The sequence below is a fragment of the Rhinopithecus roxellana genome, chromosome 3 (assembly GCF_007565055.1).
Source record: "Rhinopithecus roxellana isolate Shanxi Qingling chromosome 3, ASM756505v1, whole genome shotgun sequence".
Lineage (NCBI taxonomy): Eukaryota > Metazoa > Chordata > Mammalia > Primates > Cercopithecidae > Rhinopithecus > Rhinopithecus roxellana.
The window spans coordinates 20,780,765-20,852,029 of record NC_044551.1 but is presented as its reverse complement, the minus strand read 5'-3'; the positions used below and the strand labels follow the sequence as shown (position 1 = coordinate 20,852,029).

The following is a 71,265-nucleotide window of genomic DNA, read 5'->3' as shown; positions in this document are numbered from 1 at the left end:
AAAGAACAAAAGTGTTCAGACTGAAAAATCCCACTGAGTTCCCAATGCTATGAATGAGAAAATGTAGCCCCAGACATGTTCCTGAGGGATTTTGGAAAAGCAAGTATGCAGGAAATCTCTTTCGGAAAACCAGCATCAGCTTGGAATAAGATCTCTTGCTCTCTACCGTGGATCTAAAAGACTACAGTGTGGCATTATCCAAATTCTGAAGGAAAATGGCATCGAACCAAGATTTCTCTACCCAGCCAAACTATCAATAAAACATGGAGGCAGGAATAAAAACATTTCAATGTGTATGCATTCAAATATTTTGTGTATCAATATTCTTTCACAGTTACTTGCTTAACTTTGTGTACAAGTAAAGCAAGAAACAGGAAGATAGGGGTTCCATATGCCAGGTCCCACCCAGCAGGAGGGCATCTCCCAGGGTGAAGTAGTGTTGCCTGGACAGCAGCCAGAGTTGGGCATGGCACCTGGGGAACCCCAGACGGGTTTCTGGGGGGAAGAAGGACTTGGTGGAATAGAACAGATGCTGGAGAGGTGGAAGAAAATAATAAAAGGATGTAAAGAAGGCAAATTTTTAAAAAGTAAAAGGGATGAGAAACTTCAGGAAAAATAACACCAATACAATAAAAGAAATGCAATCCAAGCACACTGTTTGGTTGCAGGTAAGTATATTCTCATAGTCTTAGCAAAGTAAGCCCTGTTGGTTGGTTTATAACAACCTCCTAGATAAAGCACTGAAGAGTCATTGAGTAGGGGCTAGTATCTTACACATTTGACGGTCATAATATGTGCGTTATACTTGATGGAATAATAAATGAATGTGTATTCCTTTGTATTACAAAGGAACCAACAGGAAAACAAAAAATAGTGATGCACTTCATTGGGTATAGTGATAGAATATAATTAAGTTAAACTCTCAATATCTCAGAGCATGCCATCAATAGCCAATGCTTAAATCGACAAGTTAAGTAATGCCCATATGAGCACATTAGTTAGAGAGATGGCAGAGACCACCAGAAGAAGTCACAGCAGGGACCATTCACAGTACTCCTCAGAGAAGGGGGACCGGGAAGCTTGGGGTGGAGGATGCTTGCTCTTGTAAGTCCTCCTGCACTACTGGAGCCTTGTGTTCCTGTACTGTGTTATCAGGGAAATTTATAAAACTGTACACAACAAATGAAAAACAAACAGACAAAAGGTCTTTTGCCAGGACGGCCTGGGCAGGATAAAGGGTGGATGTGGGGTCCACCTGGACAAGTGCTGTGATGCTGGTCCTGGTTCTGGGCTCTGAATTCCATGCCCTTGATGCTCCTGACACTCCCCACTTTCCTGGCTGCTACCCCAAGGATGCAGGCTGCCCTCAATGCCCCAGGTATCAGGATCCGGACCCATCAGAGTTTCTCTCAGGGACACACACAGGCCCTTCGTCCTGCTTTGAGTCTTAGATGTCCCAGGGGACCTGCAAGTTAGGTTCATTCACCTTCACTGAAGAATAAAGAAAAAATTTCAATAATAAAGTCAAAGATGATTCCTCAAGCAAGTGCTATGGCTCTCTCCATTCTGAAAGTCCCCATCTACGCACCACTCCCCTACACACACATATTCACAGATACAGGCACATGGTAACATACATGCATACACATGCAGATTTACAGACACACACATGTGCATGGTCACACACACGCAGTCTCACATGCACACACATATGCTGGGGAAGAAGCACGTCAAGCTTCCGCAGGCTCCCACCGGACACAACCTGAGGGGATTCTTCTGAGTCGTGTCTGACTCACCCGACAGAGTGAGCTGTGGACTGCGGTAATTAATCAGCTGTGAGTTTCCCAACCTAGCATTTCGGGAACGGTTCTGGCAAGTCCGTGTGCAGAGAAACCACTGTCTGTCATCCCGTTTCCACCCGGAGGCATCCTGTGAAGAGGAACCCGTCACAGAGAGAAGAGAAGAATGAGGCCAATGCACCAAGTAATAACAAAAGGAAAAATGGATTTCTAAAATTAATGACGGTAACAGATGTAACAATGCCTGCCATAGAACGGTTCTTTAATACCTGTTAGCTAAAAAGAAAAACAAAAGATTCAAGTCCCCAGTTTAGCATCTATAAACGTGCCAAGTTTTGAGAAACGTGAATTCTCTCTCTTAAGAAATGAGAATTAATATGCTTTTTGCAAAATATGGAATTCTAAAAGCCAATAATTCTTACAGAAGCTGGGATAAAATATATACCTTAGAACGGATGATTGATCAGAAGTTTCTGGGTTAAGTGTAAAAGTCCTTTGAGAATTTTGTGGCCAAGCAATTCTTGGGTCAATGTATAGTCACGATAGTCACACAAGTGTTATTTACACCTTTACTCAGAAACAAAGCTGGATAATTTCTATGATGATGATGCTTGTAAAATGTGTTACCCTCATATCCACCACCTGGAGATCAGCATGAGAAGAGGAAAAGTTAAGAAAACACAGTTCTGGGATGAAGATGACGTTATTGTGAACACATATATATACATATGTGTGTGTGTGTGTATACATATATATGTATATATAGTGTGCTTGTATGTGTGTGTATACACATATATATACAACTCAGCAAAGCAGATACCAAGCATAGGCCCATGACCCTATTTTTTGTGATAGTTTCTGAGCAATGGGTAAAAAGTATACCCAGGAAAAAGAAAAACTGATAAGCCGTGAGAAAACAAGAAGACTTTCAAAAAAATTGTATTTGTCAGCTTTTGCTATGACCACAAACAGCCTGAACATGTCAATGGCTTGCATCAAGATCTCTTCTGTCTTGCTTGTGAGACATGAAGTGGAGACAGGGGTGGCGCCGGCCGTGGCTCAACTGGAGCTGCTCAGTTTGGCTCAGGTTGGCGTAACTCATGTCTTCTCACCCAGAACCCAGGTTGGAGGGACAGCCACCTTCTGGGACGTAGTGATTCTGTGGTGAGACAAGTGAGAAAGCCTGGACCAGGCCACAGGGTCATATGCAAAGGCTCTGCCGTCCTAACAAATTATGACACCTCTCTCCAAGATCTGGGGAAAAAGCATGGTATTGAAAGGAGCCAGCACCTAACCCTCATAACAACTGGAGCTGACTAGTGCCACACGTTCGAAAGGCACTGAGGGAACTGCCATGTCATGGGCGGGAGGGGAGTCTATCACTCCATGTTATTGCTTTGCACGCCTTTTGAGTACCACTGTTGGGGGCAGGCAGTTGAGGGCAGCAGAAAGGCTTGGACGAGTGGCCTGGTTGAAGGACGACTTACTTCTCGTTCCTTCTGCTGTATGATGAAGAATGATTTCAGATGGTGAGAATGGATTTGAGTGAGGGCAGAAAAAGTTGTACTATACAAAATAAAATTGAAATATATTGAACCTGAGCAAATCTTGGACTCAGTCACCAACTTCTTATTCTTGCTGACAGGTAAGCTGCTGTCAGACCCTGCCTCACCCAGGCTCATGAAAATCTGAATTCTGCTGGTATGACATCAGATGCTCCCACACTCAGGACTCCTCAAGGGACATTCCAGGTCAACAATCCATTGCTCGTAGAATCTTCACACACTCTCTGGGGACCTCAGTTTCTAGGACCCAGATGTGGTAACAGGAACAGTGATGTTCAGGACTTGAGGTGAGCAGAGAATGAGTTCAGGGTAGGCTCTGGGAGATCCAACATGGTTTTCATATCAGAGCATGTTAGTTTCCCAGGGCTGCCATAACCAATCACCAACTGGGTGCCTTAAAACTACAGAAGTGTATTCTCTTGCCATTCTGGAAGTCACTAGTCTGAAATCGAGGCCCTTTCTCAGGGCTCTAAGGGAGGCTCCTTCCTTGCCCCCCAACACAGGGCCACACACTCAGCTGCCTCCAGACGTCCCATGAGGACCTCAGCCTCACATCACTCCCTTGATTTCTCCTCTGGAATCTTCCGTCATGTTTTGTTCTCACTCTCTCCACCAGGCATTTGAGCTGGAACCACAAATCATGGGCGACTCTTCTGTTCCTCTCTTGTTCCACCAACCCCTGCGCCCTCCCGTCTCCAGCCAACTCCTCTCATTTCTCATGTGAATCTGTGCACCAGCCGGGGACCACTCTGTGCTGTGGATGAGGTCACACTCACCTCGGTCACCCCAGGAGAGGCTCTCTGCTGGGGTAGGCAAAAGCCCTGTGAATTGTCCCTTCACAGGACTCCCCCGAGAGCCTGTGCTCCAGCTGGATGGGACCCGCAGTTCTTGCCTAAACCCTGGGGTGGCTCCAGATCTGCATCAGCATTTGGGGCGTCTAGTTTCATTCATCATATGGTTGTGATGGTTACTTTTACGTGTCAACTTGGCTAGGCCATGATATCTGGCTACCTGGTCAAACACATTTCTAGATTTCTGTGAGGGCATCTTATTTTAAATGAGGTTAACATTTAAGTCAGGAGAATTGAGGAAAGAAGATTAGTCCCCATAATGTGGGTGGGCCTCGTCCCACCAGCAGGAGGCCTTCAGAGAAAAAGACTGACCTCCCACAAGGAAGAGGAAATTCTGCCTTCAGACCTGACCTGCTGCCTCAGCTCCTCCATGGGCCTCCAGCTGGCAAATTGTATACTTGCCAGTACCCTCAACTGTGTGAGCCGATTCCTTAAAGTCAGCCTCTCTCTCTCTATCTACCTCCTATTGGCTCTGTTTCTCTGGAGAACTCTGACTGAGATGATAGTGCATAAATAGGATAGTATACACGAGTCTGGGTCAGTGCCCTGTCATCAAATGCATTATTATTTTTGAAGAGAAATGTATAAATGCATGTGCTCAGTTGTATATAAGAAGATTATCACTAGCCTTCTATTTGGTCCAGATCATATCCTGCTGTGGAAAGAGTGGCCACACCCCTAGGGTTTGAGGCCTGTTGGGATTTGGGACTGAGCAGGAGGAATGTGGATTCAGACTCCCTGCTCATCTGCGATCCTCAGGGCACCTTGCTACGTGGTCTCGAGCCAGTTTTCAGAGGAGAACACGGAGGATCGGAGGATCAGAGAAGCCGAGCTTCCTGCCATAGCTGTCCTCACTGCAGGTGACAGACAGAGGCTCCAGTACCCCCAGCCTCCCTTGCCTTGTGCTGCCTTGGGGCTGTGCAAGAATGTCCTCTGTAGATTGGATGTGATCTCATAAATTACCCACCCCCATCCCTGCTGACCAGAAGAGTTTATGAGCTATGAGGCAGACATACCTCTGTTGTGTTATGTGTTACGTCTGCCAGCAGACATCAGAATCTGTGCTTCCTGTGTGCCACTGCAGGGGTCTTAGAGTGGGAAGACTGCACTGTGTGATATAGAACCGGGGCTGCTTCCATCTGGGTTGAATGTTCCACACGATGAGACCTGCGCAGGACCAGGGCGCGTGGGACTCTCCCAGGTGAACTGGGGGTGGGTCCTTCCAGCTTAGGGGGAATTAACCAGAGCAGAGGGTGCGGGGGAAGGGGTGGATGGAATCCCAGGGCTGATCTTGCAGCAATGAGCAATCCATTGGGTTATCGCTCCCAACCCTCGCTCCTCCATGCACAGGATGCTGGGTGACACTTAGCGCTGCGTTTCCCACTGGTTCAGCTCCTGGGAAAAGCATCCTTCCACCACACAGGCTTGTGCTGGACTATGTGAAATGCGCTGTTCATCCATCGCGTGTGAGTGGCCAGACATTGGCCATGGCTGAGCAGAGCCTTTGCATGTGACCTTGGGGCCTGGCCCAGGCTTCCTCATTTGTCCCACCGCAAAATCAGTGCATTTCAGAAGTGGCTGTCCCTCCAGCCTGGGTTCTGGAGGAGAAGACATGAGTTACGCCAACCCAAGCTACACCGAGCAGGTCCAGCTGACCCTGCCCCTGTCTCCACTTCATGTCTCACAAGCGAGACAGAAGAGATCTTGGTAGAAGCCACTGACGTGTTCAGGCTGTTTGTGGTCACAGCAAAAGCTGACAAATACAAACAAGTTTTTGCAAAGTCTTCTTATTTTTTCATGGCTTATCCATTTTTCTTTTTCCAGGGTATACTTTTTGTCCATTTTCTTATATGTGTAATGAGGGGTTGACTGACGTCATTTATCATAGCCTCCAGTTCTCCAGTTCTCCATTCTATGTTTCTCACAGATGCCAGTGGGTACAGGTGAAGAAGTAAGTGCCATCCTGTCGATGTCTTCTGGGCGGACCTTGTATCTTTCAGCATTCATTATGAATGTCTAACAACTGGGGTCGTAGAGAGCAATTGAGTGCAAACTAGGTGCTTGGAAACCTCTGGACGCCTTGGACACAGCTCTAGTTACCTGCAGCCCCTTTTATGCCTTGCTGGGGAAGCCTGGACCTCTGCAGAAGACATGGGTGAACATGTGGAAGCCACCTGTGACTCTCAGGCTCTGTTTCCCGACTCTGGTCTGCATCACCAGTATGGAGGCCACAGGCACCCACCTTTCCCCCACTGGGCTCAATTTCAAGTCAATGTCCTACAGGAGTGCTTCTGACAGGTGGGGCCTCCTCAGCTGCACACTCAGGCAGGCAGGCTGGTAATTGTAAGCTGAGCTTCTGGTCTCTGCATGGGAGAAGGGCTGCACTGGTCTCTGAGTACCTGCACAGGTGTCTGTCTCATTTCTCTTTTTCTCTATATCTCTTCCTCTTACAAGAAGCAAGATAAGGTGGTTTCCCTTTATTTATTTACTTTTTTGGAGGCTACAATTACAGATTTAGAGGGAAACTTGAGATGAAAAGCAAAGCTCCCCTGTCCTTTTATCCCTCACCAGACACAAAGCAACTTAGAGTAGTGGGACTCCAGCTGCATTTCTCAAGAGGGCACTATTGGCATTTGAGGGGGACACTTCATTGTGTAGGAATGTCTCATGGTGTGTGGTGTCCCCAGGCTCCAACCTACCCTGTGCCCACAGAGTTACTGTGGTGGGCAGAAGAATCCTTCCCTACCAGCCAGCAAAGATGTCCTTCTCTTCAGAGCCTGTGAGTGTGTTAAGTTCCATGGCCAGGGCAGTTAAGGCTCTGAGTGGGATTAAGGTTGTAATCAGTTGACTTTACAGTAAGGAGGTGTAGTAGTCTGTTTTCACACCACTGTAAAGAACTGCCTGAGACTAGGTAATTTATGAAGAAAAGAGGTTTAACAGACTCACAGTTCTGCAGGCTTAAGACGAAGCATGAGTTGGAGGCCTTAGGAAATTTACAGTCATGGTAGAAGGTGAAGGGGATGCAATGACCTTCTTCACATGGTGGCAGGAGAGAGAGAGAGCGAGGGGGAAATGCTACACACTTTTAAACCATCAGATCTTGTGAGAACTCACTCACTACCAATGAGACCAGCAAGGGGAAAATCTGCCCCCTTGATCCAATCACCTCATACCAGATTCTTCCCTTAACACATGGGGGTTAAAATTTGACATGAGATTTGGGTGGGGCCACAGCCAAACCATATCAGGAGGTTATGTTGGATTATGCAGGCGGACACGATGTAACACAACATTCCAAGGGCACTTAGAAAGCAAGGGGGAGGCAGGAGAGGTAAAGTCAGAGAGAAGAGACGTGAGGACAGAAGGAGAGGCTGCAGTGGTGGGATTTCTAGCTTTGTGGATGGAGGAGGGGCCAGGAGCCAAGAAATGCAGCAGCCCCCGGAAGCTGGGAAAGGCAGGAAGCCAATTCTCCCTGCAGCCCCCAGAAGGAGTACAGCTTTGCAAACAGCTTGATTTTAGTCCCACGACACTTACTTCAGACTTCTGACCTTCAGAACTTATGGACTGAGTATTTGCTGTTTTAACCACTGCATTTGCAGTAATTTGCTACAGCAGCAAGAGGAAGCTGGAGAACACAGTTATCCAGGTGTTGTGACACCAAAAATACACCCCCTCACCTTTCCTAACGATGCCTGGGTGAGTGGCGATGCCCATGAAGAGACGTTTTGCTCAATGTTGCGAAGGTAAAGGGTGAGGGAAGGATCTGGACAGCAGGGATAGAACGCCTTTGTTTGGCCATGCTGTTAGAGTACCATAGGGATTTGATGGCCAGGGGACACCTCAGAAGCAGCAACAGGTACAGTATTGAGTTTTCAGGTAAACTAACACTAGAGGAGTTATTTATCCAATCAGCCAGTCAATCAGTAAATACGTATTGAGTACCTTCACTGTGCTAATCAATGAAGAACAAAAAGAGAAATGACAGTCCCTATCCTAGTGACATCCCTGAGGGAGACACCCAAACAGATACTGATACGACAACCTGGGACTTTATATAAGGGTGACTACCAACATTGAGTGCTTGATGGGGGCCAGACACAGCACTCAGTACTTCACTCGCATCACCTCCAAGAACCCGAGAAAACAAATGGCACCCAAGTGGTAGATGTGGGAGCCATGATGAAAAGCCAGGTGCATTCATGCAAAGCTAAGATGCTGTAACAGAAACCTCAAGTGTCATCACAGTAGCTAACAAATGGGGATGCCGTATTCTAAGTGTTTTACATTTATTACTTCATTTGATTCTCACAACAAGCCCAGGTGATATGTGGACTCAGTGTCCCCAGTGCAGCGAGGACAATTCTGGGGCGCACGGAGATGAAGTCACTTGCCCAAGGCCATAGAGTTATTAAGTGGCAGGGCTGGAATTTGAACTCAAAAGGTGAGCCCCAGGTCGCTGATATACCCACTATGTCATACTATTGATATTATCTTCCTAACTGTCCTAAAGCATTGCCTTGTTTTTCTGTCACTCAGTAGTTCTGAGATAAGTGATCCATTTAGGTGGAGAATCTCTGCTTCACTGGGCATTCTAAGATCCATATTCCTTCCAAACCATTGCTCCTCCACCCTCAGGGGCTCTACTGGCTGATACAGTTGCCGCTGGTGACACATAACTATTTTAATTAATTTAAATACATTTAAAGACAACTGAAATTTCAGTTCCTAGTTGCACTAGCCATAGCTCAAGTGTCTAGTGGCTCACATGTTGGACAGCAGACATCTCAGAACACTTCCATTATCTCAGAGTGTTCCACTGCTCTGGGGTACTGTCACCTGCCTGGTGGGACCAGTCACCAGCACATCAGGGGCAGCCTGAAGAAGATGCACCTGATGCCTCATGTTCCCACCCCTGAGCAGGTATCCATCATTCCTGCTCCCATCCCTTAGTCCAACGGCCACAGCTCACTTCAGGGAAGCCTAGGTGTATTAGTCTGTTCTCACACTGCTATAAGGACATACCTGAGACTGGGCAATTTATAAGGGAAAAAGGTTTAATTGACTCACAGTTCCACAGGTCTGGGGAGGTCTTGGGAAACTTATAATCATGGCAGAAGGGGAAGCGAACACATCCTTCTTCACAAGACAGCAGGAGAGAGAAGAATGAGAATCGAGTGACGAGGGAAGCCCCTTATAAAACCATCAGATCTCATGAGAACTTACGATCATGAGACTAGCATGGGGAAAACTGCCCCCATGATTCAGTTACCTCCCACTGAGTCCCTCTCGCGACGTGTGGGGATTATGGGAACTACAATTCAAGATGAGATTGGCAGGGGGACACAACCAAACCATACCACTGGGAAATACGGACAGTGGGCAGCCACGGGTCTGGTTTCACTTCCATTTCTATGACAGAAGGACAGAGCGGGTTTCATTGGGATGCAGGCAGTAACACTAAACACACTCTGTCTAAAGGTGGAGACTGCTCTCAACCTCTAGCAGATCCTCTACCTCTCAGGAGGGAACAGGGCCCAGATTTGTCAGAGCTGACCAGGAAGCTATTAATTCTGCCTGAGGCAGTAAGCAAAAGCTTCACCAACATGCTGACATTTATTTCAGGTTTCCCCAAGTAAAGGAGAAGGTATGGAAGAGGACTTTTAAGTGAGAAAAGAAACCACCTAAGGCAAAGAGGCGGGATTGGCAAGGGCCCCATGAGGCTCTAGGACACTGGTCAGTGGGAAGGTGGTATCAGGTCAGGTGGTAAGGATTTAGAACTTGTTCTGAGGACCAGCAATTCTCAAAGGAGAAATGAGGGCTGCAGAGCAGCTTCCTGGAGGTCGACTCTTTTCAGACTACCTGTCCCACCCCTCCGAGAATCCTTTCCCTCTGCCAGGGGCACATGCACCCGCTCCTCTCCTCCTGCCCCACCAAGAGAATTGGGGTAACAGAGTGAGTACATGGCCATGTGGATGGGGCTATGCAGAGAGGGGATTTTAACATCCCTGGTGTAGACAGCTGGGTGATGTCAGGAGGTTTTAGGTTGAGGAATGACATCATCAAATGCATTTTTAGAAGAAAGAGCCAGCTTCCAGCACAAAAAGGAGAGCTTGGCTTTGTGCATTTGGGGTAGAAACTGATAGAAGGAAGCCACATTTACCAAATGCCATCTACATTCCAGGTGCCATGCGAGATGCTCCACATGTCAATAGGCACGTTTCTTCTATTTCCAGGGGGAGAAATCTGATGTAAGGGAATCCAGCTGGGATCTGCTCACTCTTCACAGCGAAGTGAAAACTGATGTTGGGATAGTAGCGAGAGAAAGTAAGGTGTTTACGTAGGGCCCCAAGCAAGGAAAATCAAGCATCTCATGTGTAAGACCCAAACTCCCAGATGGCTCATAGGCAAGGGTTTTTAACAACATGGAGGCAGAGGTTACAGGTAAAGTCATGAATTCATATATGGAGGCTATACGTTGGTTTGACCTAAAAAGGTAGGACAACTCGAAGTTGGGGGCCCACAGGGTATAGGTGGATTTAAAGATTTCTGATTAGTGATTGGCTAAGGAGGCAAAGGTTTGTCTAAAAATGTGGGATCAGCAGAAAACAATGTTATTAGATTGGTACAAAATTGCAGGTTTTGCCATTGAAAGTAACAGCAACAAAAAAAAAAAAAACAACAAAACTGCAGGTACTTTTGCACCAAACCGATAGCTCTAGCTTGTGGATATGACGTCCCCCAGGCCCCTTAGGAAGAAATTTAGAAAAAAGAACAGTAGCCAGAGTTTAGTTGTTAGTTTCCCTTAATTTGAGGTCTGTGTGTTAGCAAATCTGTTTGGTGGGGGTTCAGGTTTTTGAAAAATAACTCAGGGACATATGTTAAGGTGCCATTTTTAGTTTTTATAGGGAATAACATATCTCCTGACTAGCTTTTTTGGCTACTGTTTTAAGCTACTATTATCTTTTTGTTAATTCAGTTGTTTATTTTTCAGGGTGAGCTAGGTGCCTAGAATTTTTCAGGAAGGAACTTGTGAGTTTTCTGTATTTCTATGTTGAGCGGGGGATGACCTGCAGGCCCCTAGGAGGAGTCCCTGCTCTATCTCACTGAAGACCAAGGCAATTCTAGAAATGGCCCAAAGTCATATACCAAAGAAGTACTGGGGCTGCGTCCCTTCCTGGCCATACCTGAGCTCCATTTTAGACAGCCAGGAGGACATAAGAAATGCCATTTGGGGTCACTGAGGGCTTGATGTGGTCATGATTTCCTTGGTGGGAAAGTACAATGGCTCTAGTTTCAAACACTGTCACTTATGAATTAAGTAGAATGAATGCTGCATTTATTTATATTGTAAAAAAAAATTATATTGTAAAAACAAACCCCCCTGCCCAAACCCACCACTCAACTTTTTGGCTTAATAAGTTCAGTGAACTCATTATTTCTTACTGCAGAAGCAAAAATTGTCTCATTTGTTTGCTGTGGTAAGAATATGAAGCCTGAAGGATCAGATAGTCACCTCTACACCCTTTCTTGGCAAAATATTTACCCAAGTTTCAATTTATTCATGAGAAGATGGGGAGCAATCATACCCAGCCTGGGGGGGGGATTGTTCTTGATAATTATGTTTAATATATATAAAATACCTAGTACAATCCTTGGATTTGGATAGGTTGTCAATAAATGGCATCATCATCATCATCATCATCAATCATCATCATCGTCATTGTTGCTTATCCTAATGTGGCACCCACGAGAATGCATCTTTCAGATCTCCGTCGATAAAGGCAGAGTTAACCAAGGGCCCTAGTGCTCTCCTTTGAAATCTATTGTACTTTTTGCCCCCATGGGTTGCTCAGCCAATGACTGAGTGAGTGATGCAGGAAGGCTAAGGTTTGTCTATTCCTAGGGACTCTGCTGGTGAGGGATTTTGGTTTAAGTGCTTCTCAGTGGTCTTATCAAACTCTCCTTAGAACTGTACCATGGTCTAAGATGCTTCTAGACTCCCTTTGCTTCCTCCCTCCCTCCCTCTCTCCTTCCTTCCCTCCCTCTCTCCCTCCCTTCTTTTGGGATCAGACCTGCCTTTTGTTCTGATGGTTCTTCCAGCCGTGCTGGTTTCCTTTTTCTTTCACATGCATTTATTCTAAGAAAGTTCTTGTTTAATACCATCTTGGGATATGCTCCTCAGAGGATGTGGACTAACAAAACTACAGCCACTTTCTATAAAGTGAAGGAGGTGAGCCAGTTCTCTTGTCTTGGGTGTTAATAGCCAGGTCTTTGTTCAAAGCTGTGCAGATGTCAGTCATGTCCCCTCTGAGCTTCCATCCTCCATAATGAAGAATTTTCATATATTTTTACTTAGTTTTCTGAAAAAGCTGCTTTATTTTTGCTTATTTCAGATGCTTTCTGCCGGACAGCCTCCTGGTTATCCATCTTTCTTGATCAGAACTGTAGCAGGTGTTCCAGGCCTGCGTGCACCAGGATTTTCTGCAAGGTAAGACTTTGTTTTCTGGGTCATCCACAATGAGAAGAGCATATTTGAGAAGACAAATTGAGCATAGCTCATTTCTCTTTGGAGTGTTTAAGACAAACTTAGACTTCAGCTGAATGTCATTAATTTTTACAAAACGCTATGAGATAACAGGGCTTACACCGTGTGCCGAAAGACCCAGGAGGGTGAAGTTGCTATGCAGCCTAGAAAAGTTTGTATTTCTATGCTTGTGTGTACAATTTGCTAAGGAGTTAGATGTCTTACCTTATCCCTATTTCTGTAATGCTGTCCTGCCCTCTCTTTTGAGCTTGTGACAATTTGTAAACAAACAAACAAACAAACAAACAAAAAACCCGATAGTGAAAGTCAACTGCATACTGACATTTGCTGATTGAGTCACATGCTAATCTCTATTAGTGTAATTGCATCTTTTTGCTTTTTAAAATTTGATCACATGCATCACACATAATTCCAGGTAGAGCTGCAAATATTCCATAGAAAGGAAAACAGAAAAGAAGAGAAATCTTACTGCTTCTCAATGCTCGTTAGCATAAAAAAAGACACAATTTCTATTTTTTTGTTGCACAAGTCAGACACTCTCATTGGTATGTGAATCTAATAGAGTGAATGGGAAACCTAATTTACTTGAACATTCATGTGTCAATGTGGCTTTTGAGGAAAAACAACGTCAGCATTTTCTATCAGATGAAATTATTCTGTCTCCTAATTCTGTATTTAGGGAAACTTTTTTGGCTTACATTTTACCATGTATGGTTCAAATTATAGTAGCTTCCTTTAGGGTTATGCAGAATAAATGGGACAGTCTATAATCTATAAAATACGTTCCAAAATGGCAGATATTGTCATCAGTATGATCATGACTATCATCATCATCATCACCATCATCATCAAACAACAGAGTTGCAAATCTTCCCTTCTGGTAGAACTACTAATGTGCTGAAAATCTTCAAAGTGAGAAGCAGAAACCAGCTGTTTCTTCCTCTGGGTGGGAGAGCTACATTTTTTTTTTTTTTTTAAACTTATGCTGAATCTGGCTCTTAGAATAAATTAGAATGAATGGCAAAACATGTTCCAAATGACACCACTAAGGGCTTTGGGGTGCTGATGGAGCAGGAATAGTGTGAATTGAAAAAAAAAAGGTAAAGAAGAAGGGAAAAAACAGCCTTCAGATTTCAAGGTCACGAAGTATCAGAAGTAAGGAAATTTCCTAGTGGCAGCTCATGTCGACTTTGGAGGGAAAACAAGGTGACAAAATCTATAGTCAGCAATGCTCTGTAGGCTTTCTGCACACGGCTTCCTGGCCGACCTTCTGACTTACTGGAATTTTCCAACCTAATTTCATTTACACTTGGAGCCTGGAGTGTTGAAATGTTAAAACGTTTCTTATAAACAAGCCAACAGTATTTACATTGCTAAATAAAGGGAAAGCAACCATTATCTAGCTGTTTGAGTAAAAGGGAGAATTTCAATGTAGGTTTTTTTTCTTTTTTCTTTTTTGAGACAGAGTCTTGCTCTGTCTCCAGGCTAGAGTGCAGTGGCGCGATCTTGGCTCACTGCAACCTCCGCCTCTTGGGTTCAAGTGATTCTCTTGCTTCAGCTTCCTAAGTAGCTGGAATTACAGGCACCTGCCACCACACCCGGCTAATTTTTGTATTTTTAGTAGAGACAGGGTTTCACCATGTTGGCCAGGATGGTCTTGATCTCTTGACCTTGTGATTTGTCTGCCTCGGACTCCCAAAGTGCTGGGATTACAGGCATTAGCCACTGCACCTGGCCTCAAGTAGGTTTAAGTGGGCTTGGGATGCTTTCGGTTTCAGCAGAGAACAATCGTCACTGGAGTAGTCATTGTGGACAACTGGGAGATGAGTGCTTTAGAAACTGGAGCTGATGGTTAATCACAGGGACCAACAACATCATTATGCTCGTTATGACCTGGTCCTGAATTAACCATCCCATGATCACAATACAGACAAGTACTGCTGGTCTTGAGCAGAGAAGGAGGGGTGTTACAGTTGAGTTCTGTCCCCTCAAAAAAAGATATGTTGGAGTCCTGTCCCCCAGTGCCTCCGAACGCAACCTGATTTGGAGATGGCATCTTCACAGAGGTAATTCAGTGAAAAAGTTCAGTCATCAGGGTGGTCTCTAATCCAAACCAACTGGTGTTCTCGTGAAAAGGGGAAATTTGGCCACAGAGATGCACACAGGGAGAACACCACGTGATGCTGGACATGCAGAGGAGGAGGGATGCTTCTGCCAGTCCAGTAACACCAACCACTGCCAGCAACCACCAGCAGCCGGCAGTGAGGCCTGGAACAGGTTCTCCTGCGCGGCCTCGGAAGAAACCAACGTGGCCGACACCTTGCTCTCAGGCTGATGAATTCCTGTTGCGTAAGTCATGGGTTTGTGGTATTTTGTTACCACCCCTACGGAACTAATAATACAAAGGGCCTGATGATCATGGACACAAAGAGAGGTAACCAGGCAGGGCGGAGGAGGGTGAGGGCAGCGGCACTGAAGAGCAACCCGGGGTGGCCTTGCCATGGACTACATCCACCTGTGCAGGAGGCAGCAGAAACAACTCCCCAGACCCAGAAACACAGAAGCACCTGCTTTTCTACGTGATTTGGCAAGCACAGGGCTGCTAGGCTCCAGCCCACAGAAAAGGACTTCCCAGGTAGTTACATCACGGAAGGAAACAGGCAGCCTTGGGTTTCCTTCTGCCCCTCCCTCTGTCTCCTTTCTCCTCAGCCTTCAGGTAGTCCAAAGCCGTTTATTGAGCTAGTTCCTATGTCTGGGGCTCTAGGGTATCTGTGAGATTAGATGCCTGTCCTGGAATGCTGGAAATATAAAATATAGCCGGGAAGCTAAGGCATAAAATGCCCGGGAATGTTAATGATATTTCAGGAGGCACAAAAATGTTACAAAAGGCAGACAAGAGGGAGGACCGAGACGGCAGCTGAGTGCTACTCCGGGGACTGTGTTTGCACCAGCCAGCGTCTGCTCTGCGGTGACAGCGAAGGTTCCAGTTGTGTCCAGGACTTGAACAAACACGTTCCTGAAGTTTCATTACTGAGTCTGATGCTTTCTCTATGTTCTTAGTAGATAAAACATCTTTCATCAGGTTTAGAAAGTTCTTTTTTATTCTTAGTTTTCTCAAAGGTTTCTATTTAATTTAATTTAATTTTGTTGAGATGGAATCTCGCTCTGTCACCAGGCTGGAGTGCGGTGGTGCGATCTCGGCTCACTGTAGCCTGCGCCTCCCGGGTTCAAACGATTCTCCTGCCTCAGCCTCCCAAGTAGCTGGGACTACAGGCGCATGCCACTATGCCCAGCTAATTTTTGTATTTTTAGTAGAGATGGGGTTTCGCTATGTTGGCCAGGATGGTGTTGATCTCTTGACCTCGTGATCCACCTGCCTCGGCCTCCCAAAGTGCTAGGATTACAAACGTGAGCCACCGCACCCGGCCTCTTTTTTATTTTTACATCATGATTTGGGTTCAATTTTATTAATATCCAGTGTCTACTTAAAAAATCTACCTGAGGTATTTTATGTTCTTTAATCCTTAACAGACTGTTATAATAATGGATGTTATGATATTTCATAATTCATGCAATCCTAGGAAAAGCACAATGGATCATAACTTTTTTCCCAATGTGATGGGCGACAGGTGGTATTTTTCAAAAACAGCTTTGTGAAAGGAAAATAAATCTTGGGACCTCTGGATCACTAAGCCAAAGGAAAAAGCCAAGCTGGGAACTGCTTAGGGCAAACCTGCCTCCCATTCTATTCCTAAAATAGTAGCTACTAAGATTAAAAAGCGACATACCTCCCTCACAAGGAATTTCCCTGTGGACAAAAGACAGACAGAACTCAAAGTTGCCCTCTGGTCACTGAGGTAAATGCATATCTGATTGCCTCCTTTGGAAAGGCTAATCAGAAACTCAAAAGAATGCAGCCTTTTGTCTCTCACCTACCTAAGACCTGGAAGCTGTTTCCTTGCTTCTAGTTGTCCTGGCTTTCCTGGTGGAACCAATTTGATGTCTCATGTCTCCCTAAAAAGTATAAAACCAAACTGTGCCCTTGGGCCCATGTTGTCAGGACCTTCTGAGGCTGTGTCAGAGGCGTGTGTCTTTAACTTTGGCAAAATAAACTTCCTAAATTGACTGAGACCTGTCTGTCTCAGATACATGGTGTTCACAGCTTCAACAAGGTCTCTCATCTCACCTGCTCATCTAGCAATGTGACTTCTCACTTCTTCCACAGGGAGGACAGGTTATGTTCCCTCCCTGGGGATCTAAATGTGCCCTGGCTGTTGGGGGACTTCCCAGGCAAGGTCATAAGAGGTGGTGCTGCTTTCACCTGCTTCTCCTGAGCTCTGTGTTCTTGGCACCTGCCACCATCAGGAAGGAAGCTCCCAAATCCCAGGGACACACCCACATGGAGGGGAAGTGTGGTCGCCAGCCCACAGCCCAGCTGAATGAGCCATTGTGAAAGTAGGTCCTTCAGCCTCCAGTGAAGCCACCTCGGCCCATGTGACACAGAGCAGAGAGAAGCTGTGAATGCCATGCACGGGCCACATTGCAGATTTGTGGGTAAAATGAAGGACTGAGGTTGTTCTAAGCCATTAAGTTTTGGCGTGGTTGGATATATAGCAATAGATGCCTGATGCGTGACAACTGATCTAATTCTGATAGTATTTAATACTTTTGTTATCTACTTTCATAAGGAAGATTGACCTATATTTTCTTGTATTGTCCTTGATGATTTTCATATAAAAGTTATAACAGTCTTTCTAAATGAGCTGGGATGTATTTCTTCTTTTTCTAGTCTCTGAAAGTATCTGGGTAAGTTTGAAATGATTTGTTCTTTAATGTTTGATTTTTAAAGAATTAGCGTAAAACACTGTCAGCGCTTATGTCTCTTCTATCTTTGAAAGAGATTTTTGCCTACTGGCCAGTTTATTGAAAGACTAGGAATGATTCTAATTGTTTATTTTTCTTAAGTTAATTTTTGGTAGTTTCCTAGAAAATTGTTTATATCTTCCAAGCTTTCAAAATTATGAACACATAGGTTTCACCCTCACTCATTTATAATACTGTATGCTTTTCTCTTTTAGCTCCTTTCTCTTCTTCTTCTCTGATGAGACTTGCCAGAAGTATATCTACTTGACTCATCTTTTCAACAATCAACTTTTCTTCATTTTTATCTTTCCAGCTTCTAATGCAGCTGGACAGAAAACTAATGCAATCGTTTTCATTTTCATCAGTGTGTCTTTGTCACTCCTTTTTCTGTATTTTTTGGTGCCTGTGATTTCCCTTTTGATTCTTTTGATTCCTATTCTTTGAGTTGAAACCCCAGTTTATTATTTCCAGGCTGTTTTCCCTCAAATTATTACTTCAGGAGCAAAGCAGAAGTTTGACAAGGAATTCCTGTCATTTAATTCCAAATGTTTTATAATTTTCCTTTTAAATAGGATGTCCACGTAATATATCAAGCACGTTTGACAGTGAGTAGAAGAGTGCTATTAACAATCACATGACAACAGACGTAACTGGGTCTTGCCCATGCTCAGATGCATGTACACTCATGAATTATTTAGAGTGTGTTTTGATTTTCAAATATGTATGTATGTGTAGAAAATGAATAAATTCATAAATTTCTACTGTAATTAGATTGAGGTCAGAAAATCTGGTCTATGTGATAGAATTTGAGTTTGCTGAAACTTTCTTTGTGGTCTAGTGAATGGTCAAGTTTTTGTAAGTATTTCAAATATGCTTGGAAACAATCTATCCTACAAGGGTCAATCTATTCTACAAGGTTTTTCACCGATCACAATTCTTAATATATTATTTAAATCTTCCATATTCTTCTATGCTTTTTGGCCTGCTTGATTTATTGTTTCCTGATAGAGGAAGTCCAAATCCCCTGTAATCATTACAGATTTGGAATATTTCCTCATATTTTGTCAATTTTTGTGCTAGATATTATGGGACTATATTGTCAGTTTCTTATAGGTTAATAGTATTCCATCTTTAATGAGTCTTCTCTTTACCATTAAAAGCATCTTTTTTGGCCAGGGGCAGTGGCTCATACCTGTAATCCCAGCACTTTGGGAGGCCAAAGCGGGTGGATCACGAGGTCGGGTGATTGAGACCATCCTGACTAACACGGTGAAACCCCATCTCTACTAAAAATACAAAAAATTCGCCAGGCATGGTGGTGGGAGCCTGTAGTCGCAGCTACTCAGGAGGCTGAGGCAGGAGAATGGCCTGAACCCGGGAGGCGGAGCTTGCAGTGAGCCGAGATCGCACCACTGCACTTCAGCCTGGGCGACAGAGCGAGACTCCATCTCAAAAAAAAAAAAACAAAAATGAATAAATAAATTAATAAAAACATCATTTTAGTGTTTCTTTATTAATTTTTATATGCATTAACAACTTTCTTTTGGTAGCCTGCCATATATTATTCTATCCTACCTCTTTATTTTCAACCTGTCTATAAGTTTGTTTTTGGTGTGCCTTTGAAAAGCAACATAGCTAGATTAAAACAACAACAAAATGCTTCCAATTTGATTCTAATCTGGGTGTGGATCCTTTGAACAAACAGTTAAATCTGTTAACATTTACTGTGCTCACTAACGTTATGTTTTTAGTGGGGAAGACACATATGTAATGACAGGGAACGCAGTTCATGATACACTTTTACTTAATTTTATTTTTAATTAACAAATAATAATTGTCTATTTTTACATGGTACAGATGTCAGTGGCCTTTGACAAATGCCAGAGCAACTCTGTCTTGAATAGGAGCTGGGTAAAATAAGGCTGAAAACTACTGGGCTGCATTCCCAGATGGTTAGGCATTCTAAGTCACAAGATGAGATGGGAGGTCAGTACCAAATACAGGCCATAAAGACCTTGCTGATAAAACAGTCTGCCATAAAGAAGCCAGTCAAACCCCACCAAAACCAACATGGCAACGAGTTCTCACTCCTATACTCCCACTAGTTTACAAATGCCATGGCCTGTCAGGAAGTTACCCTATATGGTCTGAAGAGGGGAGGCATAAATAAGCCACCACTTGTTTAGCATACAATCAAGAAATAACCATAACAGTGTGCAACCAGTAGCCCTAGGGGGTTCCCCGGCCTATGGAGTAGACATTCTTTATTCCTTTATTTTACGAATGCACTTGCTTTTACTTTACTATATGGACTCACCCTGAATTCCTTCTTGCACAAGATCCAAGAACTCTCTCTTGGGGTCTGGATTGGGACCTCTTTCCGGAAACAGAGATATCTCTTTGACACAGTGATTTCAATTCCTTTGCATATTGTAAAATAAATTTTGGGGCTTCCAAATCACTAAGCTAAAGGGAAAAGTCATGCTGGAAAATGCTCAGGGACAACCTGCCTCCCATTTTATTCAAAGTGATCCCTTTGCTCACTGAGATAGGTGCATATTTGATTGCCTCCTTTGGAAAGGCAAATCAGAAACTCAAAATAATATAACTATTTGTCTTTCACCTACCAGTGACCTGGAAGCCCCCTCCCTGCTTTGACTTTTCCCACCTTTCTGGACAGAACCAATGTATACCTTACCTTACATATATTGATTTATGTCTCATGTTTCCCTAAAATGTATAAAACCAAGCTGTGCCCTGACCACCTTGGGCCCATGTCATCCAGACCTCCTGAGGCTGTGTCATGAGTATGCATCCTCAACTTTGGCAAAGTAAACTTTCTAAATTAACTGAGACCTGTCTCAGATATTCGGGGTTCACAGTATATACTCAGAAGTAGGACTGCTGGATCATATGGTAATTCTGTTTTTAGAGTTTTGGGAAACTTCCATACTATTTTCCATAAGGGCTGCACTAATTTACATTCCCATCAACAGTTTACAAGGGTTCCCTTTCCTGCACATTTTCACCAACACCCATTATCTTTGGTCTTTTTGATCATAGCCCTTCTAACAGTGTAAGGTGACATCTCATTATGCTTTTAATTTGTACTTCCCTGATGATATGTGAAGCTGAGCATTTTTGCTGGTCATTTTTATGTCTTCTTTTGAGAAGTATCTGTTCAGGTCCTTTGCCCATTTTTAAATTTCTTCTTTTTTTTTTTTTTTTTTTTTGCTATTGAGTTGTGTGCCTTTAATTTTTGCACTTTATTTTGTGCATTTTATTTTCCATGCTTGTTCTGTATTTCTTTATTCCCTCCTTTTCTTGCCTTCTATTGAGTTGTGTTTTCTTTATTCCCTTCCTCCTCTCTACTAGTTTGGGAATTATATATACTAGCAAAGAGATACCCTTACGTTTTTAAAATAAATACTTACCAAAGTCTAAGTTTCATTAATTATCTATCTCTTTCTTACTTATGAAATTGAGAAAGGCTATTCACTCCATGTCGCTACCTCTCCCTAATAACTTTAAAAAATTTTTATTTGTCCAGTATTTTATTTCCACCTTTTTTTTTTTTTTTGAGTCTTGCTGTTGCCCAGGCTGGAGTGCAGTGGTATGATCTCGGCTTACTGCAACCTCTGCCTCCTGAGTTCAAGCAATTCTCCTGTCTCAGCCTCCTGAGTAGCTGGGACTACAGGTGCACGCCACCACGTCCGACTAATTTTTGTATTTGTAGTAGAGACAGAGTTTCTCCCTATTGGTCAGGCTGGTCTCAAACTCCTCACCTCAGGTGATCCATCTGCCTTGGCCTTCCAAAGTTCTGGGATTACAGGCATGAGCCACTATGCCCAGCCTCCACCTCGTTTTATAATTCCCTAAAGTTAATTGTTGTTAAATCAGGAGAGAAGTATTTTATGTAACATTTCTGTGTATCAGCCCAACCTATCATACCAACTGGAGTGCCCTGATTCCATAAGTTTGGCAAGACCCTTACCTTGTCTGGGTTTCCATTTCTGGTCACAGCTGACAGAGGCTCTGGAGATTCATCTAGAAAAGGAGCTCCCTCACTTTGCCTGTTTCTAGGCACTGAAAAGTACAGGCTACAAATACATTCAGTAAAAGAAGAAATCACTTGAGGAACTCAAACAGGCTGGAGAAGGTATCAGCTATCACAGGAGATCGGGCAGGAAAGTTTAGTTTCTTAAACATAAGAGTGAAATGATCTAAATTGAATTTCAGTGAGATGAACAGCAGTTTACTAAAAGCTTTGTGAAGCAGGGGAGGTTATTTTCAGAGACAGGGCAACCCCATAGGGTGCTGTTTGGTCAGAATTGGCCCGAGGAGGTGAGACCCTGACCTAGGAAGGCAGCAGGTGTCCGGGAAGCATGGTTAGCAGCAAGAGGTAGGGGAAGTGGCCGCCGATTACATAGAGGAAAGGAGGCACGCCGGCGCTGATTCGAAGAGTTCTGGTAGAGGGGCAGGGAGACTACCGTCATTGGTCCTTCATGCAAACTTTAGGATTTTCATCCATGTGTGTGTTGCTTGAAGATGCTGCATTGCACGAAGTCTTCAACTTCTCCCATGACCGAGACAGATCTGATGTGAGTGCAAGCAGTTAGTACTCGGCCCGATGCGCGCGGAAACCTCCTCCGAAATCCATACCGCATCCCGGAAAGCCCTCCCCGCCCCGCACTTAGGCCCCGCCCCCAACACGCCCGTCCCGCTAACCAGGCTCCGCCCCCAAGAGCTCGCCCGCGCGCCCCCAGAGGAAACGGAAGTCGTATCTGTCAGGACGGAAGCAGGAAGTGGGAGCGAAGGGCCACGCCTGCTGCGCAGCTGGCTTAGAGTCTGTGGGTGGGGGTCGCGCCGAGGCCATGGCGGAGAAGTTTGACCACCTAGAGGAGCACCTGGAGAAGTTCGTGGAGAACATTCGGCAGCTCGGCATCATCGTCAGTGACTTCCAGCCTAGCAGCCAGGCCGGGCTCAACCAGAAGCTGTGAGTGGCGGCCCGAGGTTGCCGGCGTCTCCCCAGGGCCTGGTCCGGCAGCGTGTGCTCGGGGAGCGGGCATCTAGGGAGCCAGAGCCGAGCCTGACCGCTGCTCCTGCCCCGCCAGCCCTCTGGTCTGGTCTCGGAGCCCGGGGCGCCTTTCCTGGCTGTGATCAGAGGGCGGGGCCCGCGCTGCCGCCTGTTGCCAACCGCCTGTTTCCCAGTTTGCGTTAGAGGAACCTCTTTGAGGCCCCTTTGGAGACGTAATCATGGCCATATGATATATTTTCCGTTTCCCTATGAAGTGAATCATGCTTTCTTTTCTAGCGTCTCCCCTCTCATGTGTAACCCCCTCCCAGCCTTTTCCTCCCGGAGCTCTTCTGGGAATTCAGTCCCTGTCCCTAGAAGGGAGGCAGGCTCCACAGTGAGTGCGCGCCCATTTAAGGCCTCAGAAGGTGAGGCTCCGAAGCCACCTGCTGCATAGGCCTGACAGTGGAGGAACTGGGGGGGAGGTGGTGCTGAGAAAAGTTGCAGACATTTATTATTATTATTTCTTGGCACCCGCCTTGTGCTGCTCATGGTGCTAGGCCCTGGGATGGAGAACAGGCAAATGCAAGTACAGCACTTTCGAGAAGGGCTTTCTGTGGGACGCGGACATAGAAAATGTTGCAGCCGAGGTTCCATACCCAGTACTATGGGAATAGCCAGGCCAGTCTGCCTGTGTAGGAAGGCTCCAGAGAGGAGAGGAAGCTAAACCAGACAGCATGGCTTTGTTTCCCTCAGACTTTCTGAGTATAGTCCGCTGCCCCATGTGTTTGCTGAAACCGCACACACAGTCATATGCAGTCAGGTAGTTGTTTTGGAGAGAAGGTTCATATTTTTCACCAGGTTCCTTCTCCATCCCCCTTACTGGAAATTTCTAGTTGAGAAGGAAAGTAACAAATACGTAAGGGTATTTTGTAACTGTAACTGTGTCCTAGGAATCCTGTAGCTAACCAAAGAGGTGAGAGCTGTGTGTAACCCGCACAGGTGTGAGTAGAACTTGTGTGGAGCCGCAGTTGGCTGGGTAGCTCTGTGGGTGGTGCTTATGCTGCCAAGTGAAATTAACCAGACGCCTGTGTTTCTGCCTTTCCCCCAGGAATTTTATCGTTACTGGCTTACAGGATATTGATAAGTGCAGACAGCAGCTTCATGATATTACTGTGCCGTTAGAAGTTTTTGAGTAAGTAACATTCTTGGTATTAGTCTTGGGTATAAATCTTGTTCAGTTGTGGTGTGGTATCGTGACTTCTTCATCACTGACATTTGAGTGCCTGCTGTGTGGTAGGCACAGCCTGGGTGCTGGGGATGTGCCAGTGGGAAAAAAATCGACAAAAATACCTGCCCTCATGGAAGCGTTCTAATGGGATTACAAAACTAAAAAAAGTATCTCCTTAATATTGTATTGTTGAAAAAAAGTTACATGTAAAAAAAACTTATTAAATATGTGGAAAGCATCATAGGTTCTCAAAGTCCTGCTTAGGCTGAAGAACAGCCACAAAACTTCCTTTTTTCCTTAAGAGGTGAAAATTCTTATGAGGGCTATATTGTACGTTTTTTAAAAATGGCAGCCAGAAGCAACCTGAAAAGCAGTCTTGTTTGATGTTCCCAAACTGCCCATGGAATGCTAGTTCTGAGAGAGGAAAATATCTGTTCTGTTGAAGGAGGAAAGAAGGGTTTTTATTCTAAGCGTGTTTGGGGAGGCTGCTCACTGTTTTCTGTGGGAGAGTTGTGTGCACCTATCTTAGTAATAGTCCTGAGAACACATACAGGAATAAGCTTTTAGGTTTTTGAAATCCAGGTTTTATCACATTGATTTGGTCACATCTTTGATTTCACACGTGAAGGAGCTGATAAGTAACTGCAATAAGTTGTTTACCTAGTAAGTGTCAGAGTTCAGACAAAACCCCCGGACTCATACTTTCTTGACCAGTGCAGAGCAGCCTCTCCTTGATGGTGCTGGCTTGGAACAGCAAGAACATCCTAGTATTTGTTGCAGCAAAACTGCAAATGTAAATCACTAGATTTCCTTGAGCCGTAAAGGGAAAGAGTTATGGTTGTTTTCCATCCCAAAAGGTCAGGTACAAGTTCTAGCTATAGTGCCTACAAAGACAGGCACAGAGGTAGTTTTCTTGGTCTCTGATCTTCTGTTCACCTGCTGATGACTTTGCCACATGTTCCTTACCTGTGCTCAGTGGGCACCACTGAGGTCTCTGACTTCAGGTGGGATGAAGGTCTTGCACCTGAGACAGCTCCAGACTCTTGGCTTTGGCTTTCTGAGTCCAGGAATACAGAGCGTCCTCTTTTGTGCTCTTCTGATTATGAGTGCAGGGGATGCATATAGTGACAAGTGGCAAGTAACTACTGTGTCTTCTGAAGCAGAACAAATGGAGACTGATGTGAACAGATTGCTTAAGGGCAGAGGGAAGTGCTAGGCACAGGTATGGATGAGATTGACCTGGGGTATCAGGAAGAGTATGCCAGTGAGCCCTAATACAGAGCAGATGCTGGGAGTTTAATCTGCAAATCGATGGTCGATGTCTACCCAATGTGGAAGGAATTCCCAGGTCCCAGTGGCCTTTGCAGCATGTACGTTTTCATATACACCAACTGTGTCTTTAGCTAAGATGAAAGGAGCTTGGCCCTTATCTCCAGGACTATGTGTGTGGGCAGGAGTGGGTTCACCCTTGGGTCTCCAAAGAACCAAGTCTGAGCAGGATGTCCATGGTGTTGAAGAAACGATCGTTAGCTGACATGGTTAACCTTATTCTGTGAGCCTGTCAGGTTTTTCTTGAGAAATGGATAGGTTTTGTTTAGAATTAACTGTAATTTTGCCACATTACATTATTTCAAAAACAGTGAAATGAAATAGAATTTCCAGAACTTGTGATGTTTTTATCTTTTGCTGTCTATCAAGGCTACTTTTTATACCATTAGTAATAACCTAATGATATCTTTGTTCTGAAGTGATTATGTATTTTTGGCCTCAATTATAAAAAACGAAAGTAGAGTTAGTTTTCAGTTTTTGTTTTTTGTTTTTTAAATAATGAATGATTCAATTTAGTTGAATTGTAAGGATTTCTTTAGGGTACAGAAATAGGCAGGTGGCCTGCTCTTGGTAAAATATAGATATTGATCTAGGTAGTATGTTTAATTAAATCTTCAGGATACTGAACATAATGTCTGGGGGAAGTGTCAAAAATTCTAAGTAACAGTTTTATACTGTTTAGAAATAATTGGACAGAATGTCTCTGTTATATTTAAGTTACTTAGGTGTATTTAGTAAAGTGGTATATCAAGCCTCCTCTTCTTTTGAAAGCAGTGGAACGGTTTGTAAAATGATCTTGGGGCCGTCAGGGCTGGGGCTGTTGTGCTTGTAGTTCTCCTTTCCTTTCCCCTGAAGCTCCTCCACAGAGGAGGAGGGGCTTTGCCAAGCAGCGGGGCTGACCTAGAGTGGAGGCTGCATCGTAGCAGGGTCCTCCTGTGTCACCCAGGCCCAAACCCCTGGATCTCATTTAGTTTTTTCTTTTATCAAGAGTTGCCTTACCATACAAGCTGCTCTAAGGATCAAAAAGGTAATAAATTGCATGAACGAATTTTGAAAAGTGCAAATGCTAAACAAATGTAAAGTGGTAGGTATGGCTTGTGAAGCGTGCTTGGGTTTGTAAGTGATCATTACTTGATTTTATGAGCTGTTCATGTTATCAGAAGTAATGAAATCAGATTATCTGTACTTGTGTAAATGAGGGAATCTTAATTCCCCTGGTTCCTACACTCAGTTTTGACTAAACAAGGCCATGTGCAGTTATATATACCTGACCTTTTTCCCCCTATATCTTTCAGAAAGCTGTGAGAATAGGTGTCAGGCATGGGAATGCTAACTGAAATGTATCATGTTTCCAGATATATAGATCAAGGTCGAAACCCCCAGCTCTACACCAAAGAGTGCCTGGAGAGGGCTCTAGCTAAAAATGAGCAAGTTAAAGGCAAGATCGACACCATGAAGGTAAGACTCTAAGGAGTGTCAGAAATACACTGGGAAGAGATGCCTTCTCAGTGAAATGTGGTTAAGAGACTCATTTTTTTCCATACTTGCTAGAATATTGACTTTCATAACTTTACACATTGAGATTTCTGAATTGTGTAATAGGCAGCAAGTAAAATTAGATATCAGCTGTGTAATAGCATAAAAAGCATACACTAATCTTACTCCTAAGAAAATCCAGGGTAATTTTTGTGATTGCTAGTTCTCACTGGCTGTGATCATTTTCATTTTTTTAAGATGCACTTTTATTGCATTGATACTTTCTATTTCTGTAGTAATTCCTACTGTTGAAGGCTTTCTCTGTAGTCGTTGTTCTTTGGTTTAGAGGATTCTTGAATACTAATTTTTCTCTTTGTCCAGCTTCTGGCCTCCAAACTTCTTTTTACCATATCCACTGTCATGAAATTCTCCAGATCACTTAGTTTTTCTTTGCCTTGATGAGATATAGAGAACTGTCTGCACTTGGACATTAATGTATAATTTGTTCTTAAATTGACTCAAATGTAATTCAAATTGGTGTTTTGTTTATTTGGACTTAGCGGCCACTCATTTCTGTTGGCGCCGTGCGACTGTTGCCATGTGTGGCAGGGACCCCTGCCTGCCTCTCCTCCCGGCTCACACCACATGCCCCTTCCTCCTCCCGGCCATCCACGCCGGCCTGGTTTTCGGTTCTGGAATACATCCAACCCTTTCATTTGTGTTCTTTTCTTCTGCCATTTTCTCCGCCTGGAGCTCTTCCATGTTCTCTTTGCACAGGCGACTCTATCCTTCCAGTCTCAGATGATTTCAGCTCTTCAAAGAGGCCTTTGGGACCAGCCTTTTCTAAAGCTTCTTTCCTTGAGAATGCTGGTCAAGATTTACCCTTTAATTTTGCTTTTTCTGTTTGTTCTGTCTCCTCTATCAGCTGCTTGAGCTCCAGGATCACAGAGGACGTGAGTGTGCTGTTCCCACTGATGCCTGTTGCCAGACTAGGACACATGTGCTCAGCCATGGCTAATGTGCGCAGGCAGGGATGGTCACACAGTGGCCTCTTGGCGCTCTGGCCAAGTGGAGGAGCAAGGGGAGGAGCTGTCAGAAGGAGACCTGTCTAGTCACAGGCAGGTCACAGGCCTTCCAGAATCCCATCCAGGCGATCCCCTCCTGGTGGTAAACAGCACACATCAGAAGTAGTGTTTTGTCATAGTTGTTCTTACGGTGCCCACAGCCTCATCTCTGTTTTGTCCATTTGGGATTGAGGAGTTGTTGAGTCCAGTGTCACCTTCAGAGCCTAGTGCACTCCTTATCAGTAGCAAGGGCCAATGGTTTTGATTGTTCTGTTTCACTTGGCAAAGCCGAGTGAGAATTATATTTGCCAGCAGAAGCGTCTCTCTCCATGTGAACACAGCCACTGGGCCACAAGGGACGTGGATTACAGTTCCAGCAGGCTCTTGTCACACCAGTGCCTTTGAGCAGTACAGAATCATGCTGCTGGTGGTGATGTCTGGGGCTGTGCAGTGTCGCTTCCTTTTGCGTATGTCGCCATTGGTGTCATTTCCTCTCTGAGACCAGTGGAAGTCTCAGGTCAGTCCCGTGGCCCTGTATTGCTTAGTGGGCCATGTGTTTAAACTTCCAAAAGGCATATTTTAAATAGTTATTGGAGTGTTGATGTGAAGAGCTCCTTTGATAATGTATTTTCTTTGTAGAAATTTAAAAGCCTGTTGATTCAAGAACTTTCTAAAGTATTTCCGGAAGACATGGCTAAGTATCGAAGCATCCGGGGGGAGGATCACCTGCCTTCTTAACCAGCTCACCCTCCCTGTGTGAAGATCCCCCATGACTGCAATGCGGCGTGAGGCTGGGACTGCGAGCACTGACGCCACCTTTCTGCTGATGTGGGACTGGGTCCTGGGCACACTCCTCAGCCCCTCTGTCCTCATTGTTTGGCCTCATGGGACGGAGGGGCTGGAGGAGAGGCGGAACTGTGCCCCAGCTGTTCCAGCAGCTTGTCCGGTGTCAACTGGCTCTCAGAGTGCTGACCCCTCGTGACTGTGGGGATCATTCTCTCTGCGGGCAGATGAGGCGCAGGAAAATAGGCTTGGAAATGTTCGATATGATGGGTAAATTAAAAGTTTTACAACATTCTACCTAATATTTTTCTTTTAATGTACTCTTTCTGTTCTATTTTATTATGGTGTCAGAAAGCTAAAACGACTAGGAAAAATTTTTTTAGAAAAAGAAAAATTGGTTTAATGTGGGAAAGTACTTAAATTGGTATTATATTTTACGTTTTCAAGTATAGTGCATAAAGAATGTTTTGAATGTAACTTTTTGTGGATTTCAATTAGACATGCGTACATTAAACTAAGTATGTGGCTTATTCCATGTAATTATTTTTGTAATATTTTTATAATATAGTACAATGTGTCTTGTAAACAGTTAATTATTACTTTCCCAGAGGGTTGGTAATATTCATAAGAAAATTTGTTCTCCAGGCATTTAGGAAGAAAAAGCTAAAGCAAAATGCTGAATTCCAGTTTTTTCTACAACCCCTTTCCTAGGGGCCATAGAACACCAATTTATTGATGCTCTCGAAAGGCGCCCTGCAGGGCTGTGTTTCAGCCTCAAAGTGTGCTTACAGATCCTGAGGGGCTTCTGTGAACCTGCAGGTTGGGATTCACAGGTCCGGTGGGCCTTGCAAACTGGATTTCTCATGAACTGCAGGTGGCGCTGTTTCTGTGACCTGTGGACCACCCTTGGAGTTGAGGCCCTAGTGAGGCCTGTGCGGAGGTTGGCCTGTAGACGCCTGTGTCCGAATGGTCTGGGCAGGCTTGTTTGTAAGGTAGGGCCCTACTTCAGACCTATTTAGCCGCAGGCTTTAGGATGGGCCCTAGAAATCTGCATTAGTCTCCTACGAATGATCCTGAACCAGCTTTGATCCTAGCCAGGGCTGCCAGAATAAAATACCACATTCTGGGTGGTTTTAACAACAAACATGTATTTTCCCACAGTTCTGGAGGCTGGAAGTACAAGCTCACAGTGCCTGCAGAGTGGGTTTCCCCGAGGCCTCCCTGGCTTGCAGACCTGCTCGCTTTGTCCTCACGTGGTCGTTCCTCTGTGTGCGTCACGGCCCTGGTGTCCCTCCTGTGTGTCCTAACCTCTTTAGAATCTAAGAACACCAGTGAGATGGTATTAGGACCCGCCCGAAGGACCCATTTTTAACTTAACTTCTTTGAAGACCCTGTCTCCAAATACAGTTGCATTCTCAGGTCCTGAGGTTAGGGCTTTGACTCTGGAGTTTCGGGGGGATGCACCTCAGTCCAGAATTCTCCCCAGGAGGGTTGTATTTACCAAGAGTCAGGGGCCAGGCCCCTTAGGAAGTTGGTCCCTCGTTAGCAGTTCTGTTCTCTCCAAAACAGCACTAGAAAAGGACTCCTACCCCTACCAAGGGGAGGAATATCTGCTAGAGTAGGGGAGTCCCCTGTCTGGCAGATTCGGGTGCCTGCAGTCCCTGTTCCGCCTTGTTTTTCCGGCATCAGGATGCTGACTGTTGGCTGCTGCACGAGGGCCATATGGGCACGCGGCTCACTGGGCTCTTCCCACACACTTCATCTGCATCAACTCACCTGGCCCTCACCAGCCCTGTGCGGTCTGGCTTTCTTTATATTACCGATGTTGACGCTGAGCATCAGGGCTTAAATAATGTGTCCAAAGCCCTGTAGCTTCATTTCCCTCTGTGCTGGTTCCTGGTGGATCCCGCGTGTCCACAGTTCCCTCTTCCTGGGCTCTAAACATGGAGGATGAGCCAGTAGTGGGGGCTGTTCTACATATCCTGGGACTGAGTTATTCGGGTGGCATCAGGCTGTTTTAATACTGACGTCTGAGCCTCGGGAAGAGGGGGTGACTTAGCTAGAGATGCAGCCAGTGATAGCCCCACAGCATGATGAGTCTGCTGACCTAGGCCCAGCGGGGGCGGGTGTAGCTGTCACACATTATTCTGGAATATTCACCAGTCTTTTTGAGTAAAAGTTTGGGTATATGGATGCACTGCCTTGGAACTCCTAACTGTCATCAGTGTGTCTGATGACACCACCACAGTGGGTCGCCAGGGAATTAATAGGTGCTGAAGCCTTTCGATCCTGTGACAGGCCACATGCCTCCTAAGTTCACGGGACGGTCTCCTTTTTCCACCCCACCTACCATTACTGTTAGTCACAAGTGCCCATCACTTTCAAATCCTCTGAATTGCTGAGGAATCTGCTTAACTCACAATTCATGTCAGTGCGAGAGTGCTGGAGGGTTCCAGGCCACATCTGATACTCGGCGAGGCATGCTGTGACTGTCTCCGGACTTCCTTACAGGGCTGTCCATCCGGAGGAGTTTGGGTTCAGGTGCACACACCTGGCTGGCCCTTCATCCCTTCCTCTCAGAGACCTCGTTTTGGTTAAAAGAATGATTGCGAGAGCCATCCTGGGGCGGTATCAACAATTTGAATCAGCTTCTTCACATCACCCCTGCCCCCCAGTTCGTTCCAATCCCTGCTTTGCTTCTCATCTCTTCCCCACCCCTTTTCCTCCAGACACAGATCAGGCGAACAGCCCCGGGGCCCACTGATTTTTGTTACGCCCAAGGACACCACTGACCACCACGCGGCAGGTACGGATTCAAACAGGGCCTGAACCTGTATCACTGTTCTAGATAATCTGTGCTGCCTCTGTGGGTCAGAATGAAAAAGCAAAAATTAAGCCCCACCTTTACACAGAGCTAGAACATTCTTTACCTTTTTGGGTGTACAGTCAGAAGTGTTCATTACAGAAAACTGAAAAATATAGCTACGAAAATCTCCTTATTTCTGCCCAAATTGTTATGATTGTGATTTTCATCCATCTAGATATCCTCTTGCACAGATGCGCACACACACTGAACAGCTAGATGTGGAATTATTACTATGCACATGAGTTGGTAACCTTTGTTCTTTTAACAGGATGCCATGAAATCTGGGCAACTCAAACTTCCTCCCACATAATTTTAATATTAGCATGCCATTAATATGTTAACAGCAGACGTGTGGTTATTTACATGCTGGACACAGCTTAAAGCACTTTCTATGCATTGCCTCAATTCCCACAGTAAACCAGTGAGGTTTACAGATGAGGGACCTGAGGCGCCTGCTCAGGTCACCCAGCTAACGAGTGGGAGAGCTGGGCCTGTGCCTACCACGTCACAAGACTGTGTGACTCTCCTGGGCTTAGTTCATCAGCTCCAGTTGGGTACCTGTGTGCTTCACAGTTCTTCACTAATAGGAAGTTAATATATTTGACCATACATCTTCCACTTGTTCAATTATTATTTAGGGTAAATTCCTGGAAGTTGAGCTATTGGAGTTACACTTGATTAGGATTGTAATACCTCCTGTCTCTATTGCGCGCAAGTCCTGAAATAACCAGGTGTTAGTTACAAGGGAAAGTGCTCATCTTTGGGGAATATCAGTATTGTCACTGAATAGTTTGTCAGTTTTCTGTGTTCTTTTTTTATTTCCATTTTTTGAATCCTATCAAATATGTATGAATGCCTTACTAAAATATTTCTACAGTCAGTGACAATACAGGCGCTGGCTACAAACAAGGTCACATGCTTGCCCTGTATAGCCAGGTGAGCCTGCTCTGTTTCCTGCCCTCACCTGCACAGAAGTAACCCAACTGTGCAAGCAACAGAGGTGCCATTGCCCTAGGGGATTTGACAGAATATACAGTCCTTGGTCCTGTTAAGACTCAGGTGACGTTAGGTGGCAGATGTACCACTTATCAAACTTTTAAAATGTACCACAAGCCTAAGAACTTACAAAGGAAAAGATCGATACATTTGGCTATATAGCTGTTAGAAAAAATAAATAACATAAGGCTAAAAACACCATAAACTCAAAAGGCAAAAACTCTTAAGAAAGATCCTTTTTTAAAACATTTTTTTAAATAGAGACAGGGTCTCACTCTGGCCCAGGTTGGAGTGCAGTGGTACAATCATAGCTCACTGTAATGAATTTCTGGGCTCCGGGGATCCTCCCACCTCAGCCTCCTGAGTAGCTAGGACTATAGGTGTGCACTACCATGTACAGCTAATGTTTGTTATTTTCATTTGTAAAGATGAGGTCTCACTGTATTGCCCAGGCTAGTCTCAATCTCCTGGCCTCAAGTGATCCTCCCTCCTTGGCCTCCCAAAGTGCTGAGATTATAAGTGTGAGCCACTGAGCCCAGTTGTAATACTTATTATTACGTATCACAAGGAACTTAATAACTGCTCTGCAGAGCTCTTTCACAAATAAGAAAAATAACGCAGCAGAAGAATAGGCAGGTGTTAATTTTTGCATCGTTTATAAAGGAAAAAAGGCAATAACTTGAATGTCCGTGAACAATGGCTTAGATAAATCATGCTTTATCCATTTGCTGGATAACTACTGTGTGACTAACATGAACGAATGAATGAATGAATGAATGAATGAATGAATGAAGATCTGTGTCCTTTGATACAGAAAGACGGACGAATATGTAATTACAAAACACGTTTGTTAATCAACATTAGCTGAGGGTCGACCTTGTCCAAGCTCTCTCTGAATGGGTTTCTCCAAGGCAGACTTCTGCCTACCCGTGGCAGAACCAGCATGGAGCTTATTAAAATGTTGAATCTAGGCCCCATTCCAACGAGCACAGCTTCCAGAGAGCCCTCTCTTTCCTTGACTTCTAAACAGCATGTTCCAGCAGAGGTTCAGGGTTGGGTTCCTCGAGGCCTCTTTCCTTACCCACCCTCTCCCTGGGCAAGCTCATCCATCTGCTGGCACCAGTTACCATCCTGTGCTGAGATTCCAGGTTTATAGCCCCGCCTACATGAGTCCTACACTTCTGTAACCCAGCTTCCATTTTTTTAAATTTTTCCTCTCTGCTATTCCCCAGGAACCTCAAACTCAGTGTCTCTAAAATTACACAGATACCTTTCCCACCAAGTCTCTCTCTGTGTCTGCCTCAGAAAGTGTCATGAACTTTTATCTGGTCATATCATCTTTGCCTCCTTTCTGTCCCTCCCTCTTCCCCTGGCCTGGTATCATTGCCATCGCTAAGTCTCCTAAGTATCCTATTTCCTTGTTTTTATGTATGTATGTGTGTATGTATGTATGTAGGTATGTATGTATTTATTTATTTTCACTCCAGTCATACTCGTATTTCATCCTCCCGGTCCACCACACCTCCACATAGCTCATCTCTTTACCTGGCTCACCTGTGCCCACCTTTCAGGTTGCAGTGTAAAAGTCATTTCTGTTACCTCACCTTCTCTGACACCTCAGACCAGGGCTGGTCAGTTTGTCAAACTCTCCTTTGACATCCAGTAAGTATCAAAGGTAACTCTCAGAGTTACGGAGGAAGTATCTGACCTTCAAGACTATAATCTCCTTAAGAGCCTGGACCACACCAGCCTTGTCCACTACTATACCCTGGACTTCTCACAGTGACTGAGACGTCATGGGTACATATCAATTATTAAACAAATGAATGAGCAAACTGATGGATGCATTTGGCCTCAAATTCCTCAAATTCTATAACACAAGTAAGTCTGGGTGTTTCAAGAATTAGAAGCAGTGTGTGTCTTCTTCATTGTACCAAAAGATTCTCTTCTGTTTCTTGGAAGAAAAATAACTAAATGACACAAAAAGGAAACAAATGGCATGACTTGGTGATAAGGAAGAAATACTGTGGGTGGCAGTGGGAGTCACCCAGCTGAGAAAGCCGGAACTTTTACAGATGGCCCTGGCATGCACACACTTCAGCAGAACTCCGGGAGTGCAGATCCTCCGAGGGTAGGACAAGCTGCAGTGTGCAGGACCACTAGACCATGGGGCAGGAGTGGTGCGTGCATAGGTGGCTGCCAGCAGGAGGCATGGGGGGATTTCTGTGTCCCCAGCAGTGTCACAGGAAGCCCCTGAGGACGCTCTCCCAGAGGAAGACTTGAATTTCCTCATTTCCCAGGTGGAGGTCAGTGCCCCCTTCCTGAGCTGGTAAGTACAGGTTCTCTGCGGAAGACACAGACACAAGCTCCAGCTTGTCATTTATACACATACAGTTTCAAAACCACACACATACTGGGCTGTTTGTTTTTGGTAAGTGCATGGCAAACACAGAGATGGGGTGCATGTGCCCATGTAATTTTAAATGCATTGGAAATATAGAGGAGGCCAGTTCTAATTTGAGGACTGTCTGGCCGCAGTGATTTATTGTACACAGACCTGAAGCGTCAGCACACTGCCGTGTTGGCACAGATGCAGGTGGCATCATTCTCGCAGGTTTCTTGGAGACTAGAGCCCTCTGAAGTATGAATACCCTGCTTACAAGCAGACCGAATGGCACAGCGGTTCCGTCATCAAGCCGATTGCTAATCCAGGTGTTTTGCAGGCAGAACATGATAATTTTGAATAAACTTGATAGCAACTCTTTTTTTTTTTTTTTTTTTTTTGAGACGGAGTCTTGCTCTGCCGCCCAGGCTGGAGTGCAGTGGCCGGCTCTCAGCTCACTGAAAGCTCCGCCTCCTGGGTTCACACCATTCTCCTGTCTCAGCCTCCCGAGTAGCTGGGACTACAGGCGCCCGCCTTGTCGCCCGGCTAGTTTTTTGTATTTTTTAGTAGAGACGGGGTTTCACCGTATTAGCCAGGATGGTCTCGATCTCCTGACCTCGTGATCCGCCCGTCTCGGCCTCCCAAAGTGCTGGGATTACAGGCTTGAGCCACCGCGCCCGGCCGATAGCAACTCTTTAGTATCAACATAAACCCAGCCTTTCGGGGCTGGCTGACTGGCCACGGGCATGTGGCTGGTCAGGGAGGGGCCGGGTGTCCCGCAGGATCCTGTGACTTACAGCCCTGCGCTCCGTCCACTTTGATACTGGAAGGCTTGCACACACCATGTGTACTCAAATGCTGAAGCTGAGACTTAATAAAACATACCTCCAAAATAGTCATGAAGTCTATGTGGGTTGAGGTCCCCGAGCTGACCCGTCTGGGGGTGTTCTCTTACCTGGGTGGACACAGCTGGGGACCCAGCTCCTCCAGCACTCTCTGGAGCTCTGTCAAAGCCCAGGCCTGCTAGGCAATGTCCCTGTGGTTGCCCTGATGATCCTGCCGTCTGAGGCTTGGCCTCATCACAGGGCTTGGCTCTGGAGGCAGATGGAGCAGCTTCGATGGCGCCACTGCAGAGGGCAGTGCCAGCTGCCATTATCCTCGGGAGCCCAAGATCAGCATCTCCAACTCTGTGGAGAGACCCTGGCGCTGTTCCACAGGAAGGGGTGTTGATCACCGACTCTGGATCGGGCACTGTGCACAGGTTTGAGGGATGGTACCTCGTTTATCCCCAGACCCACCCCACTCACAGAGGGAGCCAGGGTCCCGAACTGGGAAGGGACGTCTCCAGGGTCGGCCAGCTGCAGCCTGGAATTTGCTGGGGTTGGGGGGAGGGGGTTCTGCTGCTCAGACTACCTTGGGTCATTCCATCAGACAGAATGTGCTAGAGGTGGAGGGGAGCGGGGACTGAGGGAGATGGGGAAGGTGACTCGCCTCGTGCTCGGTGATAGATACTAGGTGGGCTGTGCTGTGTGTGCTGGTCTCACCTTCAGCTTGCGGGAGCTTTGAGCACGTCACACCCTGAAGTCACTGGGGCTGTACTCATTGCTGGTTGGGGTGAGCAGTGGAATGTATTGGGATGGTCGTTCAGGCAGAGTGTGAGTGGGAACGCAGGTGCCAAGGTGACCAGTAACCTCTGCATGGAAGATGCCATTTCTCCCAGCTGCCAAAGAGCTGCATTAGGAGCAGGGACCTCATGGAACCCTGTTTTGGTTCCTCTTCCAGTCTCAGATTCCCAGTTTTGTTTAGAAGGCACCTCTAAGTTATAGAGCTAATTCATTTCAATACAACAATGTATATACACACGTATGTGTGTATCCATATGTACGTACTTATAAGCTCCGCGTGCAAGCATCTGTGTGCGTGTGTGTGTGTGTGTGTGTGTGTGTGTGTGTGTAGTCATCCAGTCTTTTAGGGACTTAGGGATAAGGCAGGGCAATTGGGAAAGTTTGCAGATGGTAGCCTGAACTGGGTCGAATGGTGCTTCACCCAAATCGTGTCCACCTGAAACCTCAGAATGTGACTTCATTTGGAACTCAAGTTTTTCCTGATGTAGCCAGTTAAGTTAAAACTAGGTCATACTGGATTAGGGTCAACCCTAAGTCTAATGACTTGTGTTCTTATAAGAGAAAATAGAGACACACAGGAGAGCATGCCAGGTGAGGACAGTGGCCGATCAAACTGATGCACCTGCAAGCCAAGGCACCCCAAGGAGCTCCAGGGTCACCGGAAGCTGCAAGAATCCAGGAGGACCCTGCCCTGGAGCCTTCCAAGAGAGCACAGCTCTGCTGACACCTTAGTTTCAGACTTTTCCCCTCCAGAACCACGAGAGACCAAATTTCTGTTCTTTTTAGCCACTAAGCTTGTGAAGATTTTTACAGCATCCCCAGGAAAATGATATAAGCGCCCAAGGATGGATGAGGTGGGGGATGGTAAAAAGGCACATGCTGTAGAGAGCTGCAGCCTTGGGGAATTTGGGCACCATTGTGGTAAGCAGGTGCTTACTCAAGTCTTCAGCTCAGACACTGCCCGGCCCTGGCAGCCCAGGCGAATGACCTGGGAGGCGGCTCCCAGCAAGCTCCCAGCCCCAGGAGCCCCTTGCTCAGCCCATGGCCAGATAGTGGACCTCTCAGTGATGGACTGTGCTGCATGCTGAATCACCAGCCACTCTTTCACTTCCCAGCCTGATATGGGGGCTCCCGACGTAGGCCTTACCTGGTTTGGCTGGGTTCCTGAGGCCTGACCTGTCTGCAGCTCAAAGCCATGCCTGATGGTGGAGACCCTGTGCTACAGCCCATGGTCCCGGCCGGGCAGGGGGAACTGGCAGGCATCAGTTTCGGGCCCAGCTTGGCCCCTTCCTTGCTGTATGGCCTGGTGGCTTCTCTCAGCAGGGGGCACTTCTAGAGTAGGGAGAACAACCTCCCAGTGTTGATAGAAGGAAGGCATGTGCTTACACGTTTACTCTCTGTGGTGCCGGGGACATGGTAAGTAATTGATCAGCCAATCAATAGCAATCAGTCAATAAAGGGCCACTTTGGTTATTCCTGTCTTTGTTTTACTGAGTTTGATTGCTAGTCTTGGTTCCCAGAGCAACTGTCTCATTTTTTTTCTTTTTCATTTTTTTCATTTTTTTTTTTTTTTTGCACATTGCATCTTCTAACATGTCTGCCGGACCTTTAGCCCTGGTTCCATGAAGATGGGGATGAGGATGGTGATGCTGAGAAGTCTCCCAGGCACGGAACAGCACGCTTAGGTGAGCTCATGCTCAGGTCAGTTTATTATTTTCTTTCAGACATATAGAGAAAGGAGACAGATTAGCCATTACCTCGATGTGGGTACGGACCAGTTGAGGTCACAAGATCCCCGTAGCTGCGGTCTTCACAGCACAGCCATTATGATCATGAGAGCAGGAAGGAGGTTGGCTTCATCCTGCAGCTGAGCATGAAGAGGGAATTTGGAACAGAGGCTGGGAAAACAAGGGAGACACTGGTGGAATATTTATTTCTAGCTTTATTTATAGCATCCTTTGCTCAGAATCAGAAATCAGCAAAGCAGCAGAGAGGTGGGGCTGCCCCTTGAGTACCGGTTGTGGCTGGGGCTCCTCTGGTGCTCAGGCAGTCACATGTCCCTTTGTTTTCCTTCATGGCCCTGCCCTGTTCTGCTCGGCACTGGGTCTGCTTGCCTCTCCTTGTGCAGTTGGCTTCTTGGGGTTTGTGACCATGTTACATTCTACAAAGCCATTTACTTACCAACAATTCAGGCAGTCATGTAGGAGGAAGGCAGACTGCTAGGATCCTTCTTTCAGGGGGCTTTTCTGCCTTTGCATTTCTGTTGGGGAATCGTATTTCCACTTGGGCTTGTGCTAGGATTTTTCATGATGCATTAAAAAGCATCTCTGTTTTTCCACTATCGTTGAAGTTTTCCAGGTTTTTTTTAGGAGTGAGCAATCTTATGCGAGATAATAACATCCATCATACCTTAAAATTTAAAAAATAATTTTACATAACTTATCTCAATTTAAATATGCACTGAAAATAATTATAAATGTGCATTTATACATTTATTTATACACATATGTATACATATGTGTTGTATTTTATTTTAGTTATGATTGTCCTTTACTGTTTTACGTAGGTTTGCTGCAAATTAGGAAAGGTTCAGGTGAGAGTGAGATGCAAAGACAGAAATTAATTTTTCTCCTGCAACAACAATGCGAAGCTGTCTGCCCGGACAGCAGTAGCTCCTCACAGACATCAACCGGGACCTAAGCTCACCAGTCTGCTCTGCCATCCTCAGCATGGGCTCTGTCCTGACATTACAAGATGGCTGCTGCACCTCCAGGCATCATGTTTGCATTCCAGGCAGGAATAACATAGAAGAGGGAGGGCAAAGGTTGATGGGCAAAAAGATTTCTCCTGTGGAAGCTTTGCCATTTGATTCTGGAAGGGCTGTCTTTCTCAGGGACTTCTGCTCACATCTCATGGGCAAGAACACTGTCGTATGGCCCCCCTGATTACAAGGGAGTCGAGTGATCTTAGGTTTAGCTCTTACAGTCCTTAGAACAGAGGCAGGCAGGGGCAGAGAACAGAGACAGGCAGGGGCAGAGAACAGAGACAGGCAGGGGCAGAGGGCATGGACAGGGAGCAGGAGCTCTCAGGCAGCCGGTGGGGCCTGCTCTGGCACCTTCAGGATGAAGGACGGCCTGGATTTCCATTCACTGGGTGCTCATGTTGGCCCTTTCCTGTAGAAACTTACTTTGTCGGAGTGACTTAAGGCTAAAAATTGAATTTCATGTAAGTAAATTTAAACCCTAGATGCGTCATTGTGGGTTTTCAAGTTTAGTTCATCTGAGGAGCGCAAGGCCCAGCATTGCACCTCACTGTCTAGACAGAGTTTGGAATAAGAAACAGCAGCCATTCACGCAGGGCCATCTGCAGGCTCCCTCTGGGAGTGCTGAGGAGTGGGATGGATGGTGACCGTGCTCACCAGAGGTTTCGTCCGGAAGCTGCAGATGAGCGGCTTTGTCCATGGCCCTGCCCACATCCACGGCTGCTGCCTCCCTGGCTGGCCTCACCTTTGCCCCTGCCTGGAGTAGCCTTAAGTCAGGGCATAGATGCTGGCAGGACCAAGGTACACATTGGAACTGGAAAAGCAAGCAGGAGTCTTCCCGATTCTCCAGGTGGGAGGATTCTCGAGTCTCCAACTGGAGTCCTGGGAGGCACAGCCATTGTCGGGTGCCACCTGCAGCTGCGGGTGGATGGGTTGGGGAGGCCTCTGTCTGCTGTGGCTGCAGGACTCGCAGGTGTCATCCTCTTCAATGCATCACACCTGGTTTATTTTCACCTTTTCATCGGCCATCATCTGTTCCTAACTTCGTGTTCCTCTTCTCAAGGCTGGGGGAGATGGCTGGATGCAAAGACGGCCCTAGGGCCTGCCGCATCCTGCCTCCTCCTTCCAGCTCTCCCCCTCTCCTTCCTGCCCAACCTCCTCTTGAAAATGCCCTGAGCCCTTTTCCTGTGCCTTTCTCAGCCACCTGCCTGCGGAGGGGCTGCTGATGAGGAAGAGGTGGTCCCTTCCCTGCCTGCCCTCCCATGCTCACTCTGCGTGTCCACCTCATCAACCCTCCAGAGACCCTTCTTTTTCTCCCGAGATATGTTAGAGGAAGAGGCACATAGTTTAAGGTGCCCTCTGGGCAATCTCTTTTTGCCCAGCGTTTATTAATTTACAGCCACATGCAGCCTAGAGTGTCAGAGTCCCAAAGGGATGTTAACACAGTCGTCCATTGATTTAATCAAAAGCAGCAGCTGGGGCCCGGGGTGTGGTCGAGTTATGAAATTAAGACACAATGCAACACACAGGATGGGCCTTTTATGCAAACTGTTGGTCTGACCGCTTAAAAGTTTGGGATGTGAGTGAAAATTGAATGTTTGTCCTCAGATGTGTATCATGCCCCACTGTGAAACTAATTGCATTTCAGTAGCACGTGGAGGCCATTATCATTGCTATTATTAATAACCATTTATTAACTGTGCACAGTGTGCAACCAGAGAGCTTACTCAGCACAGAGCCCTCCCATACAGAAACCGGGCATACACAGGATTGATTTGGACCTGTTTTTTATTGCTGCTCTTGTTAAGCTTAAATAGTCTTTTGTTTGTACAAATGTTATTTTTGTGCAGCAAGCAGAAGCAGATAGCGTATGTAACACTGCTGTTTCGCACACTTGTTTTTCCTGGTGAAAAATGTGAATGGTGCAGAGCATTCCAGACCCAGCCTCAGTGTTTGTAACCACGCACATCTTCCCAGGCAAACCAGATGCCCTCTACGCGTATATTCAGGTGCTCAGAAAAATACATAGAGGATCGCATTATACACACCCTTCAGGGTATTTCTTTTTTCCCTTGAAATACCTTTGCAAATCTTTGTCAGCAGGGGCAGGGCTGGCAGGTCTGTCAGCGGCGCCCATGGCATGGAGGAGTCGCATGTGCCTAGACTCTATGATGCCAGCAGTGCCGTGGGGTACGCCATTGTTCATGGTCCTCAACTGGCATCTGCGAAGTCCCTTGGGATTAATTTCTTAAGATGGAATTATGTGTACTTAAATGTTGCTAATTATTACCAAACTGCTACCCTAAAAAGTGGCACCAGTCAGCCCTCCCAGAAATGGCACGGGGAAGTGTCTGCTTTGGTTCAGCGTCATGTTGCTGAGCTCTCAGTTCTGTGGCCCCCTCTGCAGAGATGGACCACTAAGGCTGTTTGTTGAGTGTCCTTCTAGACCTTTTTATGTATGCCACATACATAGGCATGCTTGTTGTGTCTCTCCTAATTCTCCTCAATGGCTGTGACAGCTTCTGCAAACTGGGGCCCAGGAGGGGTGGGATCACCTGTGCGGTGCGGAGCTTGGAGCCATAGTTGCAGGGAGCTCAGGAAACCAGAGACCGGTCCCCTCCAACCCGCCTGGTGGGACCCCTGCTTTCCTATGGGGACACAGCAGCAGCGTCAGTGAACAAATTGAAAAGAAAAGACTTTTCCTTTGTGCAGCCATTAGCAGAGGAAAACAAATGCCAAATGGCTTTAAAATAGGGAGATTCCCCTGGATTATTTGGGTACCCCCATGTAATCACAGGGGTCCTTAGAAGTGGGAGAGGAAGGTGGAAGAGGAGACTCACGGGGAGCCTGAGCACAGAGGCGTGGTCAGAGAGACACAAGGCTGTTGGCTTAAGAGGACCAAAGAATGTGGGTGGCTTCTAGAAGCTGGAAAGGCCAGGGAGCAGAAGTCCCCCCACCCCCGCCAACCCCGTGCCTCCAGGAGGAACCAGCCTTGCTGACACCTTGAGTGTAGCCCAGGGAGACCTGCTTTGGAACTCCTAACCTACAGAATCCCAAGATGATAAACAACTAGTGTTGTTCTAAGCTGCTAAGATTGTGATGACTTGTTACAACAGCAACAGGAAAGGACCACAACAGGTCTGCCTGAAATAGTCTCTTTCAACTCCAAGGCCATTCACTTTCCACCAGCCAGGGGTATCTTGGTTTCAGGAAGAAGATGAGATGTCATCAGATGGTAGCCTGGAGCTCACACAGGGCAGCCACATCCATTTGGGCAGAGAGAACCCTTTCTGGAATGGCTTTCTGTTGGTGATGCCTTCCAGGATGGCCATGGGGCAGACAGGAAAGATGGGAGAGCTTTCGGTCCAGGGCAGTGGGGTCCCTGCCGTCACAGGGGTTGGTGCTGAGGGTGGGGCATGTAGGCACCAAGGGCAACCTGTTCAGTGAGCAGCCCAGCAAGCAGCAGCAGCATCCAGGAGACCCCAGAGGCACCTGGGGTGAGGGCCTGCCTGGGCGTCATGGCTGCACACAGTGGCTCAGCACCAGCGGAGAACCACCAGGGGAGGAGGGTCTCCCGTGGAGGAACTTGGTGCCTCTTGTGCCTCCCTAGTAGTTGTCACACAATAGGGACCTGGGAATGTCCCAGGGAACGACACACTCCTAGCTCCACTTGGCCAGTTTTTGTATTTAGAAGGGTGAACTCTGGGAGGACCTGCTCTGAAGGATGCAGTGATGTCACATAGACCGAGTCTGTGAACTTTCAGGGGTGAAGGATTGGAAAGCTGCCTTTCTTTGGCTATTTCACAAATATACCCAGATAGTCTAATTCCCATGGCTCAAGAGTGGTGATGTATTACTTTTCAGTGAGCTCTGCAGACCTGGGTGCAGAAAGCACTACTGCATCCTCACCTCTTCTCTGAGTGTCCCCTTCACACAAGTCGGCCATCCTCTGAGTTCTCACAGGGAGGCTGCTCCCTCTCTCACCACTGAGGCATGGCCCTCCCTGCTCCGCTCCCTGCAGCCTTGTCCACACGCTCTCCTTCACCCTCTGCCAGACACACAGCCCGTCTAAGCCCATGTCCCATCGCTCTTATCCCTGACCTACAGGACCACTCCCTCATTCCCTGAGGTTCTGGGCCCTGGTCATGGTGTTCCTTTCATGTTCCAACCTGGCACCGTTTTTAAGTCATTGGTCTCCTTGAGGATAATCTGCCAAATGCCTGGTTTCTGTTATGGGACCTCCTCACAGCACTAACCACCTTTTCCCACAGCTCTAACCATGCCGTGGCCTCCTTCTCCTGTGGCTGGACCCCCAGCCTGTCTCCCCTCAGCCTCTGCCTCCTTCTCCCCAGGCTGAACCTCAGCCTGTCTCCTCTCAGCCTCTGCCTCCTCCTCCCGAGGCTGAACCTCAGCCTGTCTCTGCCCAGCCTCTGCCTCCTTCTCCCATGTCTAGACCTCAGCCTGTCTTCCTCCAGCCTCTGCCGCCTTCTCTTGAGGCTAAACCTCAGCTTGTCTTCCCCAGCCTCTGCCTCCTTCTCCTGAGGCTGAACCTCAGCCTGTCTCCCCCCAGCCTCTGCCTCCTCCTCCCAAGGCTGAACCTCAGCCTGTCTCCCCCTAACCTCTGCCTCCTTCTCCCATGTCTAGACCTCAGCCTGTCTCCCTCCAGCCTCTGCCTCCTTCTCCTGAGGCTAAACCTCAGCCTGTCTTCCCCAGCCTCTGCCTCCTTCTCCTGAGGCTAAACCTCAGCCTGTCTCCCTCCAGCCTCTGCCTCCTTCTCCCATGTCTGGACCTCAGCCTGTCTCCCTCTGGCCTCTGCCTCCTTCTCCCATGTCCGGTCCCTCTGCCTGTCCCCCTCCAGCCTCTGCCTCCTTCTCCCGAGGCTGAACCTCAGCCTGTCTCCCCCCAGCCTCTGCCTCCTTCTCCCGAGGCTGAACCTCAGCCTGTCTCCCCCCAGCCTCTGCCTCCTTCTCCCTAGGCTGAACCTCAGCCTGTCTCCCCCTAACCTCTGCCTCCTTCTCCCATGTCTAGACCTCAGCCTGTCTCCCCCCAGCCTCTGCCTCCTCCTGAGGCTGAACCTCAGCCTGTCTCCCCCCACCTTCTGCCTCCTTCTCCCATGTCTGAACCTCAGCCTGTCTCCCTCCAGCCTCTGCCTCCTTCTCCCATGTCTGGACCTCAGCCTGTCTTCCCCCAGCCTCTGCCTCCCTCTCTGACTGCCTCCACCTGCCCAGCCTCCTGGGTGAGCCCCCACTGCGGTGCTTTCCGGCCCCCATGGAGGCTTCCCATTCATTCTTCTTACTACATTTTTGCTCCCTAGCATTCCCTCCATCCTTAGTGCCTTTCTTACCCAGGTAAGATTCTGTGGCTCTTCATGTCATTCCTTCATTTGAGCATCCTCAGTTCCCTTGCCCTCTTCCCTGTCTTTTAGAATTCACTTGGAAATGTCCCAGCTCTGATTAAACCCATTCATCTACCCTGAGTGAACATCGCGGGAGACAGTTACACAGCTGGCTGAGGCTCACTTACGATTCATGACTGCAAACCTCAGAAGGGTCTCAGTGAGGCCCGGAAACCCGGCCGAGTGGTCCCAGAAACTTTGCTGCCCCCGACCCCACATCTCTGAGGGCCTTTTCGGGGGCCTGAGGCGGCAGGGAGTCTCCCTTCCTGGTGAAGCCTCTTGAGCCCGGGGAACCCTTGGCACCACCCGGGAATGGGAGCTGCCTGACGCTCAGGCCCTCCCCAGCCTGCTCTGACTTACTTGGCCTAAGAGAGGGGTCCAGGCAGAATTCGATTTTACTGTTTAATTTCCTCATTTCATTGAAGTAGAAGAGTGGATCTGTTTCCTGCCGCTGCTTTTACAAACGAACACAGACATGGTCGCTTAAAACAACAGAAATTTATTCTCTCAAACTCCTGAGCCAAGTGATCTGCCCGCCTTAGCCTCCCAGAGTGCTGGGATTACAGGCACGAGCCACCTGGGCCCAGCCTTAAAAATTTACCCTGATAGTTCTGGAAACCAGAAGTCTGAATTCAGTGGGACTGTGCTTACTCTGAAGGCCCCAGGAAAGGATCTTTCCTGCCTCTTCCAGCTCTGGGTGCTCCAGGGGCTCCTTGGCTTGTGCCACGTCCCTTGAAGCTCTGCCTGTATCTTCACACGATCTTCTCCAAGTCGCCGTGTGGCCTTTTCTCTGTCTTACAAGGACGCCCTCATTTTAGGTTTCCAGCCCACGTGGATAATCCGGGATAAATTCCTCCTTTCAAGACCCTCACCATAATCACATCTTCTGGCATATCAGGTAGGGCTGACTCTCATTGTAAGAGATTCTGGGAACTAGTTGCAGAACTATGTTTTATGGGGCCCCCATTCAGCCCACTACAAACAGATAGAAGGGAAGTGAAGATTCTAAATACATTGCTCAGTGAATCGTCACAAATGAAACATATCCAGGCAAACAGGATAGAGGAAGGAGCAGCACCCCTCCCACATCCTGCAAGCCCCTCGTGCCTCCCACCTGTCCTTAACCCCCATTCCGACAGCATGCACCTCCTGCCTCTGAACAGCACGGTTTTGAACCACACATACACCGAGCCACACTGCGTGCGCTTGTGTGTCTGCTTTTTTTGCTCACCATTGTATGTGAGCAAAACCCTTTTGTTGTGTCTAGTTGAAGCTTGTTCATCTTCATTGTTGCAGCATAGCTTTGACTGTGTAAACACGCCACAATTAGGAATCCATTCCATTATAGGTGGGTGCTGGGTTGTTTCTAGTTTTTGGCAACTACGAATCTCGCTGTGGTGATGATGTGTGGATTTCTGTCTTTGGGTGCACACACATACGCGTTGCTGTCGTGTGCATGTCTAGGAGCAGGGTTGCTGGGCCAAAGGGAGATGAGTTCTCAGCATCAGTAGATGCTGCAAACCCTGCTCTGGAATGGATGAGTGAACACTTTCTCAATAGAGATGAGAGCTGGTGTCGCACTCCCTTACACGCTGGGTGCTGCCTTTGTCACGTCAGTGGTTCTCACATGTGCAGGGTGTTGCATGGCCCTGTGGGAGATATCAACCATGTTTTCGTCTGTTTACTGGCCACATGGCTATCCTCTTCTGCGTAGTACCTATCCGAGTCATTTTCCCATTTCTTTGAGTTGTCTGGATGTATTGGATTTTTCTTGTTGATTTGCACAAGTCCTTTGCCAAATGCATGTCTTGTGAATGCCTTCTCTGTGGGCTGACTTTTCTCTCTCAGTGGTGCCTTTTGGTAAATAATAGTTCTTGTTTTAATGTGGTTCAATGTATCTTTTTCTTTCCTTTCGTGGTTTTAGTGCTTTTATTTCTTCTCCCACATTTTCTTAAAGTTGTATTATTTCACCTTTCACGGTGAGACTTACAATCTATGCGGAATTAAATTTGTAAATGTGAGGTCAGGATGGGGGATACGTGTGGATTGCCCCTGATATTTAGATGCACATGTGGGACCTCTTGCTGCCTTTTGTCTATCTCTTTCTTTGTTTTGAAGACTCTCCTTTTCCTGAGTGTCCCAGGGCTGATTTTGTATGGGTGGCAGTGGGAGGGCAGGAGGAGGAGGAAGAGGGGCTGCCGGCTCCTGTGTCTTTATTCCCAGCTCCCTCCGGCCGAGCGAACTCTGGTCTGGTGGGCAGCAGACTGGCTCCCTCACTTCCCTTACTTCTCTTCCAGGAAGCCCATCCTGGTCTTCATTCCGCAAAGCTGCTTTCCTGTTTGACTTCAGCCACACCCTCCTGCCACCCTCCTCCTCTGCCTGCCAGCCCCTTGGCTCTCCAGGGAGTGCGGCTCATGGCTTGTCTCCCCATTGATCCTCCTTCACCTCCTGCCTGTGTCTGCTGTGTCTGATGACGAGCTCACCTTCCTGACTCACTGTGAGCGCCCGCCCTACCAGTCCTGCTGATGCCGGAGCACCGTGAGTTTCCTCTGCCCTCCACTGTGCCGCACGGTGCAGCCCATCATCGCACTTTGCTTGCCTGGAGGTCTGCGAGCCTTCTCAGGGGAAGGAGAGGGCTTTTTCCCCTTGGCCTCACTGTATTCATTGAATTGCATGAAATTGGATTACTCTCCAGCATTGCCTGAGTCCAGTGTTGAGAGGAAGTAGGTGAATTCCATCCATGAGGACAAGGGAAACTCTTTGGACATGTGTTTGTAAAGCTACACTGTCTGGTGTTTTCATTGGTATTTGGTCCAACACGTGCCATAAGCTTGTGTGTTCCCTGCCGCTTTACTGAGAGGAATGCAGTCCCTCCCAAAGTCCCCCACACTGGCCAGCCCAGAAGTGTCATTCCCAATGTGAGTAATGAGCGCTTCCAACCCACCAGAGAAATACTGCCCTCAAGATGAAGGGGGAGCCAGGTGTCTGTGGCTAAAGAGACCCCTCCCTGCCCACAGTACCATTTCCATGGCTGTGGAGGAAAGCGTGGGACCACGGCCTGCTCACAGGCTGGGGAAGGTGCTGGGGGCATGGGTCCTTTGGACCCCTTGGTCTCTGACAATCGAGGGATCTTGACTCCATTCGACACCTGTCCGGAGGAGGCAGTGCCCTGTCTCCTCTTGTCCCTCTCCAGGTGCCACTCGTGGGTACGGCAGGCCCCGTGGGTGATGCCAACCTGCTTGCCATAGGAGGAGTGGAGAAGAGTTATCCTGCAGCTGTGCTGAGGGTGTGCCGGCTCGGTTGCTGTGGGATGACAATTCAGGTCCTGCAGAGGAGCGAGGGGCTGTGCCCAGAGACTCCATGATACTCTTTGTCCTCAGGAACTCCCTGGAACGCGATGGCTCAGGCCGGAAAGTCTTCCCCCAGAGGAGCTGAAGTGATCACCGGCCAGTAGCGGAGCACAGTGCATCAGTGTGTTCGCTGGCCTGGGTGTCCCTGCTGAGAGACCTCCCTGCTGTTGACCCAGTGACACCCTGACATTGATCCTGTAAAACGAAGCCTGGGCAGAATAGCAGCAAGGACAGCAGCAGCAGCAAGGAGCTTCCTTTGCCTCTTTCTCACACGTGTCCTCCGAGTCTGTCTCCTCCCCTTCCTGCCCTCCCTCCCACCAGTTGCTGATATTATTTTAGGGTTCTAGCCATAAAAGGAAAATAATTTGTGAACAACCAAATTCCATGCCTAAAGAATCATGTTTTCACAGTACAATCATTGCTTTTTGGAGTGATGGGTTATATATTAAATGGTCAGGATTATTTTGAGACAAAAATGAAGGTTAATTGAATGAAGCTTAGTATTAAATAGCTTGCAGACGTCTTTTTAACCTATGAAGTGGTGGTCTGCTTTTACTAGAGGGACAGCTTGACCAGTGTAATGATTTTCGAGCCACACAGACAGGCAATATGCCATACATAATTGCATAATATGAAAGAAAAATATCTATTTTCCTAGCACTTTATAAGACAAGTGTGTGCAGGAACCAGATTAATGATATCAGACTGGCTAGTTCTACTTGATGTTTTTTTTTTTTTTTCTTAAAATTTTAACATACATATTTTCTACTTCTCAACTCTCTACCCCCAAATATTAATATAAATGCTAGACAAGATACACGAATTCCCCAGCGGGTCCATTTCGCTGCCTCTGGTTTAGAAAATCAACTTTTCAGCGGGCGAGATGGCAGCGCCACTGTGATATACTGAGGTTTGTGTGCATGCTTCCTGCCTCGCCTTCCTGCAGCAGGTGTGGGAAGTGTGTGGTGTTGAGGTCAAAGGACCCGGCAGGTCCATGTGACTGCTCAGGTGAGGCTGGACCGTCTAACTTAGGGGACTTGGGATCACGTCCACGCCTCCTTTCATGGGTGCGGGACAATACTGTGGTTTCTCACAAGGACGCACCTATCTGCAGATAAAAGTGAGGCAGTGAACGTGGAATTTGCTCATGGATTAGGGCCTGGTTTGCTGGCCCCTCCTGGCGGCTGCCCCCACCCACCTGTTTTCCAGCTTGGCAGTGCTGAGCAAGGTGTCGCTGGGCAAACCCCTTCAGTGCCTGCGGAAGCCAGAGGGAGCCTCCTGTGCTCGGCGCCAACCTTGGAAGCAGCTTTCAGAGTCCTCAGAGGACACTCTCTGGGGACCACACTGCGACCGCCCCTCCTAGCGCAAGGGCATTTATGAACTGCTTGATAAAAAGGTCAGAGCGATTTAAGCTAAAATGGAAGGCCCTGCTGCAGCTGAAGACCCTTCTGAGGGGGAGATAAGCCCGCTGTGAAATTAGAATGTCAGCGGGAAAATGGGATTCAGAATGCTTTAAAGCTGAAAAGCTCCTTAGAGACTTTGCACCAGAAGCCCTCATTTTCTAGTTAAGAAGACTGGAGCCCGGTGAGACGGAACAGGCCCCGCAGGGCAGAGCTGGGGTGGACTCTCACACCCCTGAGTCCTGACTCTCGGGTCTTCCCACGACATCGGTCTGCATCAGGAGGCAGAGACTGGTTAGATGTTCAGCTTTCTGTTCTGGGTACGCCTTTTGGCAACCTGTCCCCTGGGAAAGAAGCAAACGGTTTCCCCCAGTTAGGAGTGGATCCAGCCTCCTGAAGCTGAGGACGGGGAACCCCTGCCCCCATAGCATGCTTCTGAGGTTCAGATGGGGGCAGCCAGAGATTTGGAGGAACATAAGGAAGAAGTGGCAGCAACTAAAACCTCGGCAGGTGGCAGAGGCCTCTCTGCCTGGAGCCCACTGCAGCAGGAAGCCCCAAAGCCACACGGAACAGTACCTCCTGCCCTCGGCCCCTTCCAGGGAATCGAACCAGCTTCCCCGCCAACCTGGCCCTTGGCTGGAGCCCAGCTCTGCCCTGCCTCCTGCAGCCCCCCTCCCCCCACCAAGCACCAGGCCTCCTATGGGTGGTACTGTGTCCCCCACAAAGACATGTCGAAGCCCTAACCCGTGGTACCTGTGAATGTGGCCTTATTTGGAAATGGGATGTTTGCAGATGTCATCAAGGTAAGATGAGGTTATACTGGTTTAAGATGGGCCCTAAGCCCATGAATGCTGTCCTTACAAGAGGAGAAGAGACCCAGAGACAGCACAGGTGGAGGGAGACGTGAACACACACAGCGAGAAAGCCACGGACGGCAGAGGCAGAGATCCACGGGATGCGTCCACAGCCAAAGGGCTGCAGGGCTCCCAGCACCCCCGGGAGCTGGCAGAGAGACCGGGAGCAGATTCTGGATTCTCCCCCAGGGCCTCCAGCCCTAGCACGGCCCTGTCAACACCTGGATTTTTGACATGAGCCCTCCAGAATTGTGGGGAATACATTTCTGTTGTTTTAAGCTGCCTGGCTTAGGGTAGTTTGTACCGCAGCTGAGGAGATGAACACAATGGCCTTCAGAGTCCGCTCTGAGAGGCCCCTGGCGATGGCTCCTGCTGTCCAGGACTCGACCGCAGCAACTGCCTGATCCACCCTCATCCCTCCCTCATCTCATTCCCACTCGCATCCACATCTATCCTTCTCACCCTGCTGCAGTGGCCTTGTGGAAACACACCACTGATCATGGCCCCTGTGCTCAATGATGCTTGGAGGCCAACTTGGCCACCCAATTACAATTGCGCAGCGTGGCCACGTGCCCTCCCTGGGTCTGCCTCATTCCCTGGGCCTCCCCAGGCCCTCACGTGGCCATGCTTTCCCTTCGTTCCGCAGGGGCCACTGTGGGGTCAGGTCTCAGCATCCCCCCGCCTCTGTTTCTATTATCAGGAAGTCACTTATTCCCTGTGTTGCTAGCAAATATCTGCCCATGTTTTCACATTCGAGCTGGCCCCCTTCCTGCTCTGTGAAGGTGTGTCTGCCCTCTTTCTGACCCTGGAGGGACAGGGTCCTCTTGTCTCCAACCTCCCGCCATGGACATAGATGTGTGAGCCCCTGTGCAGGCTCGCTGCCCCTCAGTGGGCCGCGTGCCCTGTGGTTCCCCGGAGAACGTTTGTGTCTGAATGTCTGCTCAGTCTTGCTGTTTAATCACCTGCCAGGAGAGCGGGCCGACAAGACGCAGACCGCAGGAGCATCAGAATGTTGTGTTGTTAATGGATTTCATAAACAGAAATCAGCAACCTTTATGCTAAGCTTTTTTTTGAAGGCGTGCTGGTTATCATTTGAGGGAAATAAACTGCTGCAGCATACTTGTGCTTACATGAGAAACCATTACCAAAAATATTATAAAGGTGCCAAATTGTCCTACCCCCGGCTAGAAATCCCATCGAAATGATATTAAACTTAATTTTAGCAGTATTTCTATTAGAATTAGAATAATTACAGAGAATACTATCAAAATATACCTTCATATTAATATATATGCTACATTCTTTTGTTACCAGTGATGCAGTTAATGTTCTGGGTAGAAAAATCAACAAGCACATATTTTGAGATGGTTTATCTAACTTGTGAGGTGATACACGGTAGATTTAGCAAAGCGAGCAGAATGTATTTTCCCAGACATTAGAGAGTGTTATTTGCAGTTTCATCTCCATATTTTCTGGGACTTACTTTTCTGCAGTAGGAGCAAAGTTAGCATTGAAAGCTGGGAACCTTTCTTCTGATGGTTTAGGAGAAGCTCATAATTTGGTTCGTTTATTCATTTTTTTTTTTTTGAGACAGAGTCTCACTCTGTTGCCCAGGCTGGAGTGCACAGGTGCAGTCTTGGCTCATTGCAACCTCTGCCTCCTAGGTTCAAGCAATTCCCCTGCCTCAGCCTCCCAAGTAACCGGGACTACAGGTCGGGCCTGGTTAGTACTCGGATGGGAGACCATGTATTCATTTTATAAGCAATCATAATAAAGACACATGGGGATGTGCAGTGACCTGGTTCTGCCCCGCAGAACTACTCAGCATGTTTGGGAAGGAAGATGCATTCAGAAACTGCCCTCCAACTTCTCCTTGGCCACTGTGCGAGTGTCTTGATGTCACTCCAAATCAGCATGGAAAGGCCAGCAGTGGAGTCCGGGTGGGGAGACGGCACCTTGTGCTGGACACTGGAGGATGTGGAGGCTGGAGCTGCGGCAGCAGAGAGGGATGGCACCGAGCAAGCCACGGCAGGTGGGCAGATGGGGGCAGGCAGGTCAGTGGGTCTCCTTGAGATGCCATATTTGCAGGCTTGAGAAGTTGAACTTGAAATCCATCCTTGGAAAATCATCTTGCAAATAGGTACTAAAGAAATAATTATCCTGCCCTTGGGGGGGCCCTGAGGGATGAGGAAAGGGAACCTGGAGGAAGGATTTTGTAGAAAACTGTAGCTCATGCAGTTGTATAAAATCCAATGGAAATGGAGGGGAAGAGGAGACATTCGTTCTTACAACTGCTTTTTCAAAAAGCTCTTTGACATCGTTTAGGTCATTTCAGAGATGCGCGAGCCCAAGCCCGCTCCATCACTACTGAACATGGAGTGGGTGGAGTGAAGGGCACAGAGGTAAAACATGACTTCGAGATGTTTGGACTGGAACCCAAGGACAGTGTTGGTGTCACTGACTGGTGAGGACATTGGTGGGAGAAACGATGAGGCGTGAATCTGGACACCTGCCACACTCAAGCTCTTCATGAGTTCAACTGGGAAAAATGCAGTAGATAACGTGGTAGCGTAAAGGAAGTTTCCGGGGACTTCGTGTAGGGATTTGGTGGTAGAAGATCAGAAGTTTTGTCTAATTTATCTAAACCAAATTTTATAAGGCAAAGATAAAGCCTATAGAAAGATGCAGTTTAATTTCACAATTGGGAAACTGAAGTTATTGTAAGTTTTGGGTTCAGTTAGATTGAAAAGTTTACTATACAGAGTATCTTTCTCTTTCCTGCCTCCTTCCTTCCCTCCCTCCCTCCCACCTTTTCTCCTTCCTTCCCTCCTCTCACCCTTCCTTTCATCCATCCATCCATCCATCCATCCATCCATCCATCCATCCATCCATCCACTTTTGTACTTACTGGAAAATGAGCCTATACATTTAGAGTGTTTGCATGTATCTCCTGTAGTTTCTGAAGTGAAAAAAAAAAAAAAGACTCGGGAAATAGCGTGCTGCCTGGCAGAACTGGCAGCTTCTGTTCAGAAGGCAGAAGGGCAAAGTAACTGAGGTTCCTGGGTGGTGTTTCCTTTCTCCGTGTGCAGCCAGCCCTCTATATTCTTCATCTCTAGGGGCTTCACATAGCTGGGGCAGCCCCATCCTTCAGAAGTGTCATCTTGGCTATAACTGATCCATGTAACATGCACGCCAAGCACCGATAGGACTACAAAGAGCCATGGTCCTGCTTGTGGATTTGCCAATTGGGTAACTGGTCAAAAAAGAAGGCATGAGAGATATTCCAAGAGGCCTGCAAGGCAAGCAGCCCCGGCTCATCCCCTCCTGTGTACCCACAGATTCACCATCATGACCTGTGTCTTGTGTCACTTTCAGAGCATGGGATTTGGGACTCCTCCCCGGTACAGGCTATCATCTGGAGTTCTGTAGTGTTTCTTTATTTCACATGGAGTGATGAATATGCTGGAGATGCGGGCTCTATGGAGAGCACTGGGCTTCTTCCAGTTGTCACAACTGTTGTCCCCAAGAACCAGTGTCCTCTACAATTTCACAAAACCTCTTTTCCCTGTTTCTCCATGCCTTAGCCTACAACCCTTCCTAAAATCTGTCCCTTGGAGCATCCATCTTCCATATAGCTCTATATTGCCACCTCCTGAAACCACATCTGCTCTCCCTTGTCCGACAGACTACTGGGTTTCCTCCTGGAGGTCCACGCAAGACCTTGGCTCAGCAGAGTGGAGGTGCCTCCCTCCTCCTCCGTTCTCTGCTGCTTCTCCCCCATTCCTGGTGGAGGGTCATCTCTGTCTGCCACCTCACTCCTTGTGTACCAGGTCAGTCATGATGGCCTGTTAATTTTTCCCTTGTCATATCTTTCTTATTTGTGATTTTACAATATTCCTAGGCTCCAGTGCTAGGTCAGGGCTCCCTGATGTCACTCCTGGGACCATGTTGCTGCTTATCGCCCCGGCTTCATTCTGTTCTGCAGATAAGTGACAGGTAGTGGAGGCAGTGGTGAATGTGCACACCCTGCTGAAAGCTCAGAATGACTGCTGTTTCCAGCCCTCCAAGACCTGAGGTTGGTCACTCACAATCACCTGGGCACTTTCCATGCTGCTGGCACCTTGGAAATGATTTGCAGATAGCAGCTCATTGAGTTCTCAAAATAACCTAACAAAGAACATCATCCCCATTTTACAGAGGCAAACTGAGGCCCAGAGAGCTGAAGTGACTGAGTCACCCAGCTTGCAAGTGCTGCAGCCCAGGTTTGAAACTGGGCAGCGTGTCACTCTTGGATAGCTGCCCATGCTCTACTCCTCTCCCTTCGGTTGAAGCCCTCCAGGGCCCTCCCAACAAGACCATCTCTGCAATATGTCCCTCCTCCTCTCTCCCTCCTTCATCCACCCTGCCTTTCCCTAGTCATCTTCCCTTGTTTTATCTTATGAGTTTCCTTCTCCTAAGAATATGTGTGGAGCAGACTGTGAGCTTCTGAAGGCAGGCCACTTGCATGTGCTTACTTAGGACTTTTGTTTACAATTCCTCATCACACCAATCATGCTGCCTCGTACATATGATAATAGCTCAATATGTGTGGAATGCAGATTATCAACTTGCTTCATGCTGACCATGCAAAGGAGAGGTGAGGCTATAGTGCATATGCAAAACCAAGTGAAAACTAAGGCAATTATGTCGATAATTCACAAAGAAAATAACACTTTTTGGGGGGCTTAATTATCTGGATTTATCCAGTGGGCGTTTTTGAAAAAGCAATTACCCAGACAACAGCCCGAGTGTTCCCTTTCACTTTGCGTGGGTCACAGCGAGCCTGAGTCAGGAGCTTTGTGTTCTGAGCTTGGCCCAGAAGCCCAGTCATTGTTGGATTCTGGGAAAACTGAGTGGCTTCCCCATGCTCTAGTTTGTCTTTCTGTTACTGAGTGAGGCCAAGATCTTCACAGAGGTGGTTCATGTTGCATCATCAACCTCCTGTTTTTTGTCTCGTCTCACTTGCTGATTCTCTTAATTCCAACTTTTAGCATTCATTTTATGCTGAGTTTTTCTCTAATTGTTTCATTGGAGCTTTTTCTTTCCGATGAGGTTGCAAACTGTGATGCCGACGTCCATCCCCTGGCTTTCTTGGTGGACCTGCCCAACTCCTGGAACCCAGAAGTGGAGCCTACAGGGCCCGAATCCACAAAGTACTGATGGCTGGGAGGGGTGACGTCACCTCAGACCCCGTGCCCCAATGCAGTGACTCTCCCCTGGCTGCTGGCTTCTGCTGCCTGCAGACTCCTGAGGCGGCGGCCCTGGGTGTGGCTCCAGCATCCGTATTTCACTAAAAGAGCCCCTGATGACTGTGGTAGGGCTGAGAGCCACTGCAGGGCTTCCAAAGACACCTCTGTCATGAGCTCTGGACACCACTCAAAAAGGTTCTGATTGGAGAACATTTTGGATTTCAAATTGTCGAATTAGTGATGCTCAACCTGTATTGACTTCAAGTGTTAAGGCCCCAAATAGAAGATTCATTTTTTGAATCAACCTTAAATGGGATTTCTTTTTTAAGCAGCGATTCACAAATCTACTTCAGTCTATGAGAGACTGTCGAGCTAAAAGAAAACAGCAGAGCCTCAGGGCTAGGCGGCCTGGCAGGCACACACTGACAGTACGCTATCCTGAATGTGACCTGGCTTGGAGATTCCATCAGCATAGATGGAGCGGTGGCCCTATGCCAAAATGAGCACTCCACTTAGTTATTCAGGGGAAACTCCGGGATATACTCAGGCCTTGAAATGAGGCAGAAGCTTGCAAGGTTTCAGGCTGTGTTCAAACTTCCCCTGCCAGCCAGCCATGTTGGAAGCATCAAGCATCAAAGCCTGATGAGTCAGCATTTGGAGAGGGAGATCAGCCAGGCTAAATTTGGAGATTTTTGACTCAGCCATCAGTGAAATTCAGCAGTTCCTCCTGAAGCTTTTGGTGACCTTTTGGTTTCATCCAAGCTCAAATACCAAAGGCACCGTGAAAGTGGATGGAATTATAAACCCTTGCGTGAAGATTGTGCAGCTGGCGTTCTGAGATCAGTTCATCCACCACAGAGCTAAACACATCTCTGTGCCTCTAGCTTTTCCTTTCCTGTGAAGGGGGAGGGACAAGAGGTGGAGGCAAACAAACAGGAGGTGGCAAGGAGTGCCCCTCGCCATGCCTGGTGCAGAATGTAGGAGGCACCCATCTGGACCTCACCAGCGCCGGCGCCCAGTAGCTGTCTCCCACCAGCTCTCCACGAAGCTCAGAAGGGCCCACGTCCATGCGTCCTCCAACACAGCCTTGTGTATTGCCAACTGAGCCTTTAAGCGAGTGTTCAGTTGACACTAAGTGCTTTTTGCTCTCAGCACAATTATGTATTTCTGAATAACACTCGAAGCATCCTTTGAATGTGAAAATGGGTTAGATCAAAACGTCAAAGTGCACCTCTGTCCGCAATGATCCTTTTTAATGCATCTGTGGTTTCTCACATTAAGAGAAAATGTGAATTTCGCTGTGTGCTTTTATGTGTCTACTCTGTGACTTGTTTTTCCAGGCTATACTTATAAACAGAAACAATAGAAGAACATAAAATATGAATACAGTATCCATATTAAAGTATAATAAGCATTAGGAAGTGTGTGTTAAGCTGTCAGGAGCTCTGCCGGACTGGAAGACGTAAGCTGGGGCTGGGTTCTTCATTGTTCTGTGGACTAAAAGCCTCGCTAATGATGCCACTCTCTTCCAGCCCTATTTCAATATGTTTTAGCTACAGTACTTTAGCGTCAGATCTTTTCCTCAAGCCTTTCTGGAATGAATCATTTCTTCTATTACTTATTGGTAAATATCTTGTTTTTGTTGCTTTTTAGTTACAGAATTACTATACGCTCATCATAAATAATTTAAATGATGTAGAAATTCGCAACTAAAGTAATAATTTCTATAGACTCACCTCACTTATAATTTAGCATTAATCTGTCCAGAATGAATATAAATATATTCATACACAAAATTTATTGTCTGTAATCTTAACCCATTTATGGCTAGTGTCCGTTATTGGAGCTCGAAGCTTGTGGGAGTTATTTGTATCCTACTGCTCAAGGTCATCACCATGGTCTGATTTTTCACAAAAAAATTTGCAACCTCCAGCATAAATGAGTTAATGACATAATGCAAAGGATATTATCCAGCATGTCTTGTTTTCCTCATCTAACAATGTATATTTAACAACTTTTCATGAACGTCTATTTTTTGGTAGAAAAAATTAAGTTACAAAAAAAGATAAATTAAAAATACACAGCCAGGTGCAGTGGCTCACGCCTGTAATCTCAGCACTTTGGGAGGCAGAAGTAAGTGGATCACAAGGTTAGGAGCTCGAGACCAGCCTAGCCAACATGATGAAACCCCGTCTCTACTAAAAATACAAAAATTAGCCGGGCGTGGTGGCAGGTGCCTGTAATCCCAGCTACTTGAGTGGTTGAGGCAGGGAAATCACCTGAACCTGGGAAGTGGAGGTTGCAGTGAGCCAAGATCGTGCCACTGTACTCCAGCCTGGGCGAAAGAGTGAGACTCCGTCTGAGAAAACAAACAAACAAATAAAAAACCCCCAACATTATGATATAGCTATTCATTGGGCAGCCATTAAAATTCTAGTTATGAAGATTATATCATTACATGGGAAATATGGTAGACAGTGAATGAAATATGATATAAAATATTAATATGATATATTATTAATAACCAAATATCCAGTTAGGGTTTTCAAACAAAACCTGTTCCTCTACTCGGTTGAAGTGGCTTTATCTTGATGAAAAAGAGAGAAAGAAAAAAAACCCTTCTGCTTTTTTTGCAAAGTTTCCCTTAGCTGTCTTTAGAGTGTGCCGTCCACGTGGATCTCATTTCTCCTGATGATCCAGGTGTGATGATGAGGACTCTCTTCCCTACTTAGAGCTCCTAGGCTCGCTCCCCCACTGACCTCACTCAGCTAAGTCATTAATGGGTTTCATCCTGGCATAATCTCATTTCTATTTGAAAGCTGTTTAGATCCTCTTGGGTAAAACTAGTTTTAACTCCAAATGCACTTTCTTTTTGAATAAATGTAAATTAGGCAATTTCAGGGAACAAAATGTTTGACAATGAACAGGTTGAGTGTAAAGGACATGAACGTTTATTTGGGATATTAAATTCCAAATACGAATAATTGTATTGTTCTCCAAATGCAAGGAGTATGAAAGTTGTGTCTCATATCTTATCCTTCATAATATAGGTGGTGTTGCTATTTGCTAAGTGTATTCTAAAATGAAATCTTAATTTCCACCTTCCCACCCCACTTGCTGCAACTCAAATTAGCAAGTTGCACCGTCATCCTCACTGTTGCTTAGGCCAGAAATTGACGTGTTCTTGTAGTAGTTAGCTTCTGCCACAGTAGCAAGTGGTCCAGACATCTCTGTAGCTTGCAACTGCAAATGTGTTTCTCACTCCGGGGTCTGAGGCTGGCTGCAGCTTCTAAGCTCTGTTCCTCTTGGCTGGACTCCTTTGGGTCACCCTTCTTATCACCCAGGACCCAGGCTGGCAGAGAAGTTACACCCTGGGGCATGCTTTCCTCAGGGTGCAAGGGAGAAGTCAGGAAGGACAGCAGAAGCAAATGATGCCTTTTAAAGCCTCTGCTTGTATCTGGCACACTGTCACTTTATGTGCATCCCATTGCTTGGAACAAATCATGTGGTCAAGTCCAAAGTGAAGGTGCAAGGACATGCATTCTCCCCTCAGGATAGCCATGGTCTGGGTGGGATGGCATCACGGCGAAGAAGTGACTCGGTTTACCACAGCCCTTGCCCAGTTCATCAAGTCCTGTTATCTGTGTCTCCAAAACACACCCCACACTTGCCCTCTTCTCTCCACCTCCACCATGGTGCTCCTGGGACAAGCCACCATCCTCTCTCTCTGGGAGAGATGATTCTCTCTACTTCCACTGTTCCCCTGAGCTCCCACCGCAGATGAGGGTGGCCTGCAAGGAACATAACAACGCGCAGAACAGTTAATACCAACACTGGATTCTCATTACCCTTCGGATAAAATCCATTCCGCTGCCCTTGGCTATAAAGCCTGATGGGATTTGGCTTCTGCCAGCCTTCTGATGGCACCTGGGGCAGCTCCCTGCCTGCCTCTGATGTCATCTTGGCAGCTCCCCTCTCCCACACTCTCCAGCCACACTGCCTTCTTGCAGTTTCCTGGTATGTAAGCTCATTCTTGCCTTACAGTCTTTACATCTCCTGTTCCCTCTGCTCCAGGTCTTCACAGGGCTGGCTCTTTTTAATAAAGCTCACTTCCACAAAGAGGCTTTCACTGGACATCAGTCAAAAGATTCTCCACACTGCACTTAGTACAGCTTGATATTTTCTCTTTTCATTTCCTGATTGCTCAATGTCTATTTTCTCTTTTCTCCTGTAATGTCAGCTTCAGCATGTTGGACTGTTGGCATCCTCAGTTCCTAGACGAGCTCCCGGGCAGTGCAGGGGCTTGGTGAGTATTGCTGAACCAACTTTAGTGTTTCCCAGCACAGTCTATGCACAATATTTTCTCCTATTATTAATCTGCTTTTTCATTCAACAAGTACGCATTTGACCTCCTATGGACCAAGTCCTACCTGTAATAAATATTATATTACTAAGATGTTGCTTGTAGGTATTGGGAATATTTGATTTAAAAATAACTCTCTGGCTGGGTGCGGTGGCTCACGCCTATAATCCCAGCACCTTGGGAGGCTGAGGTAGGCGGAACGCCTGAGGCCAGGATTTTGAGAGCAGCCTGGTCAACATGGTGAAACCCTGTTTCTACTAAAAATACAAAAAGTAGCTGGGTGTGATGGTGCATGTCTGTAATCCTAGCTACTCCAGAGGCCGAGGAAGGAGAATTACTTGAACCTGGGAGGCAGAGATTGCAGTGAGCTGAGATCCTGCCACTGCACTCCAGCCTAGGCGACAGAGCAAGACTTCATCTCAAAAATAAATAAATAAATAAATAAATAAATAAATAAATAAATAATCTCCCAAACAGTAACTAAGAGCTAATTACTGATGCAGATTATTTAAAGCTAATCTGAATATAGTTTGAATGCCGTTTATCTGTGCTGTTCTTGTTCCCCACCTAAGAGATGACCACATTAGTGTGGGAATCTACTTGGACTCTCACACTTGGTATACACATTTGAGCTACAGAAGATGCAGAAAGAAATCTCATCTGAACATTCCCTTATCTGACCAAGCAGAACCATCCGAAAATACAGTCACTGTTAACCTTCTCCAAGAGTCCTTCAAATTCAGCTGCCATGGAGGTAGATTGCCTGTTCCCAATAGCATCAAAAAACACAAAAAACCATGCCCTCCCATGGGAGCCCTAAAAACCACCCTTTTGTTAAGTAGATATATATAAACCTTTACTTCACATTATTCTGCAAGTTACCCATGGCTGAGCAACTCCCACGTGTACATGTAAATAAACCTTGCCTTTTCTCCTGTTAATCTATCTTCAGTTAATTTGCAGGCCCCCAAGCATGGCACCCAAGCGGTAGGGGTGAAGTTTTTTTCTCCTAACAATAGCATCTTTTTGCCTAGTGATTCATGATAACTATAAGTTATTAACAATGCAGTAGAATCATTCCAAGTTATACTTAACATTTAAAACTTTCATCAATGATTATGAATGATGACATATCCCAGGGACACAATGTTTAACACCACCTGGCTTAAATAGTGACTGATCCACTTATTAGGAGTGTAACCATGAGCAAGCAAGTTCATGTCCTGTGCCTCAGTTTTCTTATGCTTAAAATGGGCATAAATAGTACTTATCTTATGGGAAGGCTTTGAGGATCAGATGCATGGATACACGTAAAGCCCTTAGCACTGGGGTGGGTTGGCGGTAGGGCTCAGGCAGATCTTATTCCCAGAGGTAGGGAGCGGGTTCTTGGCCACATCCCATGCTGACACTCTCTAAACACATTATCCACTGGCTTCAAATTATCTGAAGTTACTTCATGGCCTAAGGGAACATTTCTGCGTTAATGTTAGTATTGCAACATAAAGTGTTCTTTTTTTTTTTTCAGGACACTGACTTGCATTTCTCCATGTTGCTTTTTATTTGTATATATTTTTCCTTTTATTTTTAGCTGACACATAATAATAGTACATATTTGTGGGATATGGTGTAATATTTTGATACATGTATACAGTGTATATCTTTGCAAATGCAAATGTATATCAAATACAAATCAGGGTAATTAACATATCCATAAACTTAAACATTTATTATTTCTTTGCGTTGGGAACATCCAGGATCCTCTCTTCTAGGTTTCTGAAAATACACTCTAAATTATCATTCACCATATTCATAACAGACGGTACTACAACGTGTATTCCTCCCAGCGAGCTCTAACTTTCTATTCGTTAACCAATGCATTAGTCTGTTCTCATGGTGCTAATAAAGACATACCGAGCCTGGATAATTTATAAAGGAAAGAGATTCAGTGGACTCACAGTTCCACATGGCTGGGGAGGCCTCACAATCATGGCAGAAGGCAAATGAGAAGCAAAGACACGTGTTACATGGCAGCAGGCAGGAGAGCTTGTGCGGGGGAACTCCCATTTATAAAATCATCAGATCTCGTGAGGCTTACTACCATGAGAACAGTATGGGAGAAACTGCCTCTATGATTAAATTATCTCCCACAGGGTCCCTCCCATATGACACGTGGGAATTATGGGAGCTACAATTCAAGATGAGATTTGGGTGGGGACACAGCCAAACCATATCACCAACCTCTTCCTAGCCTCCCCTCCTTCCTACTCTTCCCAGCCTCCAGTGACTGTAATTCGACTCTACTTCCATGAGCTCTCACATATGAGTGAGAAGATGCAGTATTTATTTTTCTATTAATGCACTTTTTAAAAATGCACCTTTTTGGGTGAATGTGTAAGTGGGGAGTAGAGTATTGGTTTAGTGTTTGATACCCTATGGGATTAAAAGCCAGGTCACGGCAGGGAATGAGAAATAAAGTCAGATCGAGGGAAGATCTAGCCCACCATAAGGAGGGGCAGTAACTGTGGGGGAATTAAGTGCATGAGGATGGGAACTAGGAAGGTGGCAGGATGATTCCATTTCTGTTTCTTCCTACCTGTGCATCCTTGGTTACATTATTTTGTTTCATTTAACTTAATCCCTTGCAGCCTCATGAAGTAGGTTTTATAACTATTTCGTGAAGGGAGGAGTTGAGTGTGAGAGACTGTGTATCATCCATTTCAGCCCCAGCATAGATATTCAGTAAATGCTGATCTTCCACAAAAACAATTTCAAGTTCTGCTGTATTTTGCCTTTGTAAAAACGGACTGTTTTAAAATTCTAAAACACTACAACTAGAAATAAAAATGTAATTTCTAGGCTGGGGCAGTGGCTCATGCCTGTAATCCCAGCACTTTGGGAGGCTGAGGCGGGCAGATCACTTGAGGTCAGGAGTTCGAGACCTGCCTGGCCAACATGGTGAAACCTGTGTCTAATGAAATTCAAAAATTAGCTGGGCATGGTGGTGAGTACCTGTAATCTCAGCTACTTGGGAGGCTGAGGCAGAAGAATTGCTTGAATCTGGGAGGTGGAGGTTGGAGTGAGCTGAGATTGCGTCACTGCACTCCAGTCTGGGCAACAGAGTGAGACTCCATCTAAAAAAAAAAAAAAAAAAAAAAAACGTAATTTCTGGAATCATAAAAATGCTTCTCCATGGAGGAAGTCACGTGAGGGAATCTGTAATTATGCCGCTACCGACTACATTTTAATGTGGCCTTAATTGCAAGAAGGCAGACAAACATCACCTCCACTCACTGTTCCACAGCCCCAGAGTGAGAAGCAGGTTCTCACGCCTCGTTTCTCACGATTCCCAGCCTGTGCCTGGGCTGAGGGAGGCCAGTGGGGCGATTGTCTTCCTGACCCAAAGCTCAGATGGATCGAGGGTTTTGACTTGGGCAGCTCTGCCCGGGATTGCCCAGTTACCCCACGCTAGAATCCTCACTGGCTTCCTGACCACCTCCCAAGGGGGTTCCTCATATAAACTGAAAGCCTTGTGTGGGTTTATTGAAAAGAAAAGTAAATGGTTACGGATAGTGAAGTGTTTTTTGTTTTGTTTTTTACTAGGAATGGGAGAAACTGGTTGTTGACAGTTAGCAATTTCTGTCTCAGATTCAAAAAAATGGTAATGATTCCCTTCAGGCCCCTTGTAAATCAATAAAATATTCCATGCCTTTCTTGGTGTTTGCAGTTAATTAACTTGACTTCTTGTAGCACTAACAATAGTCCCGGAGGCATGAATGCACACATTTTAGAAATGGAAAATATGGTGACTCAGAGAGGTCAAGAAAGTTGCCCAGGTCACACAGCTTTCAGGTGGCTGTATGCCTGCAGGTCTTTGGGCTCAGACCATGGTGCTTCCTTTGCCACAATAGTGCCCCAGTTTCCTAGGGCTGCTGTAACAGATCACCTCTGTTTTAGCAGCTTAAAAATACAATTTTATTTTTTAAAAATTATTTATTTATTTATTTATTTATTTATTTGAGACAGGGTCTTGCTCTGTCGCCCAGGCTGGAGTGCAATAGTGATATCTTGGCTCATTACAGCCTCTACTTCCTGGGCTCAAGCAATCCTCCCACCTCAGCCCCTTGAGTAGCCAGGATCACAGGTATGTGCCACCACACACGGCTAATTTTTTCCTTTTTGTAGAGATAAGGGTCTCACTATGTTGCCCAGGTTGGTTTCAGACCCCTGAGCTCAAGTGATCTGCCTGCCTTGGCCTCCCAAAGTGCTGAGATTATAGGCATGAGCCACCACCCTGGCCCACAATTTTATTGTTTTACAGTCCCGAAGTCAGAAGCCGGCAGTGTCCTCCTGGGTTAAAGTGGAGGTGTCGATAGGGTGGATCCCTTCTGGAGCTCCAGGGGAACATCTGGCCCTGGCCTTTCCCAGCTTCTAGAGGCTCCTGCATTCCTTGGCTAGTGGCTTGTGGACGCTTCTGTCTTCAGAGCCAGCAGTGTGTGTTTCTCTGTGCCTTTCTCCGTAGTCATATCTTCCTCTGACCCTGACCCTCTTTTCACTTTTGAGGAGTTGTGATTACATTGAGGACGTGAAGACCATCCAGGACAAGTGCCCTCTTTCAAGGCCAGCTGATTCCATCTGCAAGCTCAGTGCCACCTTGCTGTGTTACCTAACATAGGCACAGGTCTGGGGATCAGGACTTGGATGTTTTTGGTTTTTTGGAAGCAGTGTTCTGCCTCTCGCACTGTCTGTTGTGTTACTGGTGGATGCTGCGTCAGAGGTAAGGAGATGCTGCCCTCACCACCCACCACTACCCACCCACACACCAGGCTGTAAGGTTAGGTTAAGGTTCTGATGCAGCTAGGCAATGTGACCCCACGAAAGGGGCAGAGGGGGCACCTGTCATGCGTGGGCACAGGCTCTGGGGCCAGCTGGCTGGGCTCACATCCTGGCTGCACCTCTCATGAGCTCTGTAACCTCCCTGGGCCTCCCTTTCCTCACCTGTGAAATTGGCACAGCATGCACACCTGCCCTCTGTGCCATGTGGGACTTGGGGGAACATCTCTAAAGCCCTTTGCCAAAGCCCGGTCAGGTAGCAAATGCTGTGTGAGGGTTTGCAACATAAACGCACACTGGCAGCATGCCTGAGCGAGGCCTCCGTGGCCTTCTGAGTGCCTAGCTGGGTCGTTCTGGGAGCTGTCAAATATACCTGGCTGTCTTCCTTTTCTGATCACATGGTTCTGGACCCTTCATCCTTTGCTGGGGCCACTGGCTTGTTCTGGAAGCAGCTCTGAGAGCGCAGGTGATGTTGAACACCCCAGGTCAGAGTGTTACGATGCCAGAAGGCCCCAAACACAGATGCTCCCTAGATGCATTTTGCCGTTGGCTCCCTGGCCTACATTCCAGCCAGGGCTCTGCCTAAGGAACCTCTGGACTCCTTCCGAGCTTGTGAAGAGTGGTCTGAAGAAAGCTTGTGATTGCTGAGTATGGGGGCTGGAGCACTCAGCACCTGTCGCTCACATCTTATTTGAATTTCAGAAAAACAGGAAAAGTAAATGCATGAGATTTTTCTATTCAATTTCAAAGACTTTTCTTAAAAGTGACTTTTGAGAACTGTCATTAAAAGGAAATAGACACAGTATGAATAAAAGCAAAAATCTTATAATATAAAAATTACTTGATTTGCTCTGCTTTGCCACTGGTTTAATAAAAAAAAAAAAAAAACTCCTTTTCTACTTCAAGCTGGCATGATCATTGCCAGCTTACGTAGCTGCTGGTCTTCGTGCTTAATATATACAGTGACTCATTCTACTTAATGGCATCAAAAACAGACACAGAGAAAACGCTTCACGAGCCCAAAGATTGTAGTTGGCAAACACTGTGCAATGGGAACAATCCCTTACCAGCCTTAATTGAGGGCAGCTACTTCTTGTGCTTGTCTGTGACAGTTTTTTTTAATTTTTTTATTTTTTTCTCTCTGGCTCTCCCTTTATTTCTCCCTTTCTCCTCCTCTCCTTACATGTCCACCCAGGTTCTGCAACTCATAGACGGTGGTCTGTGCAGACCAGCAGCCACAGTCTGCCTTTGCCTCTGATGCCCTTGTCCTCAACGTATTTTCTCCTCCTGTACCCCTACCTGCAACCCCTCTGTTCTCCCCCTCCTCAGGGCTACTTCCCACCTGAGGGAAGATCAGCCGGAGGGGGCTGGTGATCAGGACCCAGGGCAGGGGCTCCAGGGAGAGTGAGCTCACATTTGCTGAGAACCTGGGAGCACATGGTGCTGGGGTACCTGCCACCCCCCAACTCAAATGTGAACGCAGATCTGAATTTCAATTTCAGCATCACTCAGGTCCTTTGTAATATTTATTTTGTTCTTTTTGTTCTTTTTTTTTTTTTTTTTTTTGAGATGGAGTCTCATTCTCTCGCCCAGGCTGGAGTTCAATGGTGTGATCTCTGCTCACTGCAACCTCCGCCTCCCTGGTTCAAGTGATTCTCCTGCCTCAGCCTCCTGAGTAGCTGGGATTACAGGCGTGCACCACCATGCCTAGCTTAGTTTTGTATTTTTAGTAGAGACGGGGTTTCACCACATTGGCCAGGCTGGTCTCAAATTCCTGACCTCAAGTGATCCATCCGCCTCGGCCTCCCAAATGTTGGAATTACAGGCAGGAGCCACCATGCCCGGCCTATTTTGTGCATTTTAAGACAATATTTTATAAAAAGATTAGGAACTTTTCCAGGCGGTTGAAGAGAGCTCTATTAGAACAAAAGAGGTTGAGAATTCCTGGTGGTGAGAAAGTACAGGGAGAGAGAAGAGTTAGAGGACACACTCCCTGTCCCAGGACGTCAGGGTGGCAGGGCTCTGAGGCTCTGAGAGCAGCCCAGACTTTGCCCTTATTCTCTGTGTTTCAAGGCCTTGCTACCTTTTCCAAGACAATACCCTTCTTGGAGCACCTGCTGAAGTGCTCTCTGCTGGGGGACCGCAAGTGAGCACCGAAAAAGCTGTAAAAAGTACCCCCACTTCTCTCCAGGGACTCAGAGCATGGACGGCGCCTGCACTCAGAGAAGATGGCAATGGTATCATGATGGAGAATCTGCTACCGCTGTATAGAGAAATGGGGAGGCAGAACTCAATTCCATCTTGGGAAGAATATCATCTTGGAGGAGGTGGAGCCTTTCTGTCTTGAAGGTTGGGTCTACCTCCTGGTGTGAGGGATGGACATTTCATACACAGGGGAAAGAGGTTTAAAGTACAGAGCGGGGATGTGTGTGTGTGTGTGTGTGTGTGTGTGTGTGTGTGTATTTGCATGTGGAAGCATGAGCGTGTGTGCATGTGTGTCTGTGGGCACAGATGTTTGTGTGCTCATGTGTGCATGTACCTCTTTGTGCGTGCATGTGTGTGTGGCCTATCTGTGAAACGAAACCAAGAGCCAGGTGAGGACACTCTATGGGAAGCGAAGGCTGAAGACAGATGGGGCCCAGGCTGCAGACATCTGGAGGGCCAGACTGTGAGGGCAGGGCTTCGGCTGTGTGTGGGGCTGTGGGAGGCCTGGTGGAGTAGGAAGGGGCACTTTGAGATGGTGCAGTGGTGACCGGAGAACACGATGACTGAGGCTAAGAGCTCAGTTAATATTTCAAGTGGGATGTTGTAAGGCTTGAAATAAGGCTGACATGGAGTAGGTGGGGAGGGGGATCTGCATCATGGGACTCCTTATCTGGAAGCTGCTTGGCAGCTGCCCATCAATCACTGAGTAGGCACCTGTGGAGGTTCCTGCTTCCTGCTCTGCACCGCTGCTAAGTAGCAGCGGTACAGAGCATCTCAGTCACCTCCATGGTACTCAGACCCTCTCCCAATGCTGTCACACATCACTAACAACAGTGCTGCCAAAGGAACAGCTGGGCACTACGTGTGTGGGTGGTGCTAACTCGTGCATTTGGGCTGTACCAGGTGTGTGCCCAGCACTTCCTCAGGAGGCATTAAGCAGCAAGCTTCCAGATACCCGCTTCTCAGCCCAGCTCCGGCTGTTGAGTTGCTCTTTCTCCCTGTGGGATGCTGCAGCTTCCTTACTCCTGCAGTTTTCAAAGTGTCCAAATCTGACCTAGAGAAGCAAGGCCACGAGCCCCAGATGGACCCATAGCTGTTGGGTTCAAAGGCTTCAACAAGCCACGATTATGTGTAAATGCAGAAACACATGTGTGCATGCAAACATAGCAATGCATGGGAAGCACTGACATGTTTTGCACTGAGTGATTGAGTGAGTAAAACGGCTGTGTCCAAACTAAGTAAGGAAGTTCTGAACGAGAGAAAGAGCACACATCCCTTTCCGACGGGAAGCTCTGTACAAACGCTCCTGTGTATCTCCAGGGTGTGTATCTCCAAGGTTTAGCTGGAGGAAGTTCCCGTGAGCTCTTTCTAGCCAAGATGTGCATAATTATTCTGTGGTCCTGTAATAACCACGTGTTTGTAAATGTTGACCCTGCAGGGTGACAGGTAGATAAAAATGCCTATGGTTCTGATAAATGGTCACTGAATATTTATGTCATCCAAGGGTCGTAGCTTTGGAGTGTGGAGGGTGTGCAACTTCTCAGGCTCCTCCATAGTGGGGTGCCCGAGGCCTGTCACAACCTACCTAATTCCAGCTTATTTAAAAGAAGGATAAAAAAGCTGAGCTCTGTTTAAGAGGCTGAAGTGCTGAGAAACTGCGAAAGAACTGTTAGTAAAATATCGGAGGGGAGATCAGATAGGCCAGCAGGCTGAAAGGAAACTCCCCTGTGCCCTAGGAGGATGGAGATTGAGGAGGAGACGGAAGGAGGGCCACATGTCACAAGAGAAAATGAAAGTTCCAGGCCCAAAGGATCCATCCCTGCGGGAAGTGGGGAAGTGCAGACAGTGGGAACCATGGCTCAGCTGTGCGCTCTGCCCCCGCTGGGATGCTGAATGGGACTCTCTTTCTGTCTTATTTTTCAAAAGAAGAAATTATTTTTTATAGATTTGATTTTCTCTCAATGACCACTCATAAGCTACAGGAACAGGCTTTTGAGAGAATTTTCATCTGTCTTCTGATGCATAGCTCTGGATTGCTCGTGATAATAGTCTGAGATGAATGAGATTTTTAATTATGCTCAAAATAACTTTCAAAGAATAAGTAAGTGAATGAATAAATAAACAATGTGACAAATAAATAACTGGTGTTAACAACTCTAGAAGTTTGAGGTAAAAAAGTTTCTAAAACTCCTTGACCCTCCTTCCATAGAGAGACAGAGTCTATGCCCTTCTTTGAATCTGGGCTCCATATTTCTTGGCCAATGGAACACAATGGGAAAGACTAATATTTCAGCCCAGGCTTTAAGAAACTGGTGGCTTTGACTTTCTGTCTCTTGGGACAGTTATTCTGGGAGCCCAGCAACCATTCTGTGAGGAAGCTTAAACCACCTTGTGGCAAGGCCCATACAGAGGGGACCAAATGGTTAGCACACACTTGCCACTTGCCAGCTCTGTGCAGGCCCCGTCTTGGAAGTGAGACTATTGAGCTGCCCCAGTGTTACCATGCAGAGCTGAACCCCGCTTCTCTGCTGAGTGCAGTTCAAACTACAGAATAGTAAATCAAAAAGTGTTGTTTTAAGCCACTATACTTTGAGGTCACCTGTCATGCAGCAACAGACAACTGGATCTGATGCATGAATAAGTGTTATGTTATAGAACTCTGTAAGCCCTCGCTATTTCCAGATGTTTAGTTATGGGAGTGAAGGCTGTATGGCCTTAAGCAGTTGAGACAGTTCAAAGCTAGAACCTCAGGTTCCCTGTGTTGTAAGAAAGGCATTAAACCTGTAAAGTGGATAACAAAGACCCAGCATAGGGGCTCCTCAGCAATGGTCAGTTCCTTTTTCCTTCCCTAACCCCTCTTCCAGGAGATAAGTTGATTTATTTTTGTCTTTAAGAGTGACCTAAAACACACAAGAACTTGGGGAGAGTCATGGTTTCACATGAGAGGAAAGTGGGGTTCTTTCATAAGGTTTTAGCATTTTTCAAAAGTAATTTCCAGGTGCCACCTTTCAACAAAAGGGAACAAAAATAAAAAATATTTTACCAAAAGTGACTTAGAGGCAGAATGGGCAAAGGCACTTCCCCAAACTGAATGAGCTCCTGAGAAGGGCAGGTGTCATGAGAAAGCACAGGTGTGAAGTCACTTGTTTTCCCACGAGTGTTCTGTAAAGAGGGCCTTAGAGAATGGAACCCCGCGTCTGATGACTGAAGTGAGCTGAGGCCTCCCTGGCTGGCTACCAGGGCCTTCCTGTGTGCTGGCTCTGGGAGGTTTGTGTCCTGAGCTCACCCAGCCCTCAGGCTGGGCACACACCTCACGCCCGTGGGCAGCAGCCATGTGATGCTGGCAGTTTGGTGGGCACAGCAGGCATGGCCATGAATCTCATGCCTGATAATGACAGGTCTTGGAGCATGTGTCTTTAGCAAGCTGGACAAGGTGTGCATCGGCCAGCAGAAAGGAGACAAGGATGAACCTGCTGCCCATCTCCACTCAGCTCCTGTCTTTGTCTTCCTCAGCCAGTGGCGAGGTGATCTATAGTGGTTCTGGGACAGTGTGTTATGGCAGAATCAGGTCCTGGGAGGTGAGCGTGGCTTCCTGCCATGAACTGTCACAGCTCAGATGCTTAAATATTTAGTGCACATTCTGTTCATCTTCCTGTAGATTGGGCATTCAGAGCACAAAATGCTGTTGCAATTCTTCCTCCCATAGGAGGGCATCTTGAATGTGCCAGGGCTGGATTCCAACCTCTCCCATCCTGCCAATGGGCTGCCGCTTTCCGTGAATTGCTGTGTGATGTTCACACGGAGGTACAGTGTCAACGGGGTTTGTCCAGTCTGTAAAGGGAGTGTGTAGGTTGGTGCAGCATTCTGCAAAGGGCAACCTCATGAATACCAGGGCCTGGATGGAAATGGCAGGTACTAGGTGGAAAGGCCCTGTGGACCGACGGGTTTGGGAAACCCTGAGCTTAATGCAGGACTTCTCAGAGCCTTTAAAATCCAGTGTGACTCTCCAGAAGGCTTTTCACACTCACATGGTTCCAAACTTCCATGACCAATTTCTGGGAGTATCTTGGAAGTCTGAGACCTCGCTGAGTATCAGTTGGGAAGCCCTGAACTCTAGTGTCTCAGATGTTACGGAAATTCAAGACAAGATCAAGTTCTTAGCTTCTCTTTGGCTTCTCTGTGGTTCTCCTAGTTGTTGCTGGGGGCTCCTGCTCCTTTCTTTCCACCCGATGCAGGTATGGGTACTGCTTCTCCTCTGCCGAGGGCTTCTCCTACACTAGGAAAAGTTCCTCCATCTGCCCCTTCATCAAAATTATTCTTCCTTTATCTCATTGCTTTAGAGTATGGCTCTATCAACCAATTACTCCCTGAGACTATGAGCTGTCACTCACCATTGTGAAGAGGGAGCTTCAGTATCTCCATGCCTGTTCCTGTCTTTCTCAAGTCCCCCCCAGGTATGCTACTGAAGATCTGTATCCTGATGACTCAT

At 46.8% G+C, this 71,265-nt stretch overlaps 1 protein-coding gene across 6 annotated transcripts; it reads left to right on the top strand.

The window, feature by feature from the left end:
• Positions 1-22,392: 22,392 nt before the first annotated feature.
• MED10 (mediator complex subunit 10) lies at positions 22,393-59,671 on the top strand. 6 transcript variants are annotated; one of them, XR_004056359.1, is made up of 6 exons: positions 22,408-22,619; positions 23,749-23,832; positions 26,553-26,655; positions 38,003-38,075; positions 46,844-47,084; positions 47,927-48,296. XR_004056359.1 is itself a non-coding variant. In XM_030927395.1 (5 exons), exons 1-5 carry the CDS (start codon positions 22,498-22,500, stop codon positions 59,654-59,656), a joined length of 420 nt encoding a protein of 139 aa, XP_030783255.1. In that variant the 5' UTR covers positions 22,408-22,497; the 3' UTR covers positions 59,657-59,671. The 6 variants fall into 6 exon arrangements, 5 of the variants coding, with proteins under 5 accessions (XP_010374320.1, XP_030783255.1, XP_030783251.1 ...); XM_030927395.1 differs by lacking the exons at positions 46,844-47,084; positions 47,927-48,296 and adding an exon at positions 59,619-59,671; XM_030927391.1 differs by lacking the exon at positions 46,844-47,084 and having other exon boundaries at positions 47,927-48,291.
• The last annotated feature ends 11,594 nt before the right edge of the window (positions 59,672-71,265 follow it).

Excerpts from the sequence above, each read along its gene's own strand:
- MED10 (XM_030927391.1), top strand. The coding sequence starts at position 22,498 with ATGGCGGAGAAGTTTGACCACCTAGAGGAGCACCTGGAGAAGTTCGTG. Across the intron at positions 22,620-23,748 it reads GCCGGGCTCAACCAGAAGCT|GAATTTTATCGTTACTGGCT; the intron begins GTGAGTGGCGGC and ends CCTTTCCCCCAG. Across the intron at positions 26,656-38,002 it reads GCAAGATCGACACCATGAAG|CCCTGGTTCCATGAAGATGG; the intron begins GTAAGACTCTAA and ends CCGGACCTTTAG.